Here is a 67,778-nt window from a genome sequence, read left to right as displayed (position 1 = left end):
GAGAAGAAAAGCCAGGCGGGAGAAAAGAAAGCGTTTTAACCCCTTTCATTTAGCCTGGGGATTCAAAGACTAAAGTTAAATCCGGCCATAAAGTTTATTGCTTCAGAATCACAGGCGGGTGAGAACAGTCCCACCGAAATAAAAAGAACTTGCAACAAACAAGGTTCAGGGCCTGGTCCCGGGTGCGGGGTAGGGGGCGCTGAGCCCTCCTTCCCAGGTGGGGCCCTGTGGGTCACCAGCGTCCTGCCCGGCGCTCACAGTCTGGATTCGGCCTCGCAACCCAGGACCCCAACCTGAGCCTGGTCGGCCTCTGGCATCCTCCAGCTATCTCAAGCCAGTCTGAATCTCGGCCCCGAAGGCCGCTCAATTTAGTCCTGCCAAATGACCCCAGGCCGCGAAGACATATTGCCATAGCCCCGCAAGGAATCCCGCCGGAGATCGCCTCGGCCCTGTCCAGGCCTTTCTTTCAAACTCCCAAGCGCTGCGCGGCCCTCGGAGCCCTTAGCAGGCGCCCCACTGTCTCCCAGCCCCCACCCCAGGACTCCACGACTCCCAAAGACCAGAGACCTGGCCAGACCCCTTGGGGATTAGGGTTGGGAGGCGCGGCAGCCCTGCCAAGTCTCTGCACACAGAATCATTCGCACACAAAAATCATCTTTTTACACGCCGGCGAAAGCAGCGGAAGTCATTAACATCCGCGGTTGTGCAGCAATTAAAGTTAGGCCTGAGGATGCGGCCCGGCCACAAGCGCTCTTCCCCCAAGAGGCTCCTGGCGCTGCTGATTTGGGACCAGGAAAAGTTTGCTCTCCCTTTTTGAATTGGGAGGCAGTCTCAGACTTATGGAACCAGACAGAGAAAGCGAGGAGTCAAGTTTTCAGAGTACAAATAAACTTGAAAGCGCTCAGGAAGCGAACTTACCTTAACTGGAAGGAAGGCATTTTTCAGATTTTTGAGAACTTGTGGTTTGGTCACTTCTGGACCTAAAATTGACAATTTGAATGACCAGGAGGCACACGTAGCCTGCAAAAGAGTCAAATGGAGTCCAGCGTCAGTGAGATTATATGTTATGTGGTATATAATGTTGGATGTCAACTCCCCAAAACCATAAAACTTACTTTAATGGCCCCACGTGACGTTTTATAGCCAGTGAGCCGATCTGTCTGTGCTATGGATGATTTTACGATCTAATTCATAGACAAAACCCTATTCATTTGGCACCCAAATGTCATATAGCCGGAACTGGGGCTTATAAAGTTTACTGTTTTATAACTTTTAAAAGGAAAGACGACATCAGTGTAAGCAGTCGGTAAATGTGCAAATCTCTAGTTGTGCTTTAGCTGCTCTGAGGAGTTTCCCAATCGAGCTAGGATGGGGTAAGTAGCCTTCCATTTGTAGCAAATTGATTGTGGTAAAAGAAGCCAACTGGGTTCATGGTGAGGTGTGGGGAAGGGGTGACAGGGTGGGCTAGGGGTAGAGGGTTTGTGGGCCACAACCTGGAATAGCAGCCTCTCCAGCAAGTGGAGGCCCAGGACAGTCTTAGGAAGCAGGCAGGATCTGTGTGGGCCCTGAGGGCTGCTAACAAAGCCCTAGGTCCTTGCTGTCTCTTTCTCTCTCTTCCTCTCCTTTTTATACCCAGAAAGTTAACTTTTTTTTTTTCCTTTAGAGATGAGCAAGGTAGACTCAGGCTTTGAATTGGCCTGCAACTTTTTTCCCTTTCTGCCCTGAACTTTCTGATGGATCAGAGGGAGGGAGGCGACGGGTCAGGGTGTTGTGCTGAAGCCTCCTAGCACAGGCAGGCTGCTCAGGTGGCCTTACTCCCCAGCTCCCAAGACTGGACAGAGAGACAGGAAAGCAGGAAAGCATCAAGAGCCACTCACTAGTTGGCACAAACCAGACCAAGAGAACTTACAATAGAAAGTTTATTTTTTGTTGTTGTTTCCAGTCAGTATTTTTTCCTTAAAAACAAATACAAAAAAAAAAAAAAAAAAGCTGATCACAGTTTGCTTAAACAGCCAGACTTGGACAATATTTGTAACTTTGTTCACAAAAACGTCATACATCACTGAAGCTGCGCTTATAAGAGCCACTTCCAGAGTTCGTGCAAAGGGTCCTACAAAGGCACGCAGGGACACACCGCTCGGAGTCACAGTTTTCGTCACAGAGTCACTAGTCACTACACGTCGAACAAGTTAAGTTGTGTCTCATCAAGTCACCTCTACAACAGCATTAATTACACAGGGAATATAGGTAGTTTGAATAAAAATATCTTTAACAGCTTGGAGCTATTGAGACAGGAACACTTCCACGCACATGCACAGTTAAAACAACTCGAGTGCAACACACAACATTGGCACTAAACGAGGTCGAAGGGGGACTTTTTTGTGTGTTTTTTTTCTCTTTTCTTTTTTGTTATAGTTACTTCAAGTAACAGCTTGCTTCATATAAATAAGTTAAAACATCTATTTTTTTTTTCAAGACAAAGCCATTCAGGACAAAGAGATGAACAGAAAGCAGATCTACTTATACAGGCGCTATAGTGGCAATAAACAGCCTCATGATTAAAAGATGAATTAGGGCAACGAGAACGGGGCTTCTTCACAGAAGGAACACAAGGGCGTTTCAGAAAGTCACCTTAGTACTGACACTGTGCGGGATCCGCTAATACTGCTCAGAACTTTAAAGCTCAGATACTCAGGGGCGGAAGGCCCCTCCCGCCGCCGCCATACTCATGCTTTTCAGCTTATTATCTTTTTTCCATTTCATTCTCCGGTTTTGGAACCAGATTTTAATTTGTCTCTCGGAGAGGCAAAGAGCATGTGCTATTTCAATCCTTCTTCGGCGGGTCAGGTAGCGGTTGAAGTGGAACTCCTTCTCCAGCTCCAGGGTCTGGTAGCGTGTGTAGGCCGTCCGGGCCCTTTTGCCTTCCGGGCCGCCTATGTTGTCTGCAACAGAAAAGTCAGCGGTTTAGCCACCATCTCCTCAACCTCTGGCTTCTGAAATCCGACAGATGGACAAGCCAGGGTCCTGAGTAGCGACCGAGGGCGAAAGGCTCAACAAGTCCTTCCTCCACACCCGCCCACCCCTCCCGAATTTCCTTCCCTCTTCCTTTCTAGAGAGAAAACAATACGATTTGGACTCTTGAGAACAATCGGCCCATCTGAGGCTGGAGCCGCGTCCCGGAGGACCGCCCTGGCTTGCCCTCACCCCTCTCCTGCCCTCTGGCCCTGCCCCAGGCGCCTTGAGCCAGGGGCAACAGCCCTCCCAGGCTGCCCACTGCTCAGAAAACCACTAAAGTACGGGCCTTTCCTAAGCACCCAAGTGGCCTCCAGGTCACCCTTAAAGTTCCAGCCCCAAGTCGCCTTCTGTTCCAGCCTGCACGCTTGGGGCGCCTGCTTTATTTTTCTTCCTTTTTTTTCTCCCTCCTGCCCCCAAACTTCAGAATCTCGCCGGCTCTCGCCTCGATTATTCCCCCCAAAGCCCCTTTTCGGGGCTCTAATTAGTAACGCTGTTTCCCCAGCGTAGAGCTCCTCATAAATTATCCGCCCTGACAAGCCCGATTCACGGCCCCTACTGCTATCCTCTACCTCTCTGCGCCCTGCTCGGCTGGTCTGGCTGGGGAGCGCATTCGGGGGCTCTGGGGTTCCAGATAGGGTTTCTTTTTCCTTTCCCCCTTGAATGTCTACACGAGCTCAGTCAGCCGGCGCTCCCCATTCCCCTCAGCCCCCCCATTTGCGAGCTCTGGACGCTGCAGAGAAGAGGAAAGAGGAAAGCAAGGGAGGGAGAAGAACCGAGAGAGGTTTCGTGGGTCTGGGAGAGGCGAGACCAGGGGATAGGCAGGGAAAGAGGGCAGCAGAGGAGAGAGAGGGGACCGAGAGTCGCGCCCCCGCGGTAGCGTGGATTTAGAAAAAGACTGGCTTTACCATGACTTATGTGCAGCTTGCGCATCCAGGGGTAGATCTGGGGTTGAGCAGGCGGCGCCGGGCTCGGTTCGCTTTGCGCGCTCGCCTGCTCGCTGCTGGCGGGGGTGTCCTCCTCGGCTCCGGACGCCGTGCCAACCCCCTCTCTGCTGCTGATGTGGGTGCTGCCGGCGTTGGCTGAGGCGCCGCTGGAGTTGCCCAGGGAGTTTTTCCCGCCGTGATGGCTGTCGCTGCCGGGCGAGGGGGCCACGGCGGAGCAGGGCAGCGGGTCAGGCGGAGGCGAGTGCGTGGACGTGGCCGGCTGGCTGTACCTAGGCTCGGCTGGCGCCGCGCTGGCGCCGGCCGCATAGCTGCGGGCGCGCTCCCCGGAGCTAAAGTGGCCAGAGCCCGAGCGGCCGACGCTGAGATCCATGCCATTGTAGCCGTAGCCGTACCTGCCGGAGTGCATGCTCGCCGAGTCCCTGAATTGCTCGCTCACGGAACTATGATCTCCATAATTATGCAACTGGTAGTCCGGGCCATTTGGATAGCGACCGCAAAATGAGTTTACAAAATAAGAGCTCATTTGTTTTTTGATATGTGTGCTTGATTTGTGGCTCGCGGTCGTTTGTGCGTCTATAGCACCCTTGCACAATTTATGATGAATTATGGAAATGACTGGGACATGTACTTGGTTCCCTCCTACGTAGGCACCCAAATATGGGGTACGACTTCGAATCACGTGCTTTTGTTGTCCAGTCGTAAATCCTGCCTGATGACCTCTAGAGGTAAACTCGTGCACTAATGGGGGAGTTGGGTGGAGGCAAGAGGGGTGGCGCGCGCGTCTCAGGCTCGTGCCCGTCGTCCGCCGCCGCCGTTCAGTCGGACTCGAGCGCCACCCGCTGGAGGCAAGGCGCATCGTCCAGCTTCCGACCCCGGGCAGCAAGGGCCGGGGTCGAATTGAGGTTACAGCCCATTATGGCAAAATTATTGCATTTCCCTCGCAGTTCCATTAGGATGTACCAATTGTGAGGCCGTCAGCTGCCGATCGTGCGCCCGAGCGAGAATGAAGAGCATTGGGGGGAGATGGTGACTCGAATTTTCTTATTTACAATAACTTTATTTCCCCCGTTTTACAGTCCCTCTGATTTTGTGTTGAGATTGGGCTCGGTGTTGCCCGTCCTGCCGGCAGCTCGAAATTTTGAAAATACAGATATCACCTTCAGGGAAGGGAGGAGACCATTTAGCCAATTGGAGAAATAAATCCTCCCGTAGTAGCAGCAGCAGCAGCAGCAGCAGCAGCAGCTACTACAATTACGGCTCTGTTTTTGTGTGCGCATGAGGGACAGTGTCCCTGCCGTTCCTAAATGACAGGCGTCTATTAAAGATAGCTTTTGTGTCGTGTTTTTCCGAGTCGAGGTCAAATTCCATACACTTTTATGACTAGGGTGGATTTTTCTTTAGTGAAAATACGGTTTTCGTGTCATTAGCTTGCTATTTGATATGCTTAAGTATCCATCCAGCCTGGATAATCTTCACCAGCGGGTCCCCTTCCTCCAGTCAGCCGGGTCCCAAGTCGGAAGGTTCTCGGTGAATCCAACGAGTGGGCCTAGGCTCCCCCGCGACCACAGAAGCTGTTTGGGACCTGGGGATCCGTGAACTGAGTTACTGTTAGGGTCTTGCTTAGACTTCCAAGAGTAAAACGAGGTCGCAAACACAAGTATGTCGTTGCAGTGCATAGTAACCCCGTGGTTATTTTCCTGGCCTCCGGAAGACGAAAGTACACCCGATAAAGAGCGGAGAGGCAAGGGGAACCTCCCCGCTGGCAACCGGGCGTCGAAGGCTCCCCTGGCACGTTTGAAAGTCAGGACTCCAGCGTCCCCCATGGCCCTGGATCCCCCCACTAGCTCCTTACAGCTGCTGTGATAGCAGCACCGTCGCTGTGTCGGAGGCGGGAGCGGGAATCCAGAGCTGGGAGCCTGCGCGTTGTCAGATCGCTCCCTGAGCTATAAAGTTCCACCCGAGCCCAAGTGGGCTCCACTCGGCTGAGGCTGCAACTCTTCCACTGGCGGTCGCACGCTGGGCCGCGAAGTTCTCTTGGTGGTGGTGGTGGGGACCCCTTTGTTCTTCACGTTTCTTCCTGTCTGAGGGGTGGCCTGGGAGGCCGGTGGCAGGAGTCCTTTGGCCCCCTCTTTCCAGTGGCAGGAGTAGATATGGTGGTACCCTCCGGAGTTGGTAACCAGGGAATGAGGTGGAGATGCCCAGACCCCAAGTGGGGCTGGGCCTAAGGCTCTTTCCTCCCCCTAGAAACCCCGAGATTGCAGCGACCCCGTGCTCCAGCTCAGGGCTTACAGAACTAACGCTCTTACAAGAACGGGGGACAAATTCGGGGCTCCACCTGGGGCCCCAGAGCCGGTTTGGGCAGACTTGGGGAGCGAGACTTCATGTGTGCAGTACGCCCTGCTTCACCGCTCAGATCGGGTGTGTGTGGGGTTTTGGTTTTTTGTTTTTGTAAGAAATGCTCAAACGCTTGCAAAGCTTCTGTCTCCCCTGAAGCTGCAGCCCTAAAGTGGGAGCAGGCGCGGGGATAAAATTTGGGGAGCAGCAAGAACAAGGGGGCAAAGCAAAGGAAGGTTGTGGCGCTGGCCTGGTCCTTGCTCAGACGGTTTACTCGCCCGCCTTTGCCTCTGTGTCCTCCCCGCTGGGCTGCGTGGAATTGATGAGTTTATTCTCCTTTTTCCACTTCATGCGGCGGTTCTGGAACCAGATCTTGATCTGGCGCTCGGTGAGGCAGAGCGCGTTGGCAATCTCGATGCGGCGGCGGCGCGTCAGGTAGCGGTTAAAGTGGAACTCCTTCTCTAGCTCCAGGGTCTGGTAGCGCGTGTAGGTCTGGCGACCTCGGCGCCCGTGACTCCCATATACAGCACCTGGGGGCAAAAATGACCAGGCGCCGGTAAATGAGGGTCTCGGAGCAGAACCAGCCAGCCCCGCGCCCTGCTCCTCAGGCCTCTGTGCTGCAAGCTACCTTATCTCCATTCTAATCTCTCTTCTTCTATATTTGGCCAAATGACAGACTGGCTGGGAAAGATTATTTCACATCAAGCGAATTTTTTGTTGTTGTTGTTTTCACCTAAAACGACTTAATGTGGGAAGCTGATGCTTTCGAAAAATCTACTAAGAAAACCATTACCAGCGAAAGAATAGAATAAATGTTCTTAATTCAGGGCACCCGAGTTGTGGTTTTTTGGGGGGTGTAGTGTGCGTGTCTAGAGTGGATGGGTGCAACCCTGTGAGCAGTGCAGTCTCTCGAAAATTCATACACAGAGTCTCTGTGAGGATGTTTCAATGGCCTGGCATGTCAGTACTCAGTGTGATCCTTGGAAAGTTAAAAAGGGTCAGCCTTGTCAAATGCTTGCAATTTCTCCCAAAATTATATGGCCCTCCTGAGTAACACTGAGTTTCCCTGCAAAAAAAAAAAAAAAAAGGGGGGGGGGGGGGTTTTAAAACAAAACACTATATATAAGCTGTAAAATCAGCATTAGATTCTATCCTGCTCCAAGGAAACAGGAGATTCCCTGTGGAGTATTTTGAAAACCAAGACTAAAACATGGAACTCTGGATGGGCAGGGTTTTCTGGAAATGAAGGACCCTGTGCTGTATGTTCTGGTGCCAAAGGGGCCCCAGGATGGGGGACATCTCCACCAGGCCAGGAGTGTGAGGGCGTGTGAAGCTCAGAGGCGGCTGAAGTTGGCTGTGAGTGAGCAGTTGAGTGGAAGAGGGAGGAGGGAAGGGAGGAGAGGGAAAGTAAAAATCTTGAGGCTGGGGTTGTGGCCCTCCAAGGCTTTGAGGAGACAAGAGGAAGAGGCCAGCTGGAGCCTCAATCTATTGGATTTAGGAAGGACAAAAAGGAGAGGAGGCCGGGAGGTAAAGTGAAGTTGTTAGTGATGCCTAGCAGGGTGCTATGAGGCTGTCGGTTGGGTCCGTACTCCCTCACATCCAGTCTCCTTTTTTCTTGCCCTCCCCCCCTTCAGGTTGCCCCTGTCGTGGGTGTCTCATAAAGTGAGAGTGGCCCCCTCCCTTCCCTAAGGTGTCACATTACATGGACACTAGCGCTCTGCCTTTTCTCTGCCATGGCCTGATTGCCCTATTGGGAATGGTGGGTTTTAAAAAAATCTCTGAAAAGTCCAAGAAACTTTGTTCATTCTTTCCTTTCTTTCTCTCTATTTCATTCTACTTTTTTTCTATCGCCTTCTCCTTCCTTCCTTCTTTCCCTGATCCCTTTTCCTTCTTTCTCCTGTCTTGGGGATGGGGGTGGGTGGGAGGCTGCAGGGGAATGTCTTACCCGCGCAGGAGTTCATCCGCTGCATCCAGGGGTAAACTGGACTCGTGTACTTCCGGTCGGTGCCTTCGTCATGGAGGGCTTTGCCCTGCACGCTGTTGCTGTCGGGTTTGTACTGCTGCTCGGGAGAAAAGTGCAGGTAGTCCCCGGGGCCCCTCTGCTTGCCACTGCCCGAGGGCGAGGCGCCACTGAGGTCCTTATCAGAGTAGAAACATGAGGCCCCGTACTCGTAGGACGCCCGGTTGCAGGCCAGGACCGAGTTGGACTGTTGGTAGAAACAAGGTGAGGTGTACGTCTTGTCCGGGAGACTCGACGCCCCGTACGAGGCCGGGAAGGGCCTCAGCGCGTCATAGCCAGCCGGGTAGAGGGGCAGCTGGCCCAGGAAGGAGTCCTGGCCGCTGGGCAGGCTCCCGGGGAAAGTGGGATTCACAAAATAGGAATTCATTTGCGCACCCCTCTGCAGGACTGTGATTTGTTGTGTATTAGTACATCTGGCTATAACTATTAGTAGTCATCGAACTGGTTTGTTTCTGGATGGCCGAACGCCAAAAGCGACAGCAGCAAATCACACCAGCTGACGCGGCGGCGGCCAATGGGAGTGAGCGCCGGAGCCCGCTCCCCGGGGACCGCGGCGACCGAGGCAGCAAAGTTACAAACAGCCCCCAGCCCGCCCGCCCGCCGCCCGCCCGCCCGGCAGATTAATGGGCGCGCACAGCCGGCCGGCCCGGCTCTCTTCCCGAACGCCAGCGGCGGACACGGCCCGGGCAGGGACGACGAGACCAGGCCTGGGTAGGGGCTCAGCGCCCGGACCGCCACAGAGGCCTTGCCAGGCCCGATCTTTCCTCCTCCCCTTTTTGCCTGCTTGGATTTTGCTGGGTTTTCCCTCCAAACAGGAAACCTGAAAATCCGTGACGGGAGAGGTGGTGACAAGGATGCTTTGCTCCCAGCGGTGGTGGGCCTTCCCTCCCCACCAGGCCCAGAGTTTTTCCAACCCCTGCGCACCTCTACCGGTGCGTGCAGGTTCCCGAGCTGGAGAAGGGGCTCTGAGAAACCAGGCCTTTACTCCTCCCTGCTCTTCACTCCTGTTCCTCAGGAATCGGTACATCCCTCCTCATTCCCCCCTCCTTTTCATCCCCACCAAGGGTCTGGACCTCGTGGAGAGGGAAAGGCCCACAGAACGCTGACCAGGAAGCAACCAAATATAGGCTCTTCTCATGAGCGCCCTCCTCCCCTCCCGCCCCACGTCTTGTTTGGGTTCCTACGGGTTTCCGGGCCTGCCTGGCCTCAAAGCATCCCCATCAGCTGTGCGTCCACATCCTGCCTTTGAACGCAGGGATCCAAGGTGCCAGAAAGCAGTGTTTTCCACCAGAAAGGGACCTACAGAAGAGTGGCAGTACACTAAACTCAGAAGCCATCCTTGGGACCTGCTCCCCTTATCCAGTGTCTTGGGACTGCCCTCACTGCCAGAACCGCTCACACAAGAGACAGATCAGAATCCAGATGTGGAATCTCTCTGTCCTCAGTCCAGAGGCGCAGGTGACACAGGGGACCTGGCTGAGCCAAGGCACAGAGGTCTGCAGGGTCCAAGGCAGAGGGATAATTGATGAGCTTGGTATCTGGGACAGCCGACAGCCAGGGCCGTCCTAGGTGCCTCTCCCTCCTGCCTCTCCTAGCTCTGCTCCGGGGCCTGCAACCCCTGGTTGCTCCAGGCCCAGGAGCAGTCGTCTAACCAGCTACAGAAATCCTCTGAACTGCTTTTCCTGCCATCCCAGGCCTAGCTGTCCCTAGACAAGACCAGAGAAGCCTGTCCTGGACTCCTTACTGTGGCCTGAGAGGTGTGCCTTCGAGACTTTTACAACACACGGAGCAATCTAATTTTGTAAAATGTGATATCGTTCCTGTGGCATTTTTATGACTGTATTTGTGGAGCTTGTAAAACCCCTTGAATTAGCTTTAAAATCCTCAATTCTGTGGTGGCTGAGGAAAAGCTATTTATACGATTTGGCTGAATTTCTGCAGGGTGTTTATAAGACTGTAAAACCCTAGCGAATGTAGGTTGATGGGGTTCAGGACGTAGGAGGCATTGCCCCTTAGGAATCTGACAACGACTTGACTTCCTTAATCTGCTCCTTGCTTTCCAGTTGATTTTTCCCTATCATTCCTTCTCCCCAAAGGGAAGAAATTGGGAAGGGGTTGGCCTAATGTCAGTTACCATAGTGCCCACCAGGGCACCCCTATAATTGGCTTTCCCACTGACTGTGATGGGGGCTGCACCCCATCAATACAGCCTAGGAAAGTTTCTCCTTTTCATAGATAAAGACGCCCTAGTAGGAGAGGTTAGAATTGGAAATGTCCCTCAGATTTTCTTCATGGGAAGGATCTGATAGGTGAAAGTAAAAATCCAGGAGTCAAATTAAAAAGGAAATTATTTCTTTAAATCTTTGTTTAAAGAAAATCATGTTTGCATTATTATTTCTTAAACAAACCCATCTAATGATAGTGAGCTCAAGCAAGCTATTGTTATTGAAGACAAAAATAATTACCACTTGAAAATGTTGATAAATGTTTACATTTATAAGTTTTCTTTCATTTCTCCATCATTGGGGCTGGTGACAGTTTATTACTATTATTATTATTTGTTATGATTTGACCTGGAGTCTCAATCTATTAACTGCCCTAACCAATGAGAGAATTTGATTTCTCAGCTAGGAGCCCAAAACATTCCATTTCTAGTTTGTGTAGGCACAAAGGTGAAAATATATGTATATTAAATTTAAATCCATACGTTTTAGCCAAGACGTGCATATCAACGGTATCATGTTGGCACGAGACCAATTTAGTTCTCCAACCAGCTTTAGGTAGTATTCATGGGGAAAAAGATATTTGTATATACATGATTATATATGCCAAGGTCCACTCAGGCAAAAACAGGAGCCCCAGTCACCTCTCTGGGACTGTGAGAATGACCACCCTGAGTTCTCTTCTCGGTCAAAACGACACAGAAAGTCCACTTACCTTTCAGCTGCTCTTCAAAGGGGGTGGGCGGGCGGGATGGCGAACAGAGCCTCACAGCCTGCCCTTTTGCGGTGCTGACCACTGAGCCCCCTCAACCTCCGCTGCCTGGGAGGGAGGGGGACCCGCAGGTGTGTGTGGAGGGCTTCCAAGGCCATCTTGCACGGACCCGGAACTTTAGCCCAGATCCGAGCTGGTCGCACACAGGTGCGGCCTCTGCCCGTCGCAGGCCCTCGCCTGGACCCAAAGCCAAAGACCGCCTTCCTTGCCATCGCCAGTCCTCCCAGGGCCAACCAGGCACGCAGGCCTCAGGACTACAAGTGGTCTCTCCGATTTCAGAATCCCAAAATAGCCGCGTCCCGGGAACCAGCGTGCACTCCCGGGGCGCCTGGGGACGCGCAGTTTGGACAGAAGCGGCCATGACGTGCCAGTCGGCCTGTGCAACCAGTCTGCACGGAGAAGGGGGCACCGAGTCTAGTCCGGCCGCCAGTTCCCGTCCGGCTGGCCGAGGCAGGGAAGGTTCCCGCTCAGCCAGCCCCCGAAGGCCGCCCCCACACCTGACCCTTCTCTCCCCGGCCTGCTGGGGAGTCTCTGAGGGGCCCGCACAGCAGTCGCGCCAGGCTGCACGACGCTGGGCTGCGGCTGGCGTCGGTCCCGGCGGCGACCACAGCGTGGCAGCAGCGAGCGCCCGGCGCGGTCGCAATAAATAATCGGCCCGCGGCAGCTGCAGTCAGGCGGCCCGCGGCCCTGCGATGCAAAGACGCCGCTTTATGCACCCAGAGCGTACCCACAGTGCGGGCAAACGATCCAAACGTCCACTGTCCCTTCTTAATGATCGAATGAATACCAAGGTAGTGTCTCAGGATGGGAAAACAACAACAAGCCAAAACGAAAAACAAACAAAAAAGAATTCGCGTCCAGAACCTCGGCTTCCTTTTTTGAAGCTGTCTCCGGAGCTCCCGGGACAAATCTGGCACTACGTACACCCAGTCCGAGCCACGGTCCGCGCCCCCATGCGTCGCAAAGTCAACGCCCGCGGCGCCCTCCGCGCCTCGACCGGCGGTCGCCCAGTCCCTTCCCGACTGGGGGTGGGGGGGCGCGCGCTGTTTCCAGCCGGTCGCGCTGGGGTGGGTGGAGGTCCCCCTATCGCTCAGACCTGGTTCGCGTCCTCCCTTCGACCTTAGCTGCTGGCTCTTGTCACCCACACTAACCCCACAATGTCTTCTGCACAGAAACTTCCCGCCAAACCACATTCAGCCAATTAACCTCATCCTCTCCTCCAACACAAAATTCCATCCACGCACCTACCTATTCCCTCTTCCCACCTTTCAGACTCCTCTGCCATCGGAAACGGCGCGAAGGGAAGAAAGCGGTTCAGCGGAGGACTCTGGATGAAGGAGTAAGTCCCCTTCTCCCCGGTGGATCAACCTTTCTTTCCAGAAACCAACTCTCATGGACTATTATGCTGGGAAAACGCCAGTCCGTTAGGGTTCACTCCTCCCCTCCCTGACGCCCTCCCCACCTCCCCAGTTCGGTAACTGTCTCCTGGTAGGGGAATTCAATAGAACCAATTGGGTAGTAAATTTAAAAATTCAAACCCAAGAGACAGGCGGGGGGGACGAGGAAGCGGGGCCACTTCCCTCTGGGTTCTCAGGGGTCTCTGGGCAGTGAAGGAGAAGACCCCAGTGCTGTCGCCCTGTGCCTGGGCTCTGTGCCACCGAAGGAAGGCGGGCATTTACTGCTAGAGTGAGCCAGGGAAGGTAGGGCGGGGGACTGTAGTGTGTGTGTGTGGGGGGGGCGCGAATGTGAGAGCCTGAGTGTAAGCGAGCCCCTTTCCAAATCTACCCTGGGTATCCTCTTCTACCTCTGCCTGCCACCGCAGGCTGTCACCTCACTCACTACCTTTGCTCCTGTCTCCCCCACATGTCTCACCTTCAGATGGCGGCTCCCAGAAGCTCCTGCCCCTCTGACAGCTGTAGCTTGAGCAGCCTGGGAGACGAATCGTCCTCCTTCCTGGTGCCAGAGGACGCAGGAAATTAGCCAGGTTGAGAGTTGCGAAGCGGCCGCCGAGGCGACCAGAGCCCAACGCGCCGCACTTCTGGCGGTAGCAGCCAGGCTGGGCCGGGCCGGGCCGTCCCTGCACTCGTCATCGCCGGACAAAGCGCAGTGCAGCCCCGCTGAAAGGCAGAGCTCCGAAGCAGGCAGGACGGAGCCGAGCAAAAGAATGCGGCTCTATTCTCGCAAGGGAAATTATAAAAAAGTTCATGTTCACGGTTCCCATCCACATGACCGACAGCGGCCAATAGAAGGGCCGAACAACTCATAAAGTTGTATTGCAAAGTTGTAAATTTTCATAAACAACAACGGATTTATGACCCTTTCCCCATCACTAAGAGGAGGCAGCTCTTCCACCGGCGCCATCTTACCACTCAGGCCGCCCTGATTTGGGGCCGCGGGCTTTGAAGACCTGGTTGGGCTGGGTTTTATGAAAAGAACCCCGAGAAGCGGGTCTTGCCCACTCAAGGATGCCGGAGTGCAGGTCTTTGGCGACCCCGCTCAGGCTGCTCTGCGATGCTCCCACCACCCGGTGTCCCTTCTTCAGTCCCTGGTCCTTCCCCAAACCTGACACTCCCGCCCCAAGCCGTGCAGCCCAGCCCGGGATCTGCGCTCCTGCCCCTCCCCACGCCCCTCTGCCGCAGTGTTGGGGCCGAGGGCACTCTAACTTAGCCTGAATGTAGGGTAAAGGAGGCAGGATGGAGGGCTGCGGCAGACACCCCGAATGAATCCCACTTTTTAGACTGGAGTCGGGTTTAGGACGCATGGAGGATCCGGGATGAGTCCCAGGGTAGCACCCCTTTTTCAAGTTCACCTTACATAGATTTAAAAGATGGATTTGGGATAGGCTCAGGGAATTCAGGGAGGTTCTTAGACTATGATGTGCCCATCGAAGATTTCGTTTTCAAGGGCTCTGGAGAAGGTGTTTGTGCACACATACAGAAAAACAGACAAACATCTCCACACAGAAAAATGCACATATACAATTATGGGCACATGGAAATATATGCTTAACTATGACAAAAAATATGAATACTTTTGATCACAGAAATACAATTATAGACACACGGAAACACATTTACTTCAAGAAATAACATTCACATGATCTGGACACAGAAATACATGCAGTTACAGACACACAACACACAACACACACTCAATTATGAACACAGAAATACACTTATGGACTCATGTAAATTCAAACACACATCAAAACAGATATAGGTATGCACGCTCATACAAATCCACACATAAAAGCGCACACGCAGAAGGACATGACACCCAACACTTGGACCCGAGAACAGTGACTCTACTTGTGCTTCCCACCACCCCTGTGGGTGCACAGACACAGGCGGGCTTGTCATCAGCCATGCTCACCCCCTCCCTCAGGTCCCTTCTGGATCAGACAATCTCTGTTTCTTTGTCACCAAGCATCTTTATTTTTCTGATACATAAAACACTGTTAGCTGGGTAAGATGGTAAGCGTGTCTTCCCTGAACCTCTGGCTGGAGCAGAGGGGGTCGCCACAGGACAACTAGGAGTTGAAGGACATTGGGAGAGCTTTGGCTTACCCACCCGCTACACAGTTAAGTCAAGACAACAAACACACCATGCTACAAAGTCACCCCATTAACACATCCTTCCCAAGTCAAGACATTGCCGTACAAATGAGTGTCAAGGCTATATAAATGACAAAAAACAAAAACACAAAAACAAAAACTTGTTCAAATATACAGTATTTGCTATTGTAGGAAAAAAGTTAGGGTTATACAGATTAGACATGACTGGGCAGTAGACGCAGGGTTGGGGAAGGGTGCAGCGTGGCTGGTAGCATTTCCAAAGACCTACGAAACTGAAGCTAACCCGTAGGTGTGCAGCCAGCTCAGAAATGCTCCCTTCAAGAAGTAGGGTAATCGGCCTGAACTTGGGGTGCCCAGGCTAGAGGGACTCTAAGTTGCAGCACTTACAATGCTTTGGAATAAATATATTATTTTTCCATTTAAATAGAAGCCAATGCCCTGTTCCCTGGATCCCCACACAGCCTCAGAGACCCCAAGGGCTGCTGGCAGGAAGCAGCAGGGATCTAGACAGGGAGGGGCTGGCCCTAGGTAGCAGGTGAACCAGCAAGCACAAACTAGGTAGTCTGGGGCAGTAGGTAGTATTAAGAGAAGCAGGTCCTTGGGATTGGGGTGGTGGTACTGAGGATCTGCCAGTGTTGGGACACCTTCTGGGCTTCCTGGGAGAGGAGGGCTGCTGGGCCTGGGCCCATAGGTAGTTTGGGAGTGCCTCATGCAGAGGCCTGTGCTAGGTAGTATTTTGGCCGAGCCAGCGGGGCAGGCAGGCCTTGAGTTGAGTGAGGGTGTGTCTATTGGGGGTCCTTAGTGTCAGAGGAGGTCCCCAAGGGGGCCCAGTCACTGTGGCCACGTAGTCCAGAAAAGTTGGGAGCAGAGGTGGGTGACGGGGTGAGGGGGGTAAGGTTGGGGGTCTGGATGTTTTTTTGTTTTTTTTACATTCCTTTTCTTTTTCCCCCCTTTCATGTTTGTAAATAAAACCAGTCTCTTAAAGACGCTTTCCCGACTGTCCCGTGCAGCCCGGTCCCTCCTCGGCCCCTCATTCCTCCTCCTCGTCTTCATCCTCCTCCTCGTCATCTTCCTCTTCAGCTTTGTCAGTGGCGGCAGCAACAGAGGCTGCAGCGGCGGCGGGCACGGCGCCCTCGGGGGCTGCGGTAGTGGCGGTGCCTTCGTCTTTATGCTCTTTCTTCCACTTCATGCGGCGGTTCTGGAACCAGATCTTGATCTGGCGCTCGGTGAGGCAGAGCGCGTGGGCGATCTCGATGCGGCGGCGGCGCGTCAGGTAGCGGTTGAAGTGGAACTCCTTCTCCAGCTCCAGGGTCTGGTAGCGCGTATAGGTCTGGCGGCCTCGCTTCCTGTCGGGTCCTGGGAGCAGACAAGCAGACACACGACAGAGACATGGATAGGCTAGAGCATCAGTCAGCTCTGTCCTAGAACCCGCACCTTCCTCCCTCCCGGCCCTGACCCTGACTCACGTCCCCCTCTGCCCCGCACCCGGGGACTGAGCTGAGAACGAGGGGAGGGAGGAGTGTTTTCGCTAGACCCTCTGTGGTGCCAGACGGCGCAGGCAGATCTTACAGAGGGGAAAAGGCAGAATCCCAACTTTACAACCACCCTTTCCAGGCGGCTACGCTTCCACAATGTCTTGCTTCCCGCTGACAAAGGGAAATTGTAAATATAGAGTGTGGGCAAGTGGAAGTCACTGAGCTTTTGCCATTCAAAGGGGAACTCAGTCGCCTCCCAGCCTTGCTAGGCAAGTGGGCGACCCCTGGGCGGCCTGGACTGAACTCCTGGGGTGCTCTCACTCCTCAGCAGCCCTCGCCCCCATCCTTGGACTTTTCTTGGGCACTCCAGCCCTCAGTCCCCCACTCCCTTGAAATGAGTGCTTGGCACTGAGGCATGTGAAGGGCCTTTGAGGACTAGACTCTGCTAGCTTTTGAGAGAGGGGAAAACAAAACAAAACAAAACAATAGACTGAAATAGAGAAGAGGGTGGAAGGAAAGAGGACGAAGGAGGGTGGAGGAGAGAGAAGGAAGGAAGGAAAAACAGAGAATAGCGAATAAACAAACTTAAGGTTAAAATTCCAAGGCAAATGGAGTTAAATAAATTTATGAGGATCGAACCCATTAATTGGGCCATAAAAAGTTTTATGAGCCTCATTTACATACAATGCTATGGGCCCTACACGCAATGGCGCCTGGGTTCTAATTAAAACCAGAAAGGCAGTGCCGCCGCCGAGTCACCCGGCAGCCAGTTCACAGCCGCCCCGGCTCCTAGCTACCGGCCCCCGCGCCCCTGCTCCCGGGCCACCCGGCCGCCTGGGCCCCCCGCGCCTACCTGAAGACCGCATCCACGGGTAGATGCGGAAATTGGCCTCGGCCGAGCCATGCAGCGCGCCCTCGTCTGCCTTGTCGCAGGCGCCTTTGGCGAGGTCACTGCAGAGCCCGGGGATGTTTTGGTCGTAGGAGGCGCAGGGCAGGTTGCTGTAGGCGTCGGCGCCCAGGCCGTAGCCGGACGCGAAGGGACTCTGATAAAGGGGGCTGTTGACATTGTACAAGCCCGGAACGGACGAGGCGAAGGCGCCGGCGCCCGCCCCATAGCCGCTTCTCTGCGAGTTGGGCGCAAAGGAGCAAGAAGTCGGCTCGGCATTTTGGAAAAGAGAAGCCCCGGCCGTATATTTGCTAAAAAGCGCGTTCACATAATACGAAGAACTCATAATTTTGACCTGTGATTTGTTGTCCGGCAGCTTTCAGTGTCGGTTTTACGAGGTAGCGTGATATATGATAACATTACACCCCCAGATTTACACCAAACCCCATTTTCTTTTGGACGGAGCTCGCCGCAGCACGTGACTGCCCACATGATCGTCTCCGCCAATCTCGGCCGCCCTCACAGGTGGTCTTGCTCCGCGGGGCCCGCGGCTGCCTAGAATGGAAGGGGAAGAGGCTCAAACGTGTGGCCGATGGCTCTGCCAGCGCGGGGCCAGCCCGGCAGCGTCCTGCGGGAGAGGGTCCTGAGGCCCCGCGGGAGCGTCTAGCGACTTCCAAACCCGGCGCTGGGGACTACGGACGCGGCGCGAAGGCTACCAACGCAGCCCCCTTCTGCCCAGCCCAGCGTCTGGGGACCCAGAGGGGCTCGAACTCCAGATCAAGCTTACCGGTTCTCCCTGCCGACCCAGCCCCAAGCGGGGGTCTCTGCCCCTGGCGCTCCTGCCCTCCCTCCCACTGTGCTCCTGTGAACAGGTCTTGGGTCTGGGCCAACGGGCTCTGCTTATGACGCCTCCCCCCTCTCCAGGAGGCTACAGGCCGGACTTGGACTCGGCTCTGGGCAGGGAAGGTGTAGCGTCACTTTGAGAACGCACCACATACTGGAACCATGTGGTTCGAATAAAGTTAACGTCTCCCAGTTTCCTTTCCTTAATCAGCGGCGCGCTGTTTTCTGCACTAAAGGAAGTAGTGAAATATTTATCTATTAATGAGCCTCATTTGCCAACAGATTTATTAACGCGGCGTCCCCCTTCCAGCTCCCCGACACGACACTGTGGGCCCTGTAGAGTCTAGGCACCTGGCTGGCTTTGGCGAGCCTGAGAAACGGCGGCATGCTCTTTTGTCCTCCCTGCAACCCCTGGCTCCCTAAGAGCGGGGTCTCCGTCCCCCAGTTTGAAAGAACTACAGGGTCCACGCCTTTCTGGGGCACCCTCAGAGCCTTAAGATATTGGCAGTCTTCAACCCAGTCACCACTGGGCCTCCGCCAGCTCCTTCTTCTGGGCCTAGGTGCCTCCAAACAATGCAATTTTTAGAGCTTAGTTTCCAGAGGAGACGCGGGCCCGAAGGCTCCTGCCAGCAGTGAACCCTCCTTTATTTTGAAATAAATACGAAACAAAAGGTAGGGCCTTCAGAAGAGTCACCTAGCTCTGGCATGCTTTACCTTTCCAAGGGCCTCCTTCCTCATTAAAGGGATACATAGTAACTACACTCCCTCCTAGCCAGGCCCCCAACTTTTGGCACTTACCTTCCCAGGCCTCAGACCCTTTCAAAAGGGTTGAGCCCGCTGAAGTCCTTGCCGCCCACCGATCAGGGAGGATGACGGGGTGAACCCCTCCCTTAAACGCCTCATAAACTGCCCAGGCCATGCTGGGAGCCCGGCAGCCGGGTCAGGATGCCTTTTACTGCCCAGCTCGATTGCACACCATAAACTCTACCTCACAATGGAATTGCTCCGGAAATTCTCCTTTAAATTATAGTTTGTTTCCTTGTGTACAAAGCGCTTCCCATCACTTTCAGAGGGTACCCGCGTCCCCCTCACCCTCCTGGGAGCACAAAAGAGAGCAGGAGGATTTAGACCAGTGTTACAGGGGTCCCAGCTCCTGGGGAGTGGAGTACAGAGGGTGCAGGGGGTGGGGTGGGGAGATAAAGGCTGACCAGACAGGTGGGCTCTGGGTGGTACTTCTGGGGGGTACTGGGACCCTAGGGCAATATCCGGGGATGTCTCTTTATGGTGGCTCTTCAAGAGGAGAGCTTGTCTTGGATAGGGAATGGTGGGGTTAAGACTAGAAGAGAAAAACAAATATCCCAAATAGCATCGTTTTCTGGAAAGAAATAAAAACCTAAGTACTTAAAGGGAGACTAGGAAACAAGAAGAAAGCCATGAGATCAAAGAGCCAGAATTAGCCGGCTTTAGACCAATAAATTGTTACTTGGGTGACAGAACAAGAAGTGAAGAAGAAGACAACGGCCCGGCCGCCGTCGTCTGTCTAGATTCAGGCGGCCAAGATGCCTATAGCGATGGTGTTGAAAGAAGAGCATGCGAACTGGCAGTGGGGAATGATTTCTGAGAACTGGGGAAGAAAGGAGCGAACATTCCCACGGAGGGAGTGCTGAAGCTTTCCCCCGCTCCTCACGTTCATCTTTGCCCTGATTTTGCCCGGCGCGCGTCCAAGCTATCCTGGCCCAGCGCACTGCCTCTCTATCCAGGCCACGGCGGATCTGGATATTGCCCGCAAGATCTCGGCCCCTCTGAGCCCAAGTCAGCCATCTGGGTCGAGTTCCACGGATGCCAAACCTCCCTTTCGTTTCTGGACTTCTCCCGCTTTCTGTTTTAAAACGAAATGGCAGGGCAAGTCAGGCTTTCAATTAGGCCTCTTTAGTCACATGCTCTGGAATCATTGATTCCCTATTTAGTTAGCTAAAAAGGTGCAAAATGTACTCAGTTGTGGGTGATAACATTCACAGAAATGCTCACTGACGCCACACTCAACGCAGGCACATGTAGGCAGGCAGGTTTCCAATTAACCGAGTTGTGTTTTAAATAAAGACTGTGTTAGCTGCTTGTACCCGCGCTGGATTCCTACCTAGATTTAGAGAGTGTGTTTCCCTTGCTTTTGCAACGCAAATAGCCAACAATGTAAATGCGGGTCTCAGCAATGCAAGACTCTGCGGGGCGCCCTCCAATTTGCGGTACCGCGTGTCTGTTCTCCAGTCAAGGAGTGGTTCCTGGCCGAGGTGCAGACAAGCCAGTCCTAACGCGTGCAAACGAGTACGGACTGGACTGTCGCGGGATCTGGTCTGGGCGAAGGCCCGATGCGGGTACAAGCAGCTAACACAGTCTTACCGGGCGAACTGAATAGAGAGCCGCCCAGTAGCCGCGGGGCCGGCCAAGGGCAAGGGAGGCCCGCCGCTCCGTCCCCACGGCCTCCGACCCCCGGGGCGGCCTGCACCTACCTGGACTCAGCGATTAGTGCAGAAGCGCGGTGGCCACAGATCTCTTCCTTCGGCATTTATTTGGATGACATAAATCGAGCTTTAGAAAAATCTACCGCTTGGAGACGCCACCACGGGTGGCTTTCCAGGAAGCTATCAAATCTTTCTTAAATTCAGTTGTGATCGATTATGTATTATATAAAAACAGCATGAAGACGTGTGTCGGTAATCCCTACGATGTGTATACGGACAGGAAAAGGGAGACAACACATACACCCCGGGAGAAATGTCAACTCCAATCCAGTCCTCAGCTTTATGGCGTGTACAACACCGAGACGTGGATCGTAAACATTTTGTGGGCTTGCGGGAGATGATTACGACCCAGCCGCGTGTTCACAGGGCTCCCGGGTACTGCGGCCCGGGTTTCCATGTGCGTTTGCGTTTTCCACCTGGGCGAATGCGCGCACGGGCCGCCTCTGTAGAGACTCGGAGTGTCTTCCCCGACCAGGGTCGGGGAGCGGTAGGGCCTGTATTGGGGTCCCCTCCCTCCTGGTCCCCCGAGTGGGTGACGCCAGAACAGCCTTGGTACTTTCACTGCGGAAGGAATGAGACGCAAGATAAAGTAGGGGCGGCTTCCACGACGTGAACTTCTTTCCTAGAGTATAGGAGGGCATTTATTACAAGTGTTATTTGATCGTCACCTTTATTTTAGAATAACCAAAGCAGTTCCTGGTCCGTGGTCCCCGCCAGCCACCCTCACCCCGGGATTGTCTCGCCAGGTCAACTCGGCAGCCCGCGGATCACACCAGACGATCACCAAGAATGTCTTTCAGCACAATTTCCAACTGCCCAATTTTATTGTCACGATTTCTCGCCGGCTCGTGTCCCGCCTGCCCGCGGGGTCCTAACTCAGCAGGCCCACAGGGACCCCCCAGGGACCAGTTGTCTGGGGGTGTGCCCTCTGCACACCTTGTGGAGAGGGGATCACCAGGTTCCGGGGCTGTGGGCGTTCGTCCCCGAGTCTGTCCGTCTGTCAGCTGGGGTTCTTGCGTGCTCTGCTGCCCGGAGGCCTGTCTCTGGCTGAGCATGGTGACCCTGGAGCCGTCCCCGCCAAGAAGCTGCAACCCTGCTACCGCCAGGACAGCTGCAGTCTCCCGGCGCTGGGCCCTCGGGGGACGCCGGCTTGTGGGCTATGGGGCCAGGCAAGCTCCCGCAGCTTGCCAGGCAGGTTTCCAACCCGGAGTGAACCAGACTGGAAAGATACTATTACTATTCACTCAAATCTGGCTCTCTCCCGCCGGAAAAGCTCTCGTCAAGTCGACATCTTAGGAACATCCCAGGTTTTCAGTGGCTGGAGATGGCGGCGCCGGAGCCTCTTGCGTGGAGCCACACTGCCATCTGCTGGTTACATCAAGACACTGCAGCCTCTGCCGGCCTGAACTTCGTCCACCGCTTTCGCGGCCGCTGGGTTTTGCGCCCCACTTCCAAAGGGCAGCTGGGGCCCGATCCCCTGGGGGCAGCGTGGAGTCCGGAATCTACGCTGCCGAGGGGTCAGTGCCCATAAAAGAGAGCTGTTTCCGCAGTCGCTTTATCGGCAGCAGACAGAGAAAACAAATGAAAGGGCTTTGGTGGAAAATCCTAATTGGGACTGGACAGTTGTAAACTCATTAAGGGCCGAATTCCAGACAGTTCGCAGACCCATTCTTTATGGCACAACCTTACTGCCCATTCTTTGAAGTTCCTTCTGTCTGCAACAACAGAGGGCGTCCCAACCCGGCGGCGGCGGGGTGGGGGGTAGTGGACAAGGGACGCCCCTTCCCCAGCTCCCCATTCCCCTTTTATGAGTCCGAACACCACCAACTTTGCAGAAGTCGTGAAGAGGGCGGCAGGGTGGTGGTGGTGGTGTGGGGGGGACAGAAAAAAGGAGGCGAGGCTGAATCCTCTGGCCTCCAATGCCACATTTGGAAGGCGCTCGGGCCTCCTCCGAAGTCCTGGAGGTCCCTCTCCACCCCCGCCGCAATCTTTTACACCCCATAAACGGTAACAGCCCTCATTTTCCTTTATGACGTTTCGGGGTTCATTGGTTGCCTCGGCCAAGCCTCTGCCAGGACTAGTCGTTCAGGAGGAGCGCGCGGTTCAGGGTCCAGAATTCTCCAGGTCAAGCAGGCAGGATGTGGGGGTGTGGTAGGGTGCGAAAGCACAGGACTTTGGTTCTCTGTGCTCCCCTTAAATTTCTTCCTGTTAGGCCTCTGGGCGGCCAGGTTGCCGCTTCCTTTCTCCAAGCCTCTGTAGGAGACAGACCCTAGGCTCTCGTCTGCTCCTGCCACCCCACCTTCACTCTCCACTCTCCCGGCCAGGAAAGTCCCAGGAGCCCTATGAGCGCCAGTTTGGAGAATTTCTTAGAGCACTAAGATAAAAGAGTGGTCTTTCTACAGCTTCTGACCAGGGATGCCCCGGACCACCCCCTCCATCCTTCAGGCCCAGCTCCTATGAACCCTCTCCATTGTCTCCTAAATGGACTCAAGATTGGGAGCCAGGCCTTGCCGACATTCCCAGCCTACCCACCCACTCACCCCCTTGCTCATGCAAACTCGGCAACCGGCTTGGTCAGGAGAGTGTAGGCCCACCAGAACTGGCTTCTGCAGGTCTGGACTCCAGAAAGCCCTCCAAAGGCAAAATTAGGCTCTATCCCCCCAGCCCAACCCAGCCCAGACCCCACCCAGAGAGTACTCCTGTCCTGGAACAAGAAGGTGCAAAGAGCAGACTCACAAAAGAAAAAAAAAAAAAAAAAAAAGGATCAAAATATTTTATTTGGCAAAATGTTTAAATATCATCTCAACACAACAATTTGGTCAGTAGGCCTTGAGGTAACTATTGCAAAATACACAATACATGTTCAGTCCGATGGAAAGCCCCGATTCGTACAAATCTACAATAGCCCAATGGCGGTTTCATAGTGTATAATTTATTTTCAATAAAATTAAGTCCATTACAATATGCATTCATTTCCCCCCTCCCAACTAAAATTAAAAGTAAACCATAGGTAGTAACCTTCTGCACATACGTATAGCTCCGAATTTCCTCACCATTTGCCTGGCATAAAAACAATGTTCAAGCTTGTCTGATTGTGTACTTTTTCGTTAATAGGTAGATTATATATACAACAGATAAGATAGGACAATAGAGCAAACAGAGACCAAAATGCCTGCATTACAAAAGCCATGAATCTAATAATCCTGGAGAACTTTTTATTTAAAGGAAAAAAACAAAAACATTTGTATTTCACTGAGAACTCTTTATAGCTAGTTTACAATCAAAGGTTAACAGCCTAGTAATATAGAAGATGTACCCCACTACAGAGCTATATTCTATGCAACTGGTTTTCCCTCATAAACAACCTGAGTTCAAATTGAATTCTAGCTCCCACAATCACAATGGCTACGTCGTCACCCAGCACAGAAGTTTGAGTCACAAAACATAATTACCACAATAAAACACAGTGTTCAAGTATCTCAGCAGATTGCTCCACTACACGAAGAGCAAATTAAATTAACCATACAGACTAAAAACTCTACAGCCCGCCATCAACAGTTGTGCATGATTTTAAAAAAAGGTAGTTCTTTTTCTTTTTTTGTAGGTCAGGAACAGGTAGGTTTTATTTTTTTTTTTTTAATATATACAAGTTAGCACATACAGCCATCAGCGTCAATGCCCCCTTTTTGTTGTCTTACAGAAAACGGAAAGCTTACAATACCTCCTCCATCAAAGCTGCAGGCCAAGAAGCCAGCCTGAGCAGGGGTTTGCCAGGGGGAGAGGAGACCTGGGCTTTAGAGCCGCTTTGTGCAGGGTGGTGGAGGTTGGGGTGGGGATGGGAAAAGAGGAAGGGGACGGGCTGTTTTCTGTTTTGTTTTGTTTTTCTCTCTCTCTTTCTAGCTCGCTCTTTTTTCTAAATGAACCCCAATCACATCATTCATCTTTAGCTCGGTCCTTGTTGATTTTCTTCATTTTCATCCTGCGGTTCTGGAACCAGATCTTGACCTGCCTCTCGGTGAGGTTAAGCAGCCGGGCCACTTCGTACCTGCGGTCCCTGGTGAGGTACATGTTGAATAGGAATTCTTTCTCCAGTTCCAGCGTCTGGTGTTTGGTATAGGGACAGCGCTTCTTCCTTGTGGAGCGAGCGTGAAGCCAGTTAGCCGCCGGATTATCTGCAGGGGGAGAGAGACACTGGGTTTAGGAAGCGGAGAAGCGCCCTCAGGCTGGGAGCTAGGGAGACTCCTGGGCACTCTGGCCAAAGTGCAGGATGCCACTGAATAGGTTAGGGAAGGCAGACGAGCCTAGGACACAATGGAAGCCTGGCCCACAGATGCAGGACGGTCACTTACAATTGTCCACTGTAAAGGCTCGGCTCCCTTTCCCCTCTGGTTCTTATCTATCCTCCCTTCTCTCTTTTCTCCACTCTCCTCCACGTTGTGGAAAGAATGGAATTTGGAAACAGATCTTGTCACCAAGAGAGAAACCAACCAACCACGCTGCTCTCTGTTCCTGCAGCAAGATTTATATTTCTTTTCTCTCTGGATTTCTCTGCCTTTCCTTTCTCATCTTTCATTCTACTCTTCCCACTCCTTATTTGAACTCCCTAGAAGCCCAGGGGAAGAGGGCAGGCCGGCCTGGGCGCCCCTAGGCGCCTCAAAGCCGTTGATCACTTCTCCAATTTATTTGCATAATGTGGGATGGGGACCCTCGTGGCCCGGTCGTCTGCAGCCTCATTTTAGGCAGGATTTATGCCTCCACGACTGAAGGAAAAGAGTGGAGGGAATCAGCCATCATCCCCAGCGTCCCGGGCCAGGCTGCCCCTGCGGCCATAGCTGCTGCGGCTCCCGGACAATATAGCGGCACAAAAGACTTTCCGGCGCGCCGCTTTCGAAGAACGGTCCCAAGTATCTCTCTCAGTTCTGGGCCGCCGGGGCAGCAAAGGAGAGGGGCGGCGAGTCTGGACTCCGCAAGCAGCGCCCCGCCCCGCCCCCTCTGAGCGGCGGCCGCAGATATCTCCCCTCCCCCCAGCCCTGCGGGCCCGCGTGTCACTGCTGTTCGGACTTGGGGGTCCCATCCTAGGCGTCCCCAACAGCTCCTGCCCCCCCCCTCCGCTCAGGAGGCTCCCAGCGCGGGCGAAGGCAAGCTCGAGCGAAGACTGGTTGGGCCGGCAGATCTGGGTGGCCGGCGTGGAGGCAGCGGCCGGTCGCGAGAGAGGAGACACTTACTGGGGTCGATGGGGGGCTTGTCTCCGCCGCTCTCATTCTCAGCATTGTTTTCGGAGAAGGCTCCTTCGCTGGGCTGTTTTTCTCTATCAACTGGAGGAGAACCACAAGCATAGTCAGTCAGGGACAAAGTGTGCGTGTCAAGCGTGGGACAGTCACCCCTTCTGGCCGACAGCGGTTCAGGTTTAATGCCGTAAGGCCGGCTGGAGGGCAAGCCCGCGAAGGAGAGTGCGCCGGGCGTGGGCTCCAGCCAGGAGCGCATGTACCTGCCGTCCGGCGCCGCCGCAGCCACGGGCGCCTGGGGGTGGACGTAGGGATGGTGATGATGGTGGTACACAGCCGGCACGGCGTTGGCGCCCGCCGCGTGCACCGAGTTCCACGAGGCGCCGAACACCGCCGCCTTGGACTGGAAGCTGCACGGGGTGAAGTCGGGGTGCTCGGCCAGCGCCGCCGCCGGCCGAGGGGGCTGGCCCAGGGCCCCGGGCGCGTAGCGGCCCGCGCCCAGCTCGTCGGCGGCGTCAGCACCCAGCAAGAACGAGTCCACGTAGTAGTTGCCCAGGGTCCCGGTGGTGGCCATCGCCGTGCCCCGCGCCTGGCCGGCCCGGCCAGACCCGCGGAAATTATGAAACTGCAGATTTCATGTAACAACTTGGTGGCACCAGGGGGGGAAGTACAGTCACCTAATAAGTTGCCGGCGCCCGCGCCCCCATTGGTCGCGCGCGTCACGTGCCCACCGAGCAGAACAATAACGCGTAAATCACTCCGCACGCTATTAATGGCCCGGTGTTTTGCAGTCATAATTTTTATAGCAAAAGCCATATGTTTTTATGCAAAGGAATCGTGCCACTCCACGATAGGGTTTGTTTTAATTGTGGCCAACGAAGATTAAAAGATCAAATCTGGTCTTGTCTCCGTAAACCTCACAACCACCCCTGACATACATAGGGACACACACAGACACACACACACACTTCTTATGAGGACTATTTTATATCACAATTAATCACGCCATCAGGAAGGCGCTGGTCCCCCGTGCGAGTGCGGCCAGCAGAGCCCCTCACATAAAATTAGACAATAATTGAAGCCATAAAAAAGAAGCCAAATCGCATTCTCCTCTACTGTATTTAAATCTATATTTATGATATTTCATAAGGAGTTATTGTTTCAGAAGCCACTCAGGCTGGTGGGAAGTCAGGAACGACCAACAGATTCGTTGGCCTCACTATGGCTTGCAGCTGTAAAAATTTACGAGGACTTGGAAAGGTTAAATTAGACTGTTGTGTTTGGTTGGTGAGCTCCCTGTAAATAATCCCTGCGGTCCCCAGGAGATGCGAGTTTACCCCCAGCCGGCCGCGAAAAGTCAAATTCAACGCAGTCACCATCTCAAACAGCAGCTGCTTTCCCTGGCCCAGTACATCCGACAGACAGAGCCAGGCCTCGGAGGAGGGCAACGCCTGTGCGGACCCTGAAACCAAAACCTGCCCTCCTGGAGCGCGAGGCGTCCTGGCAGCCCCCAAATTCCTGGTCCGTATCCCCGCCTAGGAGCAACCTGGATGGGATTGACCAGCCACGCCAGGGACGTTTGGGAGTCTGATGATGCCTGGGGTCCGGACCCCGCGCACACGCGTGCCCAGAGCAGCCTGCTCTTGGTTAGCCCTGAATCACGAGCCCTGCGTGACCACGACTGATGACCCGGCCCTGTGCTCCTATGCTCCGGCCTCGAGGACCCTCTGAGCTCTGCTAGTCTCCTCGCGTTCCTAGAACCTGAGTCGGGAGTGACGCCCAGCAACATCACTGGAAGGACAGTTCGGTTTGCAGAGGAACCAGTCCCACCTAAGAGATGCCAGAGCTGCAGTGACCAGAAAATCAACAGGGGCCTGGCCTGGGGCCCAGAATGAGCCCTTCAGGGAAAGAAAGCTGGTTCCTTCGGTCCGGGCCCGCGCCTCCACCTCCGTTACCAACTAGATCTGATAGTTACTTTCAGAGCTCAAAGCAAGGGGCTGTCCGCTCAAGTCCAGGGCTAGAAATTAAAATGGGGAGGAGCACTGGGGCATTGACTTTAATCCCATCCTTTGGTCTGGTCACGTTAAGGAGGGTTTTTCTCACCCCTTACAGCCTTTGGGGGGTGAATAAAAGGGCCACGGCCTCTCCGTTAATTGGAGGAAGAAGAAAGAAACACCCCAATTCCAAACAGAAAGCAGCGACTCCTAGAAATGGGGTAATTAAATTCACGTGTGAACACTGGGTCTGCAAGAGTGTGTTTCTCATTAGCCCACTTCCCTCCTAGCCAAGGCTGGCGGCAAGAGCGCGCTTCCAGCGCCCCCTCATTTTTTGTTTCTTTCCAACAGCTCCAGTAATCCCCTAAAAACAGACACATCTCTATCCTGGTGGGGACCCCCAGATGCCAAGTTTTTCCCAGGAGCGGGGCGGTAAAGTTGTGCAGAGAGCGATTTGGTGGCTTTCCTCAGCCCACGCCGGGAAGAGGGAAGTGGCCTACACAATGAACTCCGACGTGGCCAGTCCTGGCCGCCTCTACCTCCTCCCCCCTAATATTTTCTTTTCCCTGGAAATTCCTCCGCGTCATCCCCACCCCCTCTGCAACCTAAGGTGCCCAAATAGCGGTGGTCCGCGATGCCTCTGAGATTTCTATTAAGAAAAATTGATAGGGGAGGACATTTTACAATGGTAATTGTAACTGTCTGCAAACAGATTCCTGCGCCCAGCTGCCTTTTCCACTTTTTTTGTATGCAGAGAAGACATCCATTGTTAGTAGTATTTTATATATATATAATTTTTAAAAGCTGGTCCTTTCAATGGCTTTAGCTCTAAAACAGTATGATTACTGAATAATTAGCAGGCGTTGAGTGCTAAACAGCTTTTAACTCGTGCCTAGAAAGGGGGAGGGGGAGTAAAAACACAAAAACAAATATTTGTTGTTCCTCAACCCAGAGATTTGGAATGAAAATATTCAGACTTTTGTGTCTGCTTTTATTTTGAAACTTAAAAGGATCTCATATGCATGAAATAATAATAAGTGGTTATAATGACAAGCCTCCCCTTCTCGCCTGAGAATTCTTCTATAAACCTTGGCCTTTGAGATCAACTTAATACCCAGGCCTGGCAAATAGCACAAGGGAGAAGAGTGTGGGCCTTCCAGATAGCAGGTCGTGGACTGCGCAATGAAAACAGTTCCCAGGCCTTAGCCTGGGCTGGGAAGGGAAGCCCAGCTTGGTGGACGTGAATTCTGAAGACAAGTATGTATGTGTGGGGTAGGGGGCAGGGTAAAAGATGGTTGTTTTCAGTTTCTGATAGCTAGAATGGTCCCTATGCTCGGTCATTAGACTACAACTTGGAACAAGGATTCAAGTTTGTATCCCAATGGCCCTGGAATTTGGAATCCTTTTTTCCTGTTATTTTAAGCAGACTGGCACTAGGAAGGGTCCCCTTATCTCGCTTCCTCAGCACCTGACCACACAAGGGTGCCTTATCTAACACACATTTTGATGGAAGCTACCGGCAAGCCAGCAGCCAAGCCTTTACCCTGGCGGGGCTCCCTCATTTCTATCAAAGGCTAAACTCGGCCTGGCAGGCTTGGAGAGACTGCGAGGAGCTTCCCCGCTGAGCTCCACGAGGAGGAGGACGGGGCTCCACTGAGCCAGGCTGGCCCTCCGTCCCTGTTCCCCCTGTTGCGCCGAGTCTCCAGTGAGGCTAGCGCAGTCCTCCCTGCCCTCAGTGTGGACACACAAAGCACCTCGGAGCGTGGGCGCCACCCAATCGGATCTTCCAGGCTGCCGTTGCCGACCGCGGAGAAGGAACGCAAGGCCGCCGCCACCCGGTCGTGATCATAACCGAGGCCTTGTCTGCTCAGCAGCACTCCAGGCCTAGGCTCACAGCCCTCGACAGCCGCCCCACGAGAGGAGAGAGCTCTTCCTCAGCGGACCCCATCCACAACTTGAGCGCGCAAAAAGGAGATACCCGCCCCCTTCTTCAGACGCTCCCAAGCCAGACCCGGTATCTTCAGAGGCTAATTTTGGAATGAAAGGAGGAGGCTGAGAGAGAGAATGGAACAGAGAGAGACGGAAGATGAAAGAAAAATAACGAAAAAGGAAGGAGTCACACACACAAAAAGAAAAAAGAGGAAAAAGTGAAGGAAGGAGGAGAGAGGGCGAGAAAGAAGGAAAAAAGACAAAGTGTACCAGGTAGGTGACTCTGGAGAGCAAGAGAGGGTAAGCGACAAGACCAGTATTCCAGTGTCTATCCCATGTCCTCCCGGGTCCCTGGGTTGGATCTGGGCCTTCACTACCAAAGGAATCTTCCCTGAGTTCGTCTTTTGGATTGAAGGGTGTCAGCCTCTCAGGGAGATGGCGGAGGTTCTAGGCTCCAAGCCCAGACCCAGAGCTGGGACGCCCGGGACGGAAGCGTGCGCCCCTGACCTTGAATGGCCCAGGGCCCAGAATTCCTACCACGCCCACGGCGTCCGCGATGGAGCAACTAACCTGACTGTACCTGCTCGGAGCCAGGTGGGGGTGGGGGTGAGAGGTCGGCCGACTGGCCCAGCGTTGGAAAGGAGGCAGTCACGAGGCTCCAGCTCAGGGCATGCTGCTATTGCCAACACAGCCCTGGCACAACCAGTGCCTGGATGCCCGGCTCGGCCCAGCCCCCGCGCGCACAGATACCTGGAGACGATTTCAACTGAAGTAATGAAGGCAGTGTCGTGCTGTCGAGAGAAAGGTGGATCCCAACAACAGGAAACTACCTAAATCACCGACCAGTTCTGGTGCTGCCCGTGCGGGGCTGCCTCGCCCGCGGCCGCCGCCGCCGCCGCCGCCGCGAACGCCGCCGTCACCGCCGCCGCCGCCGCCACCGCAACCAAGGAGAGAAACCCAGAGATCGCGCCCAGCCAGGCCCCTGGCGAACCTGCGCCGCCGCCATCACCGAGTGCCTCGGGTGGCCGCAAAGGCATCCCAGAGGGAGAAGCCACCGACCTGGCCCCGGGAGCGTAAGCCTGGGAAGGGACGAAGGAAAGGCAAGGGGAGAGAGGAAAGGAAAAAAGGAAGGAGGGGAGAAAGCGCGAACAGAGCCGAGAGGGAGTAGAGTGTGCACTGGTTTCCCAAATCTTGCAGCTCAGCTAGCTGGGGCGCCGAGCGGCGGCAGACGCGGGCGACTTGAAAACGCCAGGGACTGCACGGAGCCGGGCTACCAGTCTGTCCACGGCCTCCCAGGCTCGCTCCCCGCCACTCGCGCTCCCCCTCTTCGCCCGCCGGCTCGTTCGCTGGCTGGGGCGCGCGCTCCCGCGCTCTCCCCCTCTGCAGCGCTCCCCCTTCCCGTCTCCCCCCCCCCCGCCCCCCGCTCCGGCGAGCAGGAAACGCGTGGCTCGGCGGAGAGCGGCCAGGTGGGGGAGGCCGAGCTGGGGGAGGGGGCGGCCCCTGTGGTCCGGCCGAGGTCCACCTTCTCGCTGAGGCGGACGGACGCCAGTGACGCGCTATAGGCCTAGCCAGCGCCCAGATCCCTAGGCTGGGGGTCATCCGGGAACCGGAGACCCGCAAAATAAGCGGCCTCTGCAAGCCTCCTCCAGGCTCCTGAAAGAAACCCTGTTTAACTTCCTCTGTCTACGCAGCTCTTCTCTCAACTGAAACCACTGGTCCAAGACAGCCACAATCCAGATATACTAGCAAGTCATAAAACTGAACAAAAGCCGACAAACCTTACGGCACCAGGGCTATAGGGCCCAGACAAATTACGACCGTCTAGGTAATATTTAAATAGATGCCTAAAGTAATTGCAGGGGACGCAGGCTAGTCCTCCTGTTGTAAAAGTAGTGGATGGGATAAAGTGGAAGTTGAAGATAAGAAGTCAAAAAAGAGGTAAAATTAAAAAGCTTCATTCCACAGCTTTTATTCTTCTATAAGAACATAAACATCATCTTTTGTTTCCACGCACAGCAGCATTACAATATTAATTTATTCTGATTTAAGATTAGAATAGAGCTAGAACTAACATTTATAATAACGATAGAATGCATTTGCTTAAAACAAGATTGGCAATTTTTCATAATAATATTTATACAGATTTGTATTTATAGTTTTCTTTTTCTGCATGTAACTTCACAGTATAAAGAAAATTCAAACAATGTCTCCCTTTCTCTGCTCTAATCCGCTCCCCTCAGTCCTTCTTGACTTCTGTGAATATCAGAAAAATTTAAAAAGTGAACTTAAAAAAAAACAAAAAACAGCTACCAGACAGGGAGAATTGCGGTGTGCTTGTCATGTTACCAATGGTAACGATTATTTCATGACCAAAAATCCCAACAACAACAAACCACATGTATAAAGAAAATTACATTAGGTTATCTATCTACATTCAGAAAGATATGGCAATTCAGAGGTAAGTAAAATAATTTAGTTCAGCAATGCAAGACCTTACAGAAACTGGAAGAGAAATTTACTTCTCCTGGTCTTTGTTTGTTTGTTCGTTTTAAAGCTAGGATATCTTACAGAGGAAGGGAAAATGAATCTTTCTTGCTTTTCCAATCAGCCAAAATCAAACCCTTTTGCCAACCTGCACGGCCATACCTGTAAGCCTTTCTCTTTGCCAAGGAAGAAGAAAAAGAAACCCAGAGGTATTCCCTAACCAACCACAACCCAGCACTCACGGCAGGCATCCGGTGGTAACTCCTGATACCATTGACCTCAGGCCAGACCCCACAGTGCCGACAAGGAGAACTCCGCCTTAAGGCTAGGTTTGCCCCAGGGCTGCCCAGAAAAAGGCCATTTCCAGCAGTAGGACCCCAAGGCAGCAAACCCAGACCCGTCAGCACTTGACATTTAGGACAATACCTTTCTCTATAGAATTTTAGCGCGATATGGCTTTTTCCCCCAGAAAACAACAAATAAGCCAGCACCAAGCAAACAAAGAAACAAAAAGTCAGAACAAACCAGCCCTGCACAGATGTAACGCAGGCGAGATGGCAAGTGTGAGAGGGAGAAATAGGACTCCCGGCACAGGTGCGAGGTCCTAGCGCAGAGGCATAAGACAGAGGGAGGGGACCCTGGAAGCTGAAAACAAAAAACAAAACAAAAACAATGGCGTTGCCTGGAGCTTCATCAGGAAAAATTAAAGTTGGCTGTGAGCTCCCGGATCCGGTTTTCTCGGTTCATTTTCTTCAGTTTCATCCTGCGGTTCTGAAACCAGATTTTCACTTGTCTGTCCGTGAGGTGGACGCTGCGGCTGATCTCTAGGCGCCGCTCTCGAGTAAGGTACATGTTGAACAGAAACTCCTTCTCCAGCTCTAGCGTCTGATGCTTCGTATAGGGGCAACGCTTCTTCCGGCCGCTTTTTGCCGTGAGCCAGTTGGCTGCATTTTCGCCTTTGGAATTTCCTGGAGTTTAAGAGAATAAAGAGGAGAAGGTTAAGTCGAGGGTACTACGCAGGGCAGAATGTGTCTCCCCGTAAGAGGGATGCCCTAAGTCACAGAAAGCGGGTTATGCCCTCCTTTGACTGGCAGAGGACAAACCTCCAAAAGGTTTGTGCAAGACCGAGTGGGCCTCCTCCCACCCTCCCAGTTTACGTGTTCCTCCACTTCTTTACAGACACCTGTTTTAGCATAAAGCTACAGGCGCCTGCAGAATGAACGCCAAGGAGGGCAGGCTGTATATCTTGAACTTAATGCCTTCCTTTGCTTTTCGCTCCACGGCGGGCAAACAAGCATTTCCTTCAGTCCTCAGACTGGGGGCGCGGGGTGCTTACTTGGAAAGGAGGCGGGCAGCGTGACTGTGTGTCTCACCCCCAGCCCCAGATTGACCAAGGCCCGGTATGTGGTAGAAGAAGGGCATAATTGGGCCAAGGGAGAAGGTACCAATTCCAGATTTGGAATTAAGGAACCTCCCTCGTATCTCTCCAAGAAGCAGGGGTGTGCAGTCTGGGCGACTTTGAGTTCCAGAGGAGGTGAAATGGCCCCTCGCAGGCCCTCAACTTCAGAGGTGGGGGTGCTCCCTGGCGTCCGGGCCGGATTTGTCTTTTCTTTTTCTAGCAAGGAGGATTCCCGCCCCTCCAGCAACTTTGAAAAAAGCATGGGGGATCGTAAACTCGAACTTCGCCGGTTAATGGGCTTATTTATTGGCGCTGGCGGCTGCTTATTTTGGATGCCTTACAAACATCCGCACTATCTGCGGGCGAGCTACTTTCCCTCCCTCCCCCTCCCCCCAGTGTGGGCCGCGCCACTCAGGCTGGGACGGCCTTGCAGCTTGGGGGGCCCCCCGGGTCATGGAGAAGGGCCTGCACAAGAGGGGGCTGCTAACATGTGTCCTCGCCCCCAGCCTAGGCGAACTGAGGCCAGTCTAGAGGCTTTCTTGCTCTAAGCCCAACATGAATTTTTACGGCGTCCCCACGCCCAAATATTAAAAAGCAAGTTCACAAGGTCAGCCTGCCTGCAGCTCCGGCCAAGGCTGCTGCGCGGGCTCCTGGCTCTGCTCCTTAGCTCGCCAGGGTCGGCCTGTCTGTCTGCCCGCCTAGCGGCAGCCCTCCAAAACATCCTGCTTACCGAGGGAGTCCTTCTCGGGCGAGGCTTTGCTGCTCTCGGAAGGAACCGGGGAGAGCTCCTCTGCGGCCGAGGACGACGCGTGCGCCTCGTCATCGCCCTGCGAGCCCCCGCCGCCACAAGCCAGCGTAGGCGGCGGTGGCGACTCGAGGGCTCGCTCCTTCCCGGCCGCATCAGCAGAGCCAGAGGCTAGTGCGGGCGACGGATCGAAGCCGCGCCCAGGGAGCTGCGCGGGGAAAGGGCCGGCGCCGAGTTGCTGAGCGCCGCCGCCGCCGCTGCCATAGCCTTTGGCGGTGCCATAGGCCTGCGAGAGGCGGAAGTAGCCTGGCACTGGCACCCCGCTGGAGGTGCCCAGGGCACAGCCGTCGGGCGGCGGGCCCCGCGGGAAGGGGGCCAGCTCGGCAGTGGCTGCAGAGCCTTTGGGGCATTTGTCCGCGGAGTCGTAGAGGCAGTAGGAGCTCTCCTCTTTGATGTTCTGCGCGAAAGAGCACGAGGTGGCCTGCGGCGGGGCTTGGGGTGGCTGCGGCGGCGGCGGCTGCTGCGGCGGCGGCTGCGGCGGCGGTGGGCCCTCGGACAGCTCCATCCGGCACGACCGCGGCGCGTCCAGCCACAGGTCTATGGGCGCCGGTGCGTAGCCGTGCGCCCCGGGACCCAGGCCCCCGCTGCCGCCACCGCCGCCGCCACCTGGCGACGCCGCCTCATTGCGCTTGCTACCCAGCGCCGGGAAGAGTCCGCAGCTTTGCAGCCCGTAGGGCAGGTCGGCGGTCGGTGGCAGGTAGACACCGCCATGGGCATAGTAGCTGCTGCCGCCACCGCCCCCTGCGCCGCCGCCACCGCCACCCGCCTCGCCTCTGCCGGAGCTGATGAGCGAGTCGACCAAAAAAGAGTTCGCGGCGGGGCTCTCGGAGCATGACATTGTTGTGGGATAATTTGGCGAAGGGAGCAGATAGCCCTTTCTGGCTGACATTTCTTGTGCAAAACATGCTGAATACGATTAGCAATCCCCCCGCACCGCGGCGGGCGCCCGCAGCCAATCCGGAGCCAGAGTTGCCTCGCGACCACTCCCAGTTTGGTTTCGTAGGCGCGGGGCAGCTCTCCGAGGGCGCTCTCCGAGCCCGCGATTGATATAAATATGTAATCTGTATTGATGGGTCTGGAGATGCAAGCCCAACACCTAGGCCTGAAAGTCGGGAGCTGTGGGGCCTGCCCCAACGCCTAGGGTGGGGGGCCTGGCCCCTGGGTTCGCTCCTCCCCTACCCGGACGTGAACACACACCCGCCTGCCGCAGGGGTCTGTCTGAAGCGCCCTTGGGCCCCAAGCAGTTAACAAGTGGCGTGTTTATGGTGCGCGCCCTATCCGCCTTGAGTACCCCTCATCCTTATAACAGAAGACACCACTAGTAACCCCTGGAGCGCTCTGGCCACTGAGAGAGCCCGGTTAGCCACAGACCTGGAGCTGAGTCCCTGCTCTGCATTCTGGCTCCTGATGTGGCTGACCTAGTTCCAAGGCCACCAGGACCCTCAGAATGTCAGGAATCCAGCGTCGACTAGGAGCCAGCTCAGTCACTTCTCCTTTTCCCTCACCTCCCTAGGAGTTTCTTCCGAATACCATGACTGGCCCTGGGCCTTCAGTTCTGGACATTCTCCCTTCCCCAAACGATTGCTCCAGTCTTAGCTCACCTGGATCGCTTTCCCTGCAATTACTAACAACAGTGGTAAGCAGCTGGAAAGCCTTAGTGGAAAGGACTCCTCCATCCCCAGCCAGAGCCAGGTTCAGGCACCCCGCTAGTCCTGTCCCGCCGGCGGCCCTCATAGCGTACATACAGGACATTTCAGCGGAGCTAAGCTTCGGCCCTTGGATTCTTTAACCTGTCTAAAGAGGAGATTCGAGATTCGGAGGGGAAAACTTGCAGGGGGGCGCGCTTCTGGCGTACAGTTCTCCGCCTGCCTCTTACTCTGCTTTAGTCTTGGCATTTGCGAGGTTATGACAAGAACCAGTGTCACCACACTCCTGCCTCTCCGTCCCCTCCCCTTATTCCCTCTTCCCCCTCCCCTACAAACCCGCTGCTGGGGCAGTCCTCGCTCCCGCGGTGCGCGCATTTTAACGAGGCCCGCGGTGAGGAAATCCGTTCCTTGTGAGGCCGGGCTGGGCTCGTGGCCCAGATATGGGAGAGCTCCGTGTCCAGGCCCGCTGCTCCACGGACATCCGCGCCTCCTTTTACTCGGGCCCTGCCGGGGAAGGGAAGGGCGCCTGCCCTCTGAGTCAACTGCAAACGGTCAGTCAGACTTAGGGCTAGTCCCCAAATGTGGGCCTCATACAAGTCTCAGGAAATGCGACCTTTTCCGGCCGGATCTAGTGGAGCCCCGGAGGTCGCCTCCTGCTCCTGGCCTGTGGGTTACATCTCTCCAGAGCGCCCAGAGGCCTGCTCGCCCGTCAGCTCCAGACCCTGAAGAGGCTTGGTCTGGAGCTGCTGAAAGCGGGATGCAGGGATGCGGACCGCTTAGTCCTCCGAGCCGCAGGCAGGAAAAGACCCACCGGGGAGACCTGACTAGCACTTGGCCTAACCCTTCGCGGCACCGGCCCCGCCTGGGAAAGAACCTGAGAGGACCCGGAGAGCGCACCGGAGAGCAAGTGGCAGAACCCCAGCTCTGGTTTCTGAAATAAGCAGCTATGGTTGCTTACGGTCCCGGCTGCTCAGCGCGCGTCGCCTGGGAGGCCGCGCCACCGCTGCGCTGCGCTGCGTTCCGACCATCTCCACCTCTGCGCCCTCGACCAGCCGACTGAGCTTGGGGTGATGATGATGAGGGAGAGAAGAAGGAGTGAGGGACAAAGGGAGGAAAAGACAAATAGGGAGAGCACACGAGAGAACCAGTTCTCTCCAAGCGGACGGGGTCCTGAGGCCGCAGTAGCATCGCAGCCCAGGCAGCCGAGGGTCAATTCAGGGGGTCTCCGCCCAGAGATCGTGAACTGGCCTTCTCTATTCGCTTCGCTCCCGAGCACAAGGCCAAGGCAAATTCTCATCTGACTAGTCCCATGCAGAAGACGAACCGAAGTTCGAAAATGGTTCCGCGCGCGGTGCGCCTTTACCCGCCCTTACCTAGTTCACCAAGCGGGTGGAATTGACCAGGACAGCTGAGTTTAGCAGTCTCGCCGAAAATGCCACAGAGCCACGAACTGAGAAGGACGATTTGGCCCTCAGCATTGCCCGATTCCTGTCGGGAAAACTCTAGAGTTTGGGGTGTGTGGGTCTCTAGAGCGACCAGGGTTCTCTGAGGAAACCGGGCCCCTGGCTGTCCAGTGGGACGGAACTCAGAGCCCAGAGCCATTCTTTTCAGAGCTAAACACAGATAGTTATTTCCCAGGCCAGGCCGCAGGCTTCTCCCGAAAGGCCAGTGACCATTGGAGATTATGTTTGAGGTAGTGGGGGCTACAAAATTCAAATCAAGGACAATTATCTAAACCTTACTTTTATAACTTCAGGAAGTTATAAAACTTTTTAGAAAACCTAAGGCAAGTTCTTACTCCTATCTTGTGAAAAACGCACATGTACACATTCACACCATTTGATTCATCATGTTCATGGGCTTTGAAAACCCTTGGGTCCACCAGACATCCTTGGACCCACACTTTAAAATGCCCTGTTATACCGTTTTTCTGGCTTTTCTGAGACTCAGACAACCCGCCAGCTTGCTGGTGGGACAAACTTGATGCCCCACTACCAGAGCTCAGGCCTGATTCCCATCAGGGCCCAGACAGCAGCCAAATGGGCTTGGAGGCTGGTTAGGATCCAGAAGCAGGAGCACCCACGTGCTAACCAAGGTTACAAATGTCAGCTGGGTACTGCTCCAGCTGTAGGCAGTGGCATTGGCACTTGGGTCTTCAACAGTCTTTGGGGAGATCCAGATGCTCTTCTCAAGTGTCACTCTTTTCCCCTTGTAATAAACCAAAGGAGAATGTTGGAGTTAGGCCTTTTCTTTCATTAACTAAAAATTAAAAAGTGTGTAAGCATGTGTGTGTTTGGGGGGGTGGAGGTGGGGGCCATAGTGGGAGACTGTAGGAGATTGCGGAAGTGCCCAGGCACGGACTGGCCTGCAGTTGCTGTTTGAGGGCTGCACTCCTCGGAGGTCTTTGGAATCCCCAGTATCTCTGACCGACACCAAGGCTCCAAGCACCCTAAACCATAACACCTAGGTGTGAGCTTCCTCAATAAAATAGTCCCATTTATGGACTGCCCCCCCCAACCCCAGAAAGATTAAGAAAAGCAATTCATTTGCAGCCAGGGTCCCCTTCTGACCACTTTCTCTCTCTCCCCCATTACCCAGTTGGTCTTCTTTCTTTCTCACCCTTTCTCCCTCCTCTGACTACTAAATGCCTTTGACCTAAACCCCCCAGTGCCTGCCTGCCTCAACCATGCCTGTTTTGCAGTTACCCAGCAGTGGTAAAACACAAATAAGGGGGTAAATATCCATTTCTACCTGGGTGACAACTCCCTCTTCTCCCAAAGCTATGTATGGAAGTCCAAGTAAAGGCCAGACGTGGGAGCGGGGAGGGATGTTAGGTGAAGATAATGCTACAGTTGCTAATTTCTCTTCCTGAGTCGGCCCTTGCAAGCTATAGAATTATTGAGTTGTTATTAAAGGAAACAAGTTATTCTTTTTAAAATTATACTAAATCCTTAAATTGATATAGCCAGTAAATGTATCTTGGAGGTCCCTCACAATGCTTTCAGGCCTAGGATTATTCAGGGAAACTGTGGAGTTGTGTTATGTCGAGATCCAGAGATCCAGGAAACACAAACACTTTCCATATATCCAGTTTTAACCAAAATTCAAGTCTTCTACATTCATGAAACAGCAATTGGCCATAATTAGAACATTTCCCTAAGCAATGGTATTCTTTTGCCTACACCTATAAGAACACCAACATTTCAAGAGAAATTTGCTCTGTCGGTCTGCTTTGAATTGATCAGGTGAAATACACCCCCAAACAACCCACTTTTTCCCCACTAAATTAAACCACTGAGCTAGCCCTTTCTTCCTGGTGGTGGTTGCTGCGGTGTCTTTTCATGAATTCCCTAAATTGTAATATCCTTAGCCCTGTCTACAATAAACCGCTGCTGCTCTTGAAACTGAAGGCATCTGTCTGGATTTTAGGGAAGACTTGGGCTTCTGAGAGCACCTTGCCATTTGGGCATCCACTTTTTTCTGTGTTGCCTTATCCTGACACAATTCTAGAGTCAACTTCCAGCAAAGATGAGTGGCTTTTGATAGGCAAAATTTGTACACACACATACACACACACAAAGGCACACATACTTTCTCTGGAAGTCCTCCACTCACCCATGCATTGTGTATTTGGGGAAAGAAAACCATTTCAATTCAATGAATAAAGAAAAAAAGGGGATAAAAATTAAATATGGAAGAGGATTCACTCCCCCCCCTCCAAATATAATTATGACGATTTAAAACTTGGTTTATGAAAACCCTGATAGTTCATCAGTTTAACCTCAGGCAAGCTTTTGGAAACCGCATAGGTATTTTGCCAACCGTGGCTTCTCTCAAAAATCAAATGCGCGTACTCAGAATTGGCCTTTTATGGAACAAAGGTTTTCCCCAAATGGCTCAATAGATCTAGGGAAGGTACCTAGTCGCAAACCAGCTAGCTCCGGGATGTCTACGCAGGGAATAAGCCCGCTTGAACTATTGTTTCCAGTAGAAACTTTCTGTTTTCCTCAGTTCCGCCATCTCCTTTTCTTTTCTTCTTCCCCCCCACCCCCTACAAACTCCTTTCGCAAAACAACCAGGATCCTTTTAACTGGACAACCTCCACCCCAGCCCTAACTCGCTCCATTTTGAATATTTCTACAAAATCGAAAGATCGCCTTGGAATGAGAAGTTGGCGCAGAAATCTAAAATCAATAACTTTTCCGCTCAGGCCTTCCCGTGCTTTCCAACCTTAGGAGCGATGTAAGAAGGGGGTCCCTAACGTCGACGGTATGGTCCCCAAACGCAAAAACTCAGCCGCGTTGCCTAGACCTGCTCGAACATCGACCACCTCTACACCCCCGGCCCAGCCACACTGAAATTACTAAACTTGTGGCCTCTTACCTTGACACATTTCCGAAATCACTGCCAAGGGACCGAGGGCTTCTCTGCGCCGCGACGCCCGCGACTTAGTGAGGGCGCGTTGCTTTCAATGACCACACCAACCACTTCTTGAGGGTAAGCCCCCTTTTATACGAAGGGGCGCGGGACAACTGAAATATTGTAACGTGCTGCTCTTAGTATCAGAAGCGAACAAAGGCCAAGAATCGCGCTGGGGTTCCTGGCTCCCCCGCGGCGGCTTTGACATTGATCGGAAGTGCGCCATCTCGTGGAAGCTGAGCGCCTTGGCCCAGCCGGAGCTCTAGCTCCAAACCAGGAGAGGAAAGCCGACTCTGGGCAGAGGGACAGGGAGAGAGAGGAAGAAAATGTGCCCAGCCCGCTGCTACTGAGATCTCATTTTTACATCTAAGAAATTGCAGCAAAACCCCAGCCGGGTTTATAGGCGCGCATTCCAAATATGCAAATTGGCCGTTCCGGGACGGGTTTACGACCACATTGTCACAGCCATCAGAGGATGGGCTTTTATTGGGCTCAGAAATCAAACTGGAGCCCTCTCACTGCCCGCCCGCGAGCAATCCTTCTGGTTAGACTCTCTCTAGACTCTCTCTAGCAAGCAGTTTATGGGACTTTGGTTAATCTTTAACCAGCCCAAAGGAAATCTTTCCTTAAACGTGAGTCTTCCCTGCCCACTCCCGCCTCCTCGTCCCCCAAAAGGACCCTTGTTTGGTCTCTGTATGTCTATCAACCTAGACATTCATCTGGGGGGTGGGGGTCTGTCTCACTCCCTTTTCAGCTCAATTTCCCCAGTTGAGCCAGTTAGACAAACACACAAACAAACAGAGCCGGTCTCGGGGGTCTGGCAGCTTTCTCTTTCCTGCTGGTCGCTGCCTGGGTGGCTAGGGAGAGGGTGGGGTAGGGTGGGCAACAAAAGGCTCTGGCCTTTCGGCCCTGCCCCTCAAGGTTATGGGTGATGTCCAAATTTAAGGCAGAAGTTCAAAGGCAGCAAACAAAGAGGAAACCGACATCTTTCTTTCCCTAAAGGGAAAAGGCTGCTTCAACTGGGAGCTTGGCAAAAAGCACACCAGAGTGTCTTGGGTACTCAGCTGGGTCTCCCTCTTGTTTCAGGGGACTTGAGGGCACCCCAGAGCAGTTCTGTTTGCTTCAGGCCTCCTACTCCTGAGGTGAGCCAGCCCAGCCTGGGGTCAGACAAAGTGGCCACCTCAGGATCCAAGACCTTCTCCAAGCTTAGGGTCAGTCTGATGGGAGTGAGACACCACATTCCAGGCCTTGAAGCACACTTTTCCTGGGACTCCCGACTTTGCACAAGAATATAGCCAGCCACCTTGGCTTCCTAAATCTGGCTTCTACACCCTCAACCCTCTAGTAACTTGCCCTTTCACTGGTAAGGGGTACTGGGGTGGGAGTGGGGTAGATAGACATATGGTAGTAAAAAGTGAACAGGGAGAGGAATAGCACACCAGAACCCAACACTTAAGTTTCCACCATCTTTATTTTCCTTGTGCCCCTTCGCCTGTATACATGCTACAACATACATGTTGGGTGACAGCGGAGGACAGACCAACACGCTCCTTACAAACAGCCAAACACAAGACATTTCTTAACACAGGGAAACAGGAGATGCAACAAGAAGTGCCTGACTTTTCCAGCCAGGTCCTTCTAAGCATCCTTCTAAAGCTTTTCCAAAAATAGCAAGATATTAAAATACCCCACCTACTTCCCACCCCTTCCAACATCCCAAAGGAAATCAATTAATGGTTAAAAAAAATATTCAAGCAAAATAGGTTATGGTTCCTTTATTTACAAGTCTTTGAACACTATCCCTGTATGAAGCGTACATTCAAATATTCTTAGCAGTGAGTGAGTTTAACCGTGGTACACTGTAAACAGATAGAGCTTTTAAATATTTTCATCATCTTTTATCCCCTTCTACATTGCATCTTTTAAAATTCGCTTTGGTTCCTGCAGGGAAATATATATTTATATATATAATATAATATTTATCTTTTAAAATATTATCCAAACTGCTCCCAAGCTTTGGGAGGTCACTGGAACCGTCCAAGTGAAGTTCTGGGGTTCCTGGAGGGCAGAGTGTGGCACTGGAGCAGGGTGTTTTGTGGAGGGCTTGAGCCCCTCATAGCTGGGGACTGCTGGCTAGGCCTGTGCCCTGCTGCCCCACTGCTGGATGCTGAACAAATCCAAGTTTCAATTAAATGTTGTGAAGATTTTGCCAAGCTAATACTCTCCACAGGCATTTCCTGCAGAAAGGGCGCTCCGGCGGCCTGGACACAGCCTCATGGCTTTTTCGGTGTCTTCTACCTAGGAAATGGTCTGCCTTGGGACCCACAGGGCTTCGGAACTTTCTACTTCAAAGTTGCAGGCCAAGAGAAGACCCTGTGTTGAAGAAAAGCCAGGTGGCCATAAATGGTGGCTGCTAGGAGCTCCTGCTCTCCATAGTGGGCAGTTTGGAGGGGTGGAATATCATGACCACCATCTGGAATAGTCTATTTTCTTCTTCTTCTTCTTAAAGACTCTGCAGCCCTCTAGTCCAGTCGCCTTTCACATTGACTTTGGAAACCAGTCTGGATTGCCACTCTCCAAGGAATCCTCCCCCTTCCTCCTGCCCCTGTCTTGGAGCTGAAACCGGTTGAGGGATTTCAAGGCTTCCTGACTCAGGGGTCCTGGGGGTGGGCAGGCTCCATGTGGAGTAGGCCTCAGGGAGGCCTGGCAGGGGGCCCAGTCCCAGGTGGAGACCACACCCAGCCCGAAACTCTGAAGGCTCTAACAGTGAACCACCAGGGGTCTCAAACCATTCAGCTCTTCCATTATTAAGAATATTAATCATGACGCCCGCCCAAGCAAGTCCCAGGCCACCTCCGCGGGCCTATCTCGGCTAGCCTCCCTTCTTTTGCACACCTCCTCTCTTCAAAAGTCCCAATGTGGCTTGACCTTGTCAAGGGTGACAACTGCATATAATCTCAGTGTATGAACCCCCCCCCCAGCCCCATCCCAGGTGGTTGGGGTCTTAGAGGAGAGGATTGGCTGAGTAATACTGTAAACGGTCTCTGTTAATTTTTTTTTCCTTCATTCTTCTGTTCTGAAACCAGATTTTGACTTGCCGGTCGGTGAGGTTGAGCATGCGGGACAACTGCAGGCGCTTCTCTTTGTTAATGTAGACACTGAAGAAGAACTCCCGTTCCAGCTCTCGGATCTGGTACTTGGTGTAAGGACAGCGTTTTTTGCGGGTGCGTTGGCCACCTGTGGAGGGAGAAAGAGGCAAGGGGTGAGTCAGATTTCAGGGCTGCAATCCCAGCGCTCAAACTAAAGAGAAGGCTCTGGCCTCAGGCCTGCATCCCTTGCTCTAACCCCCTCCTGGTCTCCCCAGACCCCTCTGCACTTAGACCACTGCCGATTTGGGGACAAACTGCAGGGGAAGGCTCAGCCCCAGATAAAAGCCAGCTCCCCAGATAGGCCCCTGGGGAAGCGGTTCCCACTACACCCAGAACAGAAAAGAAGACTCCTTACAAGCAACAGACGAGTTTGCTCCACCGAAACAATTTTCAAAGCAGCCCAGGGGGGGTTGCGGGCGGCCTCCGGCCTCGCCAGACTAAACAAACAGCCGCACGCGGAAATTTCACCTTCCAGCACCTGGGCAGTCCAGTCGCAGGCAGTGAAAGGAGGTTTCAGCCCCAGTCTTACCGCGGTATGCTCGTGACTTCTCAGCCCTCGTTAACATCTGGGGCGGCTGCCGGGTCTTTGTCGGCGGCAAGCCTGAGCCCTGACCACCAGCCCCTGCCTCCCCCGCCAGCGTCTGGGCTCCCGGGAAGTGGAAAGGTGGCGGCGAAGCCTCCTACCCTGGGCATCACTGGGCACAGCTCCCCACACAGCCACCCTGGCCCTTAGACAGGGCCGGGAGTGGTATTTTCTGTTTAGTAGTGGCAATGTGGGGCTTTTCAAAGCTGCAGGCAGCTTCAGCTTCCTCCTCGTTTCATGAAACCCCACAAGACTTTAAAAGAAAGAAAGAAAATCCGTTTTTGACAGATTAACAATTGTAACATGCAGTTAGACCGAAAGCGGCACGTAATTGGCACCGCATCGGGGGAAAATGGCTTTCCTTTGGACAAAAAAGAGGCCAACTTTGGGTTAATTTGTTTCTTTTAATATATTACTCTAGCTAAGCGGGCTACTTTATCTGTTCAACACGCTCCTAGCGCCATCGTTAAACAGCGATGCCTTTGAATCTCCGGCGGCGCTAGGGTCCCGGCGCAACACATGGCTTTTATAAAAATCTCGGGATTACCTTGCTATCAAAGGCTCCCGGAGTCCTGGCCCAGGGAATTTACAGGCGCCCACCTCCGGCTCCCCAGTCCCGAGCTGGCCCCGAGCGAGCGGGGTCGAGCTGGCGGGCTTGGGAACAGAGAAAAGGGGAAAAGGGGAAAAAAGAAGTTTTTTTTTTTTTTTTTTTGCAGGCATGCCTTGGCCGGTGGGTATTTCACGGCCAATTTCAGCACTCGCCACGTGATCGCGCCTTTTATAACAAAGTTTTGTTGGGGGAAACCTAAAGGCCCTTCATAAACCTTATATGCTTATAAAACAGCATATAAAAATTTAACAGCGGTGCTGCGCTAAATTTCCAACTCCCCTTTCATAAAGCGCAGGGCGCTGCCTTTATACGTACTGGGGCCGCCGGCCTTGTCCTCAGTGGGGCCGGAAGAGGACTCCGGGCTGCTGCTGCTCTCCGGCCGCCGCCGCCGCTCCTTCTCCTCCGCCGCCGCCGCCGCCTCCCGGCAGCCGCCGCCGCCACCGCCGTCCGAACTTGAAGTTGCAGTCACGCCGGGGGCCGCTGCCGCCGCCGCCACCGCGGAGGTCACCGCAGCTGCCGGGGGCCCCTTCTCGGCGCTCTTGTCCCCGGAGTAGTCCGAGGAAGCGAGGTTTTCCGGGGAGCCGTAGGCCGTCTCGAAAAACTGGTCGAAAGCCTGTGGCAGGACGCCGTTCCTGCCCACGGTGCTATAGAAATTGGACGAGACGGCGGGGGTGGGGTGGTGGTAGACGTTGGCCGAGCTCTTGGCCAGCACGTCGCCAGGCACGCCGGCTGCGCTGGGCGCCTGCAGGCAGTCTCTGTGCACGAGCTCCTCCGCGGAGTAACAGTGGGCCAGATTGCCGCGGGGGTGCCATTTAGTGGCGGGCTCAATGGCGTACTCTCTGAAGGTCACTTCGCGCACGGGTTGGACCTGGGGCAGGTTGGAGGAGTAGGAGTATGTCATTGGGCGCGAAGACGGGGTCTGGGGCAGAAAAGAAGGGAGGCTGGAGAAATCTGGACCGGAGACGTAGTAAGTACAACTTGGCAAATACATGTTAGAGGAGCAGGGACCACGCTCATCAAAATCCATTATTGGGCTACCTTGGGCTCTCCGCAGTAGCCGAGCTTAACATGATTCTCCACTGCAGCTGCCTCTTTGAAGCGGATCCGTGAAGTAGAAATTTGGAGACGTAAGCTGACGTGGAAATCTATCCCCATCCTTAGCAGGGAGGTGCTGGTCATGTGACCCGATGTTGAAATTGACAAGCTGCGAGCTAGTCTAGGCCTTTTTTTTTCTTCTTCTTCTTTTTTTTTTTTTTTTGCCTTCTTCTCCCTTTCCTTCCCTCCCCACCCCCCTCCCCGGCTTCCTTTCTTTGTAGCCACCTCAGGGGAAGCAACAGATCGTCACTCGGTGTTCTCACCGAAAGCACGTAATCGCCGGTGTAACTCATGTTGGCTGGGGGCCTCCCGGCGCGCGACGAGACTGGGGTGCGCCCCCATCCCGCTCGCCTGCGCTCAGCTGCCTGTTCCCGGCCCTCAAGTGGAGCCGAGGGCGGTGAGAGAGCTCAACCCCCGCCCCCTCTCCTCGGGTGAGGGATGCCCTGGATTGAGGGTGGTCGGGTGGGAGCCCGTTTGAACTGAGCCCGTGATCTTAGAGCCCATTTTCCCGGAGTCTTGCGTGCGCGTCCCCTTCTTTGCTGCCGTGCCCCCCTCTCCACAGGCTTACTCAAGGAACCACTTCTGCCTCTGACCCTGGCCGGACCCCCTTCGGGGCTAGGGTTCGCAACCGTGGATGTGCCGGCCTCGTAGCTTGTCCGATTTGCACGGTGACTTGATTACACGCTCGCATTAATGTTCACTTCCGAAGCGCCTTAATACCTTCCGTCCCTTAACCGCCATCAGACTGGGCGGCTTCCCCCGCGGGCTACCGGGGATCCTCAGGGCCCGGAAGGGCATTCGTCTCACCCGGGATCCCTCTCTCCCTTCATGCTCGCTTTAGTCCTCCTCACTTCCTCCTCCCCTTAAAGCAGCCTCCTCCCATTCTCTGCCCACCGGGATGTGGATGCACAGGGCAGAGCGAGAGGCGCTGGGCTTCGCCGCTGCGCACCGGTCCGCCTGCCCGCCTGGTCTTTTGGCGCGGAGGACTCGGGAAGCCATGCAGTTGAAGCGAGGATGCGGCTGCTTTAGAGGCGTTGACATCCAAAGAGCCTTCTCCTGGCGAGGCTGCACCTTCTGTAGGGGTGCTAACCAGGTTGCTTGCGGAGCTCCAGGGATGCGGGGAGGGTGGGGGGCGGCTAGGAGGGGGCGACAGCTAGGGATCTGTGCTGAGGAATGGGTAACAAGCCTCCTCTCCTTCCTCAACAAAGCTTGAGAGTGAAAGCCGAAGATGGGCAGGGCAGAAACTCAGATGGCTCGGCGCTTTTCCTGCTCCTCATCCCACAGAATGAACACAATGCCATTGTGTTCATAATGAGAAGCGATTCACAAAGTCTCCACCTTGGGCAACTAAGACTCAAAAAAGCGAGGTTCCAGCAAAAGATGGAAACGTTAAAGCTGTTAGTGTTGTACTCACACTTCTTAGGAAGAGGAAAGACAGACAAAAAAGAAGTGGAAAAATGCTCCTGGTCCTTCGCATTCGATGAGCAAAGAAGTGAAAGAAACGAAAGAGCACCGAGCACGCAGGCAGATCCCAGAGCTGGGAAGGGGGGAGCAGTTTGAGGCCTCCCCACACCACTTTTCTTGAAAGGAGCTGGGCTATTGCTAAAGGAAAGTTGGAAAATTAAAAAGGATAACCTTTCTCCCTTTCCCTGTTCAGGAAACAGCAGAAGGTATTTACATATCTTGGGGAGATTTAGAGTATAAACTCTAAGATCTTTGGTATTTAAATGTCAACATCGATTTATTTATTTATTGCTGAGCTGACTGAATAACAAATCTAACCGTGCATTGCACTGGAAAAGAAATATTCTCATTATGTATTTTTCCAAAATACTGGCCAACCATCTGAATACCTATTGTAAGTATCAATAATATCAGGTCATTACTCGATAGTGGAGCAAACTACTTTATTAGCATTAATGTTTATGTGGCTCCTTCTCTCCCCCCACTCCCCTTTACAAGGGTTGGTTATCGCAAATCAAGCTACTCTGGACACATTGTTTTAATGAACTCTTTATTCAGGATTTGCTACCAGAACTTTTATGCCCCTTGAATCATTGGGAGATGAACTTGAAATTATTTGTGCATCTTCAGCTTGACATATTTGCACACTGTGGCTTGTGCAGAGGGCTTCCGTGGTGTGGCTGAGATCTGGTGGCTAGGGAGCCGAAATCCCAGAAAGCTGGAAACCACATTTACAGGATTGTTTTGCAAGGGGAAACAAAACAACAACAAAACACTTTGATTCCTAGCAATAACCAAAAGGGCAAAATATTTGTTGTCTACAGCATCTCTTTCTTAGAGACAAAACAGAAGAGAGAAGGAGAGGTTTACAAACAGCAGAACAGTTATCCTCTGGCCTGAGTTTTGGCCATCCCAAACTGTCTCCCATCGGCCCACCCAGTCCCCACCACCCTGAACCTTGAACAAAAGGAATGCCTGAGAGGTTCCAGTGACTTTGCTATAACAAAGGCGCCACCATTGCAGGGGCTCACCCTGCCCCTGGGTGAAGGCAAACAAATTCTTGCACTTGTATGAGGGCTTTTAAGACCATAATTGAACCCGGGGCGTCTAGGAGAACCAAAAACAGTTCTAGACAGACCTGCGGTTTTATAGCAGTTTTGGCAGTCAACTTCAGCTTGTGCCTAAGCAGACGGCCACAGTGGCCCAGCCGCCGCCAGCTGGGGACGCCAACCAGCTTCCTCTCCCCAGATTCTTGCAGCCCCTTGGCTAATTAGATCGTTTTCCCCTGGTGCAGGAAGATGGGGTCCGTGCGGAAAGGTTTGTATGGGGTGTGTGTGCTGCTCTACATAACTTATGCCTCCCACGTCCTCTTGGAGGGCCAAGCTGAGAGAGCCAGGAGGTCTGAATCCTATGGGTGTCTAGAAGAGACAAAGGCTAATTCCCGAGACAACGCTGGGGGTGAAGAAAGGTGTTCTGGAAGCGACTGGCAGGGCCATTGGGGATGCTAAACCGAGGCGCTGTACCAGGGACTTGCAGCCTGGAAGAGGGGGCTGTAGGGGCGCTGCCTGCCGTGAAGGTGAATGAAGAAAAGGCTTTTGATGCCGAGAGAAAAGAAAATGCCTGGGGCCGCTTTGAGTTCCCCAGCAGGGGCAGGAGGGGTGCTCGGATCTTCAAGGCTGCGCGACGTTTTCCATTTTGCCCGCTCCTACACCTCTTACCCAGAATATAACGCCATGTACACGCTGCACCAGGCACAGGACAGGGAGGAGCGCAGCTCTGATGACCAGACCAAATCGGGGAAGAAGGGAAGGCAGAGCTGCTGGTCCTTGAATTTCACTTTGCTCTTAGCCTAATTGACTCTTCTGCTTTGCAGGAGGCCCAACAACCGAGCTGAGCTTACCGAGATCCCGGGAAGACCCGGCTGGAGCCAAGGCTGCCCGGGAAGGCCAAGTCCGACTTGCTTTTTTTGAAGAGGACGCGCCTGGTAGGGACTGTAATATTGGCCCAGGAGCCGCTCTTTCTCAGGAGCGCCTAAAGCGCGCGGCCATCTCTAGAAAACAGTCTTCGGCGCGTATTTCCTTTTATCGTCAACCCAGAGCCCCACAGCGGCTAAAGCAAGAGGCCAAAAATGTTTTGGAGGATGAAAAACAAAGGCAGGAAGTGGCGGCGGCCTGACGGTGCGTGTGTGTCTGTAGAGAAGGGAGGGAGCCCTTTTAATCTCTTCTTGTTTTTCTAAACTTCAAGGTCTAGGCGGTTCTTGAAGGGCCCGGCCGCGTTGCGTTTGGCGTTGGCCGCCCGGCTACAAGGCCTGCGACCGCTCCAGCTTCAGCAGGCGGAAAAGGCTAAAGACGCAATTTAGTGAGCAAAACAGACCTAGTCTTTCCGAGGCTTCGTTTGATGTGGCCCTAAAGGGTAGGGTAGGGGAGGGCATGGGAAGAAGATGTACAGCCTCTCCCGGGCACTCCTTGGCGCTCTGAGTGCCATCCGCCTTCCTAGGCGGGATATCGGAATAAAGTGTGTTCGGGCGCCTCTGCCCAGCTGTCGCCTCCGCTTCTTCTTGCAGCCCAACGAGGGTGGGGCTAGGGGCAAGGGCTGGAGAGCCTTGGAGGGCACCAGTTCCTGCGCACGGGAGTAACGTGAGGCCTTATCAATGCAGCGGTTGTGCAAGGGGCGTTTCCAGTACAGTCATTCCAGCGGCCAAAGCTGCCAAGGACCATCGATGGGCAAGGGCAGCTCACTCTTAGGGAGGGAAGAGCTGGGAACACGGAGCATCTCCAGACTCCAGAGTTCCAACCCCAACTTGTTTGTCCTCTAGGTTGTCCTCTTGTCTCATTGAGACTGCCCTTTGTCCCTGAAATTTGGGGATCCGAAGGTACTTGAAGCCCTTTGAATAATTACCATGTGACTGCCAACTCCAGTCTCTGCCCACTCACCACGCTCCTGCTCCAGCTGGTCCAGGCCACTGCCCCTGGGTACCCACCTCTGCCCTGTCTCTATTAGTGCCATCTCTCCTTCTCTGTAGCCTCTGCCTCTTCTGATTCCCCTTCTAGGCTAAGCAAGAGCTAAGGTGTCACCCAAGGACCCCCAACACTCAGGCACAAAGAAGGAGAGCTGTTTTATCGTCAGAAAGCTGTTGGATTTCTGACTCGCTCAATTTGTGCCTCTACTAGGGAGCTGACCTGGGTCTCTTCCTCCTTCCTTGAAATATTCCTCTATTCCAAGGTCCATCTCTTCTTCTACACTGTCTCCTCTTTTTGAGATCCAGCTTCTGCTTTTCTGGACTGGTAATATAGGCTGGTGTCTGGTCTGGGAGGGATCAGCTCCAACAGAGGATGGGAATCTGGCTTCAAAACTTAATAATTTCCCCCTAGTGGATTTTCCCCCCCACCTCTCCTTGCTGGTCATACCCTGCAATTTAACCTGCCTGTAAATGCTGCACTATTTCTACAAAGCTACATAGAAGATTATTTTCACTTGGGTAGACCAGGTGCAAAGAGCTGGCTGGTATGTTTGGATGTCAGTGACCAATAAAGCCTTTTCTGGGTTGGAAGCCAGCCCTCCATTTGGGAGATTGATCCTTCCAAATAGAAAGTGTCCTGGGGAGGGTACCTCTCTCCTCCATAGCTACTGGGGAGGTGGGCTATTATCTGGGAAGACTAGAGAGATCTCCCAACATTTGTTCTCAGAAATGTCTTTTGACATTCCTAAGTGCTGCCCGGAGGTGGCACTGAGGCTGCAAGGAAATGTCAAGAGACATACTTCTATCACTACCAGGTGAAGGCACAGGTTAATTTATCCCCTTGGTGAGCTGCATAGTTCTCCCCCAAGTTCTCTTGCCCTTCACTAAAACAGGAGAACATGTAATGCCTTGAACTTGACCTCAATGGTATATTACTATGACTTTCAGGTTCAATCCCATACTGAAATACCCTTAACCATCTGAGGAAGTCCACCTCCTTCTTCTGGCCACTGGGGGGTGAGCACAGGACTCAGCTAAGTGTCTGAGATGCCTAGGCAATCTGCTTATTATTTAGTGAATCCCAACTTGATAGGAGAAGAGAGGGTTCCTTCCTTTTAGGAGAACTGTTTTAATTTTTATTGTTGTGGACTACTAGAGAGGATTTTTTTCCCCTGTAGAGTGGAAATAAATGGAGGAGGTGGGAGAGCTTTGAAGGGTGAAGTTCTCAGCAGCGCCTGGCTTCCATTCTCCCAAACAGGTTTTCTCAGCTGAGTGTGCCTGCAATAAAGACAAAAAAGAAGGCAACCCAGCCACAAGTCCTCTGGAACTAGGATCCAAAGCTGTGAATCTCAGGAGGCCCACATCCTCCTAAGGCTTCCTAGGGTAGTGCCCTGCCCTAGGAGCCTCTCCCCACCTGCCCTGCCAGGCAGTTCTACGATGGGTCCAACATACAGAATCCATTCCCAATACATCTTCCCTCAGTCCTAGGGATAAAGCCCAGCTTTTCTGTGAAAATAAGACTTTTGTGGGCCCCCTTTAATTCAGCTCAGTAGCAAATGGGCTAAAATGATTTGCTGACAACTGGGTCTGATGTTTGACAGGGGAGGCTAGCTATGAGAAGACCAGAGGGGCCCCCCAGCTCCAGACCCTATTTAAGGGGCCCAGAGTCGGGGATGTTTACTTTTGGGTAGAGTTCACCCAGACTGGTCGGTAGGAGAGTATCAAGGGTCTCACCAAAGGCCTGGAGATCAATCAGGAAGCAGGCCTGAACTCAGGAACCTCAGGAATTGCTCCCCAGCAGGGTCTTGGCTCCCTGCCGGATCCGCTGCTTGTTCCTACCTGGGCCCCAAACGCCGAAATGAAATAGCCACGTCCGCTTCCCTGGGCTTGCAGGCGGTGTCTCTCCCTAGACTAGGCCTCCACGGGCTCCAGTCTCCTCGTAGGTCCGGTAGATTTCCCCCTTCGCACAGGGCCTGGGTCACCCTGGGCTGTGGACACTCTACTCTCCAGCAGAGTCTGGGACAGGAGAGCTGGAAACCAATAAGCCCAGCTTCCCAGGCTAGCAGCACCCTATTGCAACAGGAATGACAACTTAGTACGGGCCCTTTCAGTGGCTAGAACAGCCCGGCCCAGTGAAGGCAGCCGGGAACTTGACCTTTGGTGCTAGTGGAGAGTGCTCTCTAAGCCGCGGAGAGGGGGGCCTGCTGTACCCAGCTTCTCCCACCCAATAGCAGCCTGGACAACCCCTGCAGGCTGTGCCGCTCACCCCCACGCCCCCTCTCATTTTGTGGCGGGTCCTGGGCCGGCAACAAAGCCCCCAGCGCTGTTCTCACCACCTCCTTTGCGAGTGTCTGCCACCTCATTTTCCTTCCAAGGCCAGAGGATTCAAACTACAGCCAGCCAGTCTGAGGCCCTCCCGGCACATCTTCCTTGCCTGACACCCAGCGTCAGGCTTCCACCCTGGGTGCCAACCGGGCTGCACTGGCGCCAAGTTCCCGAGTGCAGGCCTGGCCTCCGGCTGCGGGAGGCGCCAGAACCTATAGCCCAGTCGAGCGACGGAGAGGCGGACCTCAGCGAGGCCTGAGGCCGCTCCCGGCCAGCCTAGGCTGGGACCCGGGCCTCCAAGGTGTCGGCATTTGGTTACTTGGATCGGTGACGTGGTCCGCAAGCCCAGCTTGCTCTCCTCTCCCATCCCACACCTTCGGCCCGGGCTCAGCAAGAGGAAGGATTTGGTAGAGGAAAGCACGGTTTCTTTTCAGCCGGTCTCCGATCCCTTTTAGAGAAAATGCGCCTGTCAAGTTTTATTTCCCGTTGCAAACCACCCTCCACGCTGCCAAGAATTAAGACTCGGAGAGATTCAATACCCGATTATTCTCTTGGGGAGTGAAGGGCGGGGCGGAGAAGAAGGCACCCGCACAAAACACTCGTTTGAATCGGTTTGTCCTCATCAAAGCACGCCAAGAGGGTGCCGCGAAGGCCCGTCCGGGCATGGTGACAGTCGCCTGCAGCAGCCGGGCCAATCGGCCAACAAATGTCCCCGCTCCTCCCGAGTCCCTGGCCCTCCAGGGTCCCTGACCCACCAGGGTGTCCGTCGCAGGTTTCTGGGATCTACTGTTTTGAAACCTCGGCCTACAGTCCTGGTCGCACACCACATCCGGCTCATAACAGCCAGAGCCAGGCCGAATCTCTAAGGGTTGGAGCCTCCATTTTGAGTAGGGGCTTTATTAAGAAAAGTGGAGGATTTTGAGCTGCACCTCTGCGCCCAGGGGTATGACATCTGGGAGTCCCCGAAAACATTTCAACACATCTACAACCCCACATTTACAACCCGGCATCTCTCGGACATCGTGTAATGATCTCCGAGACGCCTTATAATGATTTCTGCTTTTCAGGGGCGAGACGGAACCCGGCAGAAATGAAATCAACTGTGTCCAGAGCTTGGCTGCTTTTAAAGAGGAATTTTCAACGCCGGCGTCTTTTTTCCCTTCCTTTAAAACCAAATTTTAAACAGCAAGCACTTCGTAGGCATTCGTGGACGCTAAAAAGATGCATGAGTTGAGAAACCACCCAGTAGAAATAGGGTATTTTCTTAAATAATGAAACTGGACCAGCGGATAAAAAATTAATTAGCGTGCCTGTTCTAAAACCTAGACATAAATCTCCCCAGGCCGCTTGGATAACACTGCATCTTTGCTTATGAAAATTGGGATGTGATCAACTCTCTGCACATTCCTCTGATTCTCCAGGTCTTGGGCTGCTGACACTCATTCGATCAACTTTAAGGGAATGTGAATAAATCAGCCAGCCTCTAGCGTCTCCTCAGGGAAAGGTCCCCAGGTCCAGAAGGGTACCTCTGAACTAACGGAGTCTAGGGATTAGCAGTCCTGGGCAGCCTCCATTAGTGCAAGTTCCTCAGTGAGCAAGCAAGAAGCAGCAGCATCACCAAACTCTCCAAACACACGCAGTAGGGTGCGATCTGCACATGTATATTACACGGTGAAATCTGTGTTCTTAACTACCAGCATACAAATGTATAACTCTCAACTGAATTTTGCTGCCTCCTGAATTTTAAGAAAACATTCCAAATAGGTTGGATTAAAAGAAATAATAATTGATTTTTTATATCCTTTTTCTTTCGTTTTCCCTTTCCTTTTTAACAACAACAACAACAATTTAAATTAATAGTTTCAGCTCCACATCAGGCATAAACAGCAGAGGACTGCACGGTGGTATTTTACAATCAACCACTTAAAATACCTTAATAAATTGGACAGTATTAAGAACAGATGGAAAAAATAAGTTTCTCTCTCTTTTTTTTTAAAGTTCCACATTTATAGTTTGTTATCCGGAATGGTTTCCTTTTTAGAAAAATAATACTTCACTCAGCATTCAATCATACTACCTATGGGTCAGTGTCTGAATTATTATTCATATTTGTCAAGAAGAATGTCTTTTATATAAAGATTTAGGTTGGTTGATAATTGGGCATTAGGGAGCCAAGCTCAAGTTAGCTAGCAAATCCATGAAAATTTTATACAAGAGGAGTTAGACAAGATCCGCATGATCAATAGCCATTTTTAAACATGAAAAAACAAATAAACAAACAAAAAACAACCCAAACTCAAAACCTCTGAAATACCTTCTTTCATGACAGTTTCAAAGAATGGAGAGAAGAAAAAAGAAGGCCACTACTTTACCCAGGGTTCCTGTGGTGGCGATGGCGGTGGAAAGGGGCATATTTGGGCTGCAGAGTTGCAATTGGCCTCCTTTCAGAACATTTCTTACATCTAAAGAAACATAGCCCCCACCTGCAGAAGAATCCACTTTGGAGCTGTTCAAAAACATACAATTTGATGCATCTTTGAGGGGATTTTCCACCACTTTAAACATTTTAGGAGAAAGTTGTTACTTTGACTTGATGGTAGCTCATTTTAGAAACAGAAGAATGTGATGTGCTGAGGTGGGTCTGAAGTACCATTTTCATTTGATTCCACAAGTAGAGTGAAAATCCTCAGGGTAGCAAAATAAGATCATGCTTCAGCAGGTCAGTCTATATGTGTTATAAAGCCATCTTGTTTTGAGACATCTTTAGAAATTTTTTCCATAATTCACCATCTATAAAGAATCGCTAAGTCTTTAGGCAAAATTCCATCAGCAGGTCTGTCTGTAATCAACCAACATTGCAATCTATAATATGATTAATTCGGTTCTCTGATTCATTATTACTTTCCTTTTATCTCTAACATAAAGTTAAATTAACCAAAATCTCAAAATTTTGCATCCCTAAACTCCTGGTTCCACTAGTATTTTTATACTTAGTAATATGTGTATAGTATGGGTTAGACAAAAACACATTCTCTATGTGTATATTAAGTATGATAATGTACAGAAATATTATTTAAGAATCGAAACACAGCACCTAATGTGTTGTTAGGGGTCAATAAACAGTAGTTATATTATTATTGTTGTTTTGACGGTGTTTGTTAGTGTTAAGTATATATATTTCCCTCACAAATTAAATGGCAAATTTGCAAGCATCAATGTAAGATTGCATACCACCCGGGAACAGCACATTGGCTCCAAGCTCTCTGGGATAACTCAGCATCTGCATCCATATTATGGTCATTTTGCAGATCTGAGATCTTTAAGCATTGCATATCATCGACCTCTCAAGAGGTGGATTTCTTTGAATTTCTGAAATGAAACTCTAGAACTCTAGAGTTACCAAGGCACCCAAAGCTTTTTATTTGCCGTAAAAACTCCACAATAACTTTAATTAGGATGGTAGACCACCTTGGGAAGTGAGGGCCAGAAAAAGTGGTTATTTAAGCACACCTCTTAGACTGTTACAAACAAATGCACAGCTTTAAAATAGATCTTCAGACATCTGATGCAGAGTAAGTCACTGTGACGACAAATCAAACTTGGCCATTAAAGAAAAGGAGCAAAATTTCATCATGTAAAGTACATTGTGTACCCCAACTCCAGAAATCACCTTAAATTACAGTATCTTGGGTCATCAGTAATTAATGATACTATATCTGTACACAGCTTCTACAAATATATATATACAAGCACACACAAGCACTGGTGCAAATGTATACATGTATACACATATATGATATATTCACATATATACAGGCACATGTATAATTTACATATATTTAGATGTGCTCCATCTAGAGCCAAGAAAACAAGTACTAAATTCCTTAAAACCGTGAATCAAGGAGGTAAGAACTTTTGATTCCCTTAAAATTGAAGAATTACAGGAAGATTTATCAACACGAGGGGGCGCCCTTGATCTACTAATCCAGCAAAGGCCAATTCATGAGCTGTCAAAAGTCAAGGTCACAAATTGTCTTTTTTCATCAAGGTCAAGGTTTAAGGCCCTTCCTAGTCCTGTCATTTCAACAAATATCAAAACCTGCCCTCTCAGACAAATGCAAACCCAATAGCAGATCTTAAAATGCAACAGCCTAGGCATTGCTAATACTAAACTGGTTTTCTTTCATTTTCCACATGGAGCCTGGAAATTTGTACTATCTCTTCCTTCTCTCTTTTTCCTCCTTTCAGAATACCTGACACATTCACCTTCTTGAAACACTTATCATTTTTAGGATTTTAGTTATGCAGGACTTGTCCCTTTGCTTAAAAAAAAAAAAAACAACTGTAGGAAAAAAGAGAAGAAATAGAAAAGTTGAATAATAATAGAAAAGAATGGTCCTTGGTTTGTATAAGACTTGCTCCTTTCTCTCTGTGCAGTGCACGTTCAGCATAGGAAAGTAATGAGCATTTTCTCCAGATTTTGATGGTAGTGACTCTTTTATTAACAGCATAATATCACTATATCTCCATCTACATGTCTAAGTTTTCTTTCCTCCCTTTTTACTAGGGATATTTTAAAAACAGGTGCACAAAAACATTTTCACATTGTGCTGAACGTCTTTATTTACAGGATAGTATTTTAGTGACTAGGAACAAAATGAATGTGCTGGTTTAAATAACTGTTAAAATGTACTATGAGGATGAATCTCTAAACTTTCTAATGCAGGCCCATAACAAAAGCAAGAAACAAACCAACAACAAAAACAAACAAACAAGCAAAAAAAAAAAAAAACCCAAAGGACAAAATATTAATTCCTTAACAGATTAAAATATAGACTGTAGGGGCATCTAAACATTTTGGGGACATGGATTTCCATTCTGAGTTTTCTAAAATAAAGGGGACAAAGGTTTGTTCTCATTCTTCTAGCATAATGCTTAATATGCATTGGGAAATGCCGATTTAAAAGAATTGTGTTCAAACCAAAGTCCATCATACTGGAAAGGGACTTCCCAGAATACCTGGCATAAAATGGATTCTGTGGTTCATCTGATAATATGCTTTCAACATTTTTATAAAGTTATAAATCCTTTAAAAACTAAAGATATTGGGGTAGTAAATAAGGTTCAAATGCCACAAATTATGCTTATATGCAATTAAAAAGTATTCTCAGAAGGATATTCCCCACAGGGATGTCCTTTGTAGCCTCAAAGGTTCAGCTGGTTATATATACTACTAAGTCGAATTATCCTCAAAAGAGCCTTTCTTTCTCCCTTCCTAATGAATAGTCCAAAATCATTATTTCAGTACATTCTTCTCTCTCTCTCTCTGAATATGTACAGGTAACCTTTTATAGAACATACAACAACGAGAGGGATTTCACTAAGATTTACCTGAGCAGTTACTTAACATGCAACCAGGATGGTGACCCAAGGACAAGCAGATAGATGTCTCTTGCTTTTGTAACCAAAGTTTGGATCAGATCGTTACCATCTAAAACAGTGCCCTAAAATATACTGGTCACATAAATACTTACAAGATTTTAGTTAATGCGTAACTTATCTGAAATTGCATATTTGGGGGTTGACTTTGACTCTAGAGTTTTTCACTTAATGGTCTGGTAGGGTTGGCTGGAGCACCAGTCTTTATCATTTCTTAAAGTTTGTTTTTTGTTGGTTTTTAATTTTTTTTTTTTCAAGTTGTAGATTCCACCAAAGACGAAGAGGTCCCCTTTAAGAGAGCAAAATGTCAGTGTCCTTCTCTTTCTTGAATTATTATTAAGCATTATTATCATTATCTGGGCAAACCAATTAGTTTTGAAGTGTTTCTTCAAGTAGCCCTCTTGCTCCATTTTTAATCCATTAGCTAGTGGTCTTCAGTTTGTTGATGACTTTTTTCTCTTTGACCCTTCTGTTCTGGAACCAGATTGTGACCTGTCGCTCCGACAGGTTCGTTGTAGCTGATATCCGCCTCCGTTTGTCCTTGGTAATGAATTTGTTTGTAGCATATTCCCGTTCAAGTTCTTTTAATTGCACCTTGGTGTAAGGCACGCGCTTCTTTCTCCCCCTCCTATAGGAGCTGGCATCTGAGGGATGGGTGACCACGTCTGGAAGACAGGGGAGAGGGCATGTTATGTAGGGATCAGACCTAAGCAAGCACACAAGTTCGATCGGAATCATTCGCCGCCTCACGGCACTGGTTGTGCTTTGCCATGCGCTATACAATCCGTCCTTCCTCCAAAGCCTGGAGGGTGAGTTAGTTTTGAAATGACCAACCCAGCCAGGTCATTCCACACAGGCTTTCAGATAGATTGCCTGACTCACACCTTGACACCCGCCTCGGGGAACAATCCTTCTGTGCCTGACTCCCTGCTGTAAAGCCCAAACCCCAACACTGGATGCTTCTGGACTGCAACCATTTTGGAAAAACTGATTATGCGTAATTTAGAGAGCCATTTTTCCATCCTTACAGTGGTGTCAAGAGTTGGGGAAGGTGGGACACAGAGCGTGTAGAAAGTCAGCGGGGATCCCCACAAATCCCCTCCCAGCCACCCCTCACCCAAAGGCAGTGTGGGCAGCGCCAGCTAGCTGAGGTCTAACTCCCATAAGGGTAGCACTGCTAGGGCGGGTCAGGGAGAGAAACAGCGGGGTAGCAGGGTGAGCCAGGCGCGAGCAGAGGAGAAGTGGGAGCAAACCAGGCGGACCCAGGGCTTGGAAGGGGGTGCCATTTACCCGGCAGAGTGGACTTCCAGAGATGGGGAGGCTGCGACTGCTCTTTGGGGCAGTACATTTGGCCGTTCCAGCCGTTGGGCAGAGCCCAGGGCTGGTAGCTTTCCATAGGAAGACCCAGAGCCTCGTGCCGTGACTCGCCTGGGCCCCCGAGGCCCGGCACCACCGGCATATCCAGGTAGCCAGGCACGGGCTGGTGGTGGTGGTAAGGCCCAGCCGCATAGCCCTGGTGGTAGAAGGCAAATTCCTTGGCGCGGGAGCTGAACTCTTCTGCTGCGGGGCCGGCGGTCTCCATGTATTTGTCAGCGAAGGCGGCAGCGGCCGAGGCGGGCTGAGCGCACGACTTGATGGCGTTGGGGTGCGGGCCCATTCGGGCGCACGGGTAGTAGCCGCTGCCGAAATAGCCATAGGGCAGCGCTGCGGGCCCCGACGAGCTCTGCGCTGCAGCGGAGCAGGGGCTGCACTGCTTGGCGGCCTCGGCGCCGGCTGGGCCAGCTGGGCCGGGCCCTCCGGAGGACGACGCGGCGGCAGCGGCAGCAGCGGCGGCGGCGGCGGCAGCGGCGGCAGCAGCAGCCGACGGGGGCGCCTCCCCCGGCGCGCTGCTGTAGGCAGCTGCGGCGCCGGGCGCCAAGGGAGCCGGGTGCGCCATCAGGTTGCGGCACTGGTTCGCCGCGGCTGCTGCGGCTGCTGCAGCCGCCGCCGCCACCGAGAAGTTACCCCCAGCGGCCGCGGCTGCTGGGTGGGGAAAGCCCCCACCCCCGGCTCCGGCAGCTGCCGCTGCCGCCGCTGCCGCCGCTGCCGCCGCCGCCCCTTCCATGTTCTTGTTGAGTTCGTCGGCCACCAGGCCGCCGCCGTTGTCGTAGAGAAACATGACGGTGGGCTCGATCCAGCGTGGGTGGAGGAGCACGGAGGCTGTCATAGCCCGAGCCGCATGGAGAAGACCCCAGTGGCGCTGTTTTAAAAAGCCCCCAAGAAGTGAAGAGCGCGCAGAGCGGGGCCGGGGCCCGAGCGAGGGGGGCGGATCGCGCCCCGCGGGGTCGCGCCATGCGGCCGCCCATTGGCCCAACCACCCCCGCTCCGCCCACGGCGTATGCAAAGCGGGCGGCTCCAGCCCAGGGTCTGCGTTGTGCACCCGTTTTCCCAGCTGTAGCCTCAGGGTCCCTAGCGCCAGCTTGGGCCAAGGGGCTGCGCACCATTCACCCAAGGGAGGCGGGGGATGGGGCCAATGGGACAGGAAAGGAAAGGGGACCTCCTCCCCAGTCCCTCTGATTTTTTTCCACATCCCAGTGGGACCCAGAGCCACACAAGCAGGCAGGAAAGGAGGTGTGGGCGGGCGCAATGTTAGGTTCAGGGCCCAGGCGGTGGGACAGGGCAGGTAAATCTACCAGTGCCAGGAATGCAAGAGTGGCGAGTACGGGGTCTAGCACAGGCTAGGTGTTTCTTGGGGTCTCCGGGGTTGTTTTCTTGCAGGTATTCAGTAGTCTGCAACGAGATCCCAAAGTGGACACCTGCACCGTTGACCTGGACAGCGTCGCGATTTGTGCCTTTTCTGGAGAACAGTGGAGGGGCGCTTGCTGCTTGTCACTTGGCTCATGGGTCCCAGGATATTGCTCCGGAAAACCTGGACTGCATTTAGGGGCCTTCTCTCCTCTGCACAGTGTCCGAGGACAATTTCATACACTCATATTTAGGACTAGAGACTCAGAACGACCCCTCCTAGATAAAGCTGACTGACGCGCACACTCACATACACACACATAGTCTGCTGTTCATCACGCTAACTAAGCAACAGTTCATCCTCTTCCTCTAGAGATTTGGAGACCGAGAAAGCTATCAGTTTGCACGATTTCCCTCACCCCTTGGCGCCAACCTCTCCAGCAGGGCTGGCTGGCCCTAGAAGGGGCTTAAGAAGAACAGGCCCCAGCTGGGTCGTTGGCGAGACTCGAGCTCCCATTTTGGGCCTAGTATGACTTCTCAGAGCCTTCTCAGCGTCGGAGCTGACTCTGCCGGCACCTGGGCATCCGCTATCTCCCTCCGCTTAAGGGCAGGGCAAAGGGACTCTTTGGAGCCACTTCACCGTCTTTCTCTCAAGCCGAACTGGGGTGAGCATTATCTCCAGCCGCTCCTCCCCGGTCCTCCTCCATCCAAGACCCAACCCGAGGCACCTTTCTCCTGCCTGGGAAATGCGACCTTTTGCTGAAAGCATGGTGCCGAAAGAGCCAAGCACGACCCCTCTTGTAACCACCACGTTTCCAGTGTGGGATCCAGGGTTCTGCTACTTTGAGGTGACATACTTCCATTTCCGATTTCAGCGACTCTGAACTGGTCAGTTGCCCATAAGAGGAACATGCATTTAAAGTGAAAGTGGGTGCCTTCCATGGAAACATCGAGGTTGGGGAAAGGCAGAGGGCTGATGAGCAGCCAGGCTTGGATCTGACCTTCTAATCTCAGCTTGCAGACTCGGCCCTAAACTCCAGGCATCGGCCAGGAGCTACTTTCTAAGATCCCCTGAGCCTCCCTCCCGCAGCGTCGACAGGAATGGCTGGGCTCTGGCATATATCGGTCTCGATCCCAGGGCTTGCGGGGACCTGTGTAAGTGTTGTCCGTGAAAACCCTCCACTCCACCACCATCCCGCCCTTCATACACAGTGTGCTCTTTTCCTCCTGCCTTTTTAGTAGCTCAGGGTAAATATTCATTTGCCCCCCATTTACTTCCTCCACGACTGGCCATTTGCAAACTAAGGAAACGGCCTTAGTAGGAACCTGATTTTCATTTCATTTTACTTTCTGCCCAGCCTACTCACCTCCCTTCCACCCCTCCAAGTGGCATTGTAAAACTCAGGGTGACAAAGAGACAGAGTAGGGGTTCGAGGCCCCAGTTTCTGGGGCCTTGAGGGCTGTTTTACATACGGGTCAGACACGGCTGGAGGCCAAGGTCAAGTTGAAAGTTGCAGTCTAGCCAGCCTGAGAACTGCCATGCAAACCTGGAGACCCAGACGGCTGTGTTAAAAAGTCACTCTTGATTCCTGTGTTAAAAAGACACTCTTGATTCCTTAAGAATTCTCCTTTCCGGCTCCATTTGGCTACCCAGCGTTTTTGCTGCCTTCGTGGACGTTTTGGGGCGGTGTTAACTGACTTTTCTTCGCTGCCTCCGCCCTGCTCGGCGGGCTTCAAGCTTCTTCTGTTTTTCAGTCACAGCCGGAAAAGAACCCCAAACGAAAACACAGCCCGGGAAGCCCCTACCAGCCGGCGCCCATGCCAACTCACTTCTGGTCAGTGCCGTGCACTCCGAGGAGGCCAGGGCTAGTTCTCCCTCCACCTTCCCATTTCATCGGCAACCAAAGCCCTGCAGGCCGAGGAAGGGCCCCAGCTCCATAGCCTGCCAAAGTCGGCTCGGTTCCTCCTCACCAAAAATGGTGAGACAAGATGCAATCTTGTCCGCTGAAGAGCCTCAAACAGGTTTGTCTGGGAGGGATGGCACTTGGGAAAGACTTGGGGCTGCATTTCCATTTAAGATTTGCGCTCTAAACTTGTTGCTATGGTCAAGGGAGAGCTTAAAGTTTGAATTATTGAACTTTGTGGTAGATCTTTGGTGTTCAAATGATCTGAATGTTTTCTTACTTCCCCATATCTTCACATCATTGTTTTTCTAACTGTCAAGACGTTGCTACTTTACAAAAGACATCCTTCTTGAATTTCAGTAGACAAGAAGTGATTTTTCTATGAGGCACGTCAGTGGTGTCCTGGTTACCTTAGCTGTTTTAAAATATCTGCAGGTCCTGTTAAATACTGAGTTGTCACCAATTAGTGAGGATGATTTATAGAATTAAAATGGTGTGTGCTTCTAGAATTTCTACCCATTTTGAAGCAAGAAGAATCTCTCTGTCTTGTTATTTGAAGAGTGAGAGAAGAGATTCATTCATTAATGTTTTCAATAAAGTGTCTTAGATTCTTAGCCAGTTAGGCGTCCACCAAAATGCCTACTGTGAGAGAAAAAAAGGTTAAAGGGCAATGAAAACTGAAGTGTGTGGTGGTCAACAAGTACAAACCCCCCTAGGGCTCTTCCTCTTCCCCAATGGCAAAGTCCAAACTGACTCCTTTGCCTGCACAGCTCATGGGATCTGACCCTTAGAGCTGTGCCTCTATTTTTTTTGTCTGCCAGACTCAGGAATTCTTCTAGGACTGTAGGAGGCACCCATCAACTTGAGTCCTGATGACAACAATTTTTATCCTCACATCTCCTTATGGATCAGACTCTGGGAGTCAGGGCTTCAACTGGGATCTGCCCCAGACCCAGTCAAGAGATTCAAACAATGGGTTTGGTGTTGGGGAAGGAGGTGGCTAAAGCCACTTCCCAGAATCTGCCAGGCGCTGATGATTTCCCCCAAAGAGCCTAGAGAAGGCAACACAGGCAGGACTGAAGGGCAGCATCCTGTGCTTCAGTGGCACTTCTTTGTTCTAGAAACTGTCAGGGCTTGTCTCTTGCTCCAAAATGCCTTGGCTGGCAGGGTTCTTAATTCCTGGGGCAGGTTGGGGTGCCCAGTAGTGTCTGAGGTGTTCAGTAGGGCCTCGGCTGCCCTCAAGCCTCCTGCTAGAAAAGAGACCCTAGCTGGATTTTTCTGTTGCTCAGGAACACACCCATCGGCTTGAGCCCTAGGACCCTGGACTCCCTGGGTTGGAAGGGAAGACACAAAGGGAAACCAGGTTTTAATCAAGTTTGATGTTCATTAGCAAATGAAATTTACCTGATCTCACTTTAACTCTGAGGAGGCTGTCAGCACTGCTCCCTGGCACTATTTCTCCACATCCCTCTAGCATTAGGATAAACATTCCTTGGTTGGTTTTAAAGACACTTTGTATTTCAGGATATTCATGTGTTTCTAATGTATCCAAGCAGCTTTACAAGCCGCATTTGTAGAACATCTTAACCCTCTCTCTCCCACTGCAAGGGAGCTGGGGTGCAGAGATGATGGCAAAGGGAGAAAGATGCAGAGGGAAAAAAAACCTGGTTTAGGGACAGAGGATAGCCAATAACAAGGAGAAAGAGGCATGGGATAAAGCACCCAAACAGAAGGGCACCTCCAAATCTTCCCTCCAATAGACAGTTTAGAAAAGGGGAAAGTGTTGGGGGCAGAGGTCTACTCTGTTTGCTATGGGCTTTGCAGAGTTCCCATCCCAAGCCCCATGGTGGGGGTGGGGGTAGGGAGAAGGGGGACACTGAAACTGCACTGTCTTTCTCAAGGAAAAAGTGTATGTTCAGAAACCTGGGCCAAAACTAGCCGACAGGCAGGGCAATGGCAATTTTGAGTCACTTGCTCAAGTTTTCATTCTAGATTTCTGTACATTTGCATCAATAATAAGGCAACAAAAGGCTGTTTGGGACTATGGGAAATCACTTGGCACTGTGGTGTCCAAATACTAATTGCAGGAGAGAGTTCAAGGTCCAGGAAGCCCCACAGGGACACACCTTTAAGATCTCATCTTGAGTATTTTTAGCAGGGAGTTGGTAGAGAAGCAGCTCTCACTGCCTGGCTGCCAGGTTCCTTTGGGGACCAGGCACCAGAGTTTCAAGACCACCACTGCAGTGTCTCAGAAAGGACCTGGGATGTTCAGCAAGGACCCTAGTGTAGCACTGCGCTGCCATGTTTGTCCCCACAGCGTCTTGGCCAGGGAGAGAGGAGACCCCATGGGTTTTGACTAGCCAGCCCAAAGTCTCTAGGCTCCCATGTGTGGCCAGCAGTGGTAGGACTGTCCCAAATTGCAACAAACTTGTAGTGAGGGTCCCTCCCTTGAATTCTGGGATGTCTGAATGATTCCAAAGCTAAGCAAGGCAGAGCTGCCATAGTGGTGATATGGCTCTGCTCTTGGGACCTGGGAATGTGGTTTTCCCTGAAAATACTGGAACATGAGTTAGAAGCAGAGAACACTCAGAGAAGGACTCAGCTGGTAAAAGGGCAGCAACATCATCTCACTGTCTTTCCATCTTGCAGTCAGTGGCTGGTGTCCGGTGTACTAGCCTGCAATACTACAGAACCCATGCCACCCAGAGAATGAACTCCCATCACACCACCCATCGGAGTGCTGGAAGCACACAAGAAGATCCAGTGAGTGCCTGACAAGGATGTAAAATGGGTTTAGTAAAGGGTTACTGCCCCAACCAATCCCAACTCACTGATGCCCTACCTTCACCCTAGCTTGTTGTTCATGCCCTCAACAAAACAGGAAACCCGTGCTGGGCCTGCGGATTCCTTTCTGTCAACAATGTCCTGAAGACATTTGAGCTTTTGAAGGAAATGGGGGTTTGCACGTAAGCCTGGCTTTACATCTTACAGAAAAACCAGAGCTGGAGGAAACCCCTCTCCTTGGGTCCATCTCTCCCTAGAACCATATGGGCTCACACATCCCTGACCTGGCTATGAATTTTAAATGCACAAAGCAACCAAAGGATGGAAATTCACCCATACAACCATGAGGAAGGAGAACTCAGAACCCCTGCGAGTACACACTGAGGTGTGATTAGGACTTTTATGGGCACATTATAAATTGTAATCCTAACGAATTGTGTCCCTTGATATACACACACACATTCACTTATCAAACACTTGTGCACACACTGCATACAATGTGGGCATTAAGCTTCCTGTGGGTGTAATACAGGTATACAAAGCCCTGAGGGGAGGGAATATTTAGCCTTGTCAGACCAGCCTGGTGACATACTTCCTGGTGGTTGCTGTCTGTCTTCCCCCTCTTCAGATTTTTTTGACCAGTCACCTTTGCCTCCCCCACAGCTTTATAAATACACCTGTGCCCAGTGGAAGGTCAGTCCCTACTGGCATTTACCTGGTTTGGGTGTCCTCCCCAGAGCCAGTCAAGGGCTCTGGAGACCCGTGCTGAGCTGGTCTGCAGTACTCCGTTTGCTCACAAGAGTAGTCACTCCTTTGTCCCACTCGGCCCAAAGCTCAGGAAAATGAAGCGGCTCAATAAAAACTTTTGATATTAGTTTTTATGGGTATTTGCACTCTGGTCAGGAAAGCTGAATATGGAAGCTCCATTAATCAGCCCTCAGTCTTAGCTTTGGATGCTCAATTTACGGGATTGAGAAAGGCACTTTGCTGGAAAGGAAGTGAAGAAAGCATCCGGATAGCTGGGCTGATTGAGGAGAAACGAAAAGGGAGTGAGATGGTTTCCTATGAATGGAAACCAAAAATTAAACTGGTAATTCCTAATTCCAGGTGCTACACAAGGAAACATGTTTTTACTCAAGTTCCTGCAGACATAAATTTTCACCTTTGACTAATACTAAAAAATAAAAAAGTTAAATATCTTTATTATAGAATTCTCTAAATATGCTCAATTCAAGCACTATTTCCATTTTGGTATTGCATGTTTCACTATCCTCTTCCCCTCTCCCCATCCCTACCCTCCCTTGGAATAGTTTGAAGTAAATCCTGGACATTTTATAATTCCTCTACTCACTGAATAGTTTAAAGATAAAATTCAAGATTGAGTTTACATGCAAAGGATTATACCGACGTCTGAGGGTAATGGGGTATATGTATTTGAACTTGAGTTGCTCCAAATGCAATCTAAAAAGAATTTGAAATCTGGAGAAATCTTGCCTAAATTTTTGTGTGTCTTTATATATTAAAAAATACATATTTATGGGGAAATTTTATGTTGCCTCTTTCTGTTAATTGAGTCATCCTTTAATCAAAGATTTCCACTGCTATGTCAGGACTTTTTTTGGGGGGTGGAAACCATGCTGTGGTCCTTTTCATGTCCTAAATTAGTGTACAAATGATCATTTGTAATTTCAACACACATCTTCCCCTAATAGAAACCTAAAATGGATTTCTAATGATTAAACTAAAAAAGGAAAATTTCTGTTGGATGTTCCTTGTTATTACAGCAAGCACCACTGCTTTAAAAAAGAAATGCCATTCTGTGTATTAAAAAAACAAATCTCCCAGCAGTAGGCAATTTAAAAAAAATTAATAAAGGCATTGTCATTTTGTTTGGATTCTGTGTTCTAATTGACAATAAATATAATCCTCCCCAGCAAACTCTGAAGGGTGATTTAACTAAAAGCCTTAACAATTTTAAGAAAAAAATAAGAAGGGGAAAATAGCAAATCTTCAGTTTGTCAAGCCCAACACCAGCTAATTGTTTAATAAATTCTATTACCACACTTGTCTGAGCAGAGTGTTGGGTTCTTATTTTGCATTTTGGTTGTTTAGAGTTTCTTAATACTACCTTCTTTTTTTTTTTTTTTTTCGGTTTTAGGCGTAGTTAAACACCTGGGATGCTTTTCTGCTAAACGTAACCATTCATAGCATTAGAGAGAGAGAAAAAAAAACTGGC

The 67,778-nt window shown here is 52.1% G+C and overlaps 7 protein-coding genes across 7 annotated transcripts; all 7 read right to left on the bottom strand.

The window, feature by feature from the left end:
* Positions 1-1,901: 1,901 nt before the first annotated feature.
* Positions 1,902-4,537, bottom strand: HOXA5 (homeobox A5). The gene is made up of 2 exons (XM_006832192.1): positions 3,921-4,537; positions 1,902-2,942 (listed from the first exon to the last, which is right to left on the bottom strand). Exons 1-2 carry the CDS (start codon positions 4,480-4,482, stop codon positions 2,692-2,694), a joined length of 813 nt encoding a protein of 270 aa, XP_006832255.1. The 5' UTR covers positions 4,483-4,537; the 3' UTR covers positions 1,902-2,691.
* Positions 4,538-6,490: 1,953 nt separating this feature from the next.
* HOXA6 (homeobox A6) lies at positions 6,491-8,699 on the bottom strand. The gene is made up of 2 exons (XM_006832191.1): positions 8,239-8,699; positions 6,491-6,823 (listed from the first exon to the last, which is right to left on the bottom strand). The coding sequence occupies exons 1-2, from the start codon at positions 8,678-8,680 to the stop codon at positions 6,564-6,566; spliced, it is 702 nt and encodes a 233-aa protein (XP_006832254.1). The 5' UTR covers positions 8,681-8,699; the 3' UTR covers positions 6,491-6,563.
* A 7,097-nt stretch (positions 8,700-15,796) lies between these two features.
* On the bottom strand, positions 15,797-17,721 carry HOXA7 (homeobox A7). The gene is made up of 2 exons (XM_006832190.1): positions 17,211-17,721; positions 15,797-16,238 (listed from the first exon to the last, which is right to left on the bottom strand). Exons 1-2 carry the CDS (start codon positions 17,587-17,589, stop codon positions 15,913-15,915), a joined length of 705 nt encoding a protein of 234 aa, XP_006832253.1. The 5' UTR covers positions 17,590-17,721; the 3' UTR covers positions 15,797-15,912.
* A 6,759-nt stretch (positions 17,722-24,480) lies between these two features.
* Positions 24,481-26,419, bottom strand: HOXA9 (homeobox A9). Its single transcript, XM_006832189.1, has 2 exons — positions 25,831-26,419; positions 24,481-24,777 (listed from the first exon to the last, which is right to left on the bottom strand). The coding sequence occupies exons 1-2, from the start codon at positions 26,402-26,404 to the stop codon at positions 24,539-24,541; spliced, it is 813 nt and encodes a 270-aa protein (XP_006832252.1). The 5' UTR covers positions 26,405-26,419; the 3' UTR covers positions 24,481-24,538.
* Positions 26,420-32,930: 6,511 nt separating this feature from the next.
* On the bottom strand, positions 32,931-35,330 carry HOXA10 (homeobox A10). Its single transcript, XM_006832188.1, has 2 exons — positions 34,367-35,330; positions 32,931-33,205 (listed from the first exon to the last, which is right to left on the bottom strand). Exons 1-2 carry the CDS (start codon positions 35,328-35,330, stop codon positions 32,931-32,933), a joined length of 1,239 nt encoding a protein of 412 aa, XP_006832251.1.
* An 8,180-nt stretch (positions 35,331-43,510) lies between these two features.
* On the bottom strand, positions 43,511-45,937 carry HOXA11 (homeobox A11). Its single transcript, XM_006832187.1, has 2 exons — positions 45,164-45,937; positions 43,511-43,743 (listed from the first exon to the last, which is right to left on the bottom strand). The coding sequence occupies exons 1-2, from the start codon at positions 45,873-45,875 to the stop codon at positions 43,511-43,513; spliced, it is 945 nt and encodes a 314-aa protein (XP_006832250.1). The 5' UTR covers positions 45,876-45,937.
* Positions 45,938-58,550: 12,613 nt separating this feature from the next.
* Positions 58,551-60,336, bottom strand: HOXA13 (homeobox A13). Its single transcript, XM_006832186.1, has 2 exons — positions 59,421-60,336; positions 58,551-58,795 (listed from the first exon to the last, which is right to left on the bottom strand). The coding sequence occupies exons 1-2, from the start codon at positions 60,334-60,336 to the stop codon at positions 58,551-58,553; spliced, it is 1,161 nt and encodes a 386-aa protein (XP_006832249.1).
* Positions 60,337-67,778: the final 7,442 nt, after the last annotated feature.

The sequence above is a fragment of the Chrysochloris asiatica genome, unplaced genomic scaffold, assembly GCF_000296735.1.
Source record: "Chrysochloris asiatica unplaced genomic scaffold, ChrAsi1.0 scaffold00006, whole genome shotgun sequence".
Lineage (NCBI taxonomy): Eukaryota > Metazoa > Chordata > Mammalia > Afrosoricida > Chrysochloridae > Chrysochloris > Chrysochloris asiatica.
The sequence above is the reverse complement of the archived record's forward strand: the minus strand, read 5'-3'. Positions and strand labels throughout refer to the sequence as shown.

What these genes read in the sequence shown, in the direction of transcription:
- HOXA5 (XM_006832192.1), bottom strand. Translation starts at nt 4,482, where the DNA reads ATGAGCTCTTATTTTGTAAACTCATTTTGCGGTCGCTATCCAAATGGC. An exon ending in CAAGCTGCACATAAGTCATG is followed by an intron (nt 2,943 to 3,920) that starts GTAAAGCCAGTC and finishes TTTCTGTTGCAG; the next exon opens with ACAACATAGGCGGCCCGGAA.
- HOXA6 (XM_006832191.1), bottom strand. Translation starts at nt 8,680, where the DNA reads ATGAATTCCTATTTTGTGAATCCCACTTTCCCCGGGAGCCTGCCCAGC. An exon ending in GCGGATGAACTCCTGCGCGG is followed by an intron (nt 6,824 to 8,238) that starts GTAAGACATTCC and finishes TTTTGCCCCCAG; the next exon opens with GTGCTGTATATGGGAGTCAC.
- HOXA7 (XM_006832190.1), bottom strand. Translation starts at nt 17,589, where the DNA reads ATGAGTTCTTCGTATTATGTGAACGCGCTTTTTAGCAAATATACGGCC. An exon ending in CCCGTGGATGCGGTCTTCAG is followed by an intron (nt 16,239 to 17,210) that starts GTAGGCGCGGGG and finishes GTCTGCTCCCAG; the next exon opens with GACCCGACAGGAAGCGAGGC.
- HOXA9 (XM_006832189.1), bottom strand. Translation starts at nt 26,404, where the DNA reads ATGGCCACCACCGGGACCCTGGGCAACTACTACGTGGACTCGTTCTTG. An exon ending in CAAGCCCCCCATCGACCCCA is followed by an intron (nt 24,778 to 25,830) that starts GTAAGTGTCTCC and finishes CTCCCCCTGCAG; the next exon opens with ATAATCCGGCGGCTAACTGG.
- HOXA10 (XM_006832188.1), bottom strand. Translation starts at nt 35,330, where the DNA reads ATGTCAGCCAGAAAGGGCTATCTGCTCCCTTCGCCAAATTATCCCACA. An exon ending in GCCCGAGAAGGACTCCCTCG is followed by an intron (nt 33,206 to 34,366) that starts GTAAGCAGGATG and finishes CTTAAACTCCAG; the next exon opens with GAAATTCCAAAGGCGAAAAT.
- HOXA11 (XM_006832187.1), bottom strand. Translation starts at nt 45,875, where the DNA reads ATGGATTTTGATGAGCGTGGTCCCTGCTCCTCTAACATGTATTTGCCA. An exon ending in GGACAAGGCCGGCGGCCCCA is followed by an intron (nt 43,744 to 45,163) that starts GTACGTATAAAG and finishes CTCCCTCCACAG; the next exon opens with GTGGCCAACGCACCCGCAAA.
- HOXA13 (XM_006832186.1), bottom strand. Translation starts at nt 60,336, where the DNA reads ATGACAGCCTCCGTGCTCCTCCACCCACGCTGGATCGAGCCCACCGTC. An exon ending in CTGGAAGTCCACTCTGCCGG is followed by an intron (nt 58,796 to 59,420) that starts GTAAATGGCACC and finishes CCTGTCTTCCAG; the next exon opens with ACGTGGTCACCCATCCCTCA.